Raw genomic sequence first — 72,089 nt, forward strand, 5'->3', positions numbered from 1 at the left:
GTGGAATTGCTACGCATCTTCAACTTTGCAGTGCTAAATTGTCTCCCAAGTGGTCATGCCAGTTGATACACTCACCAGCAAGGTTTGAGACCCACTGTCTACAAGCTCACCAACACTTGTTGTTTACAGATGTTTTAACTTTTGCCATTCAGATGGATATGAAATAGTATCTCATTGTAGTTTCAATTTGCATTGCCCTGTTTATTAATGAAGTGGAGAATCTTTTCATATGTTTATTGCCACAAGTCTTTTTGCCTATTTTTCTATAGATTTTTTTCTTATTAAGTATCAGAGTTCTTTACATATTCTGGGTACTAATCCTTTGTCAATTATAGCTTCTCCCAGTTTGTAGCTAATCTTTTCACTTTCTTTATCTTATCTTTTGGTTTTTAAAAAAATTCAAAGTTTTAATGTGGTTAAATTTATCAGTTGTCTCCTATTGGTTTGTATTCCTTTATCTTAGAAATCCTTTCCAATTCCAAAGTCCCAAAAGCCTTCTCTATTTTCTTCAAAAAGTTTTAAAAGCTTTCCCTTTCTCCCTTTAGTTATTCAAGCCCCTGGAACTGTTTTTAGAGCAAAGCACCTGGGAGGGTCCTGGTTTCATGGTTTTACATGTGGAAAACCATTTGTTCCTGTGTCAATTATTGTAAAGTCCCTGCTTTTCCCATTAATAACCATTCCCAGCTCAGTCACAAGCCAAGCCTTCATCTCTGTGTGGGCTGATTTCTGGGCACTCTAATTTGTTTCATCGGAAATTTGTCTAACCTTGAACTTATATCCCATTGTAACAGTCACTGCAATTTTATAAGACATCTTGGTATTTGCTACAGCAAGTCCCCCCCCGACCCCAACCTCCATCTTCAGGAAATTCTTGACTCTTCTTGGGGCTCTTTCTACTTCCACACACATTTTATTTTTTATTTTTTTTTAAGATTTTATTTATTTATTTGACAGAGAGAGAGAGAGAGAGAGAGAGACACAGCGAGGGAGGGAACACAAGAAGGGGGAACGGGAGAGGGAGAAGCAGGCTTCCCATGGAGCAGGGAGCCCGATGCGGGGCTTGATCCCAGGACCCTGAGATCATGACCTGAGCCGAAGGCAGACGCTTAACGACTGAGCCACCCAGGCGCCCCACCACACACATTTTAGAAGCAATTTGTCAAATTCCTTTAAAAAAAAAAAACTATTGATGTCTTGGTCTTGACTGGCTTTGCATAAAATAATAAACATCTTCATGATATTAAATGTTCCTAACCACAAATAAGGAATAGCTTTTTATTTGTAAATTTCTTCATTGCCTTTCAATATATACTTATAATTTTTCCTTAAACATCTTGTTAAATTTCTGTTATATTTATTCCAAAGACTTTTTATATAATTCCTGCTATTGTAAAATATTCTCTTTTTTCAAAAATTACCTTTTCTGTTTATTGCATTTATATATAGATTGATACTCAGTTCACTTTTGGATATTGATCCTTGTATTAGTCATCTGTTGCTGAGTAACAAATTACCCCGAACTTAGTGGCTTAAAGCCACAAACATTTAGGGGCACCTGGGTGGCTCATTTGGTTAAGCATCTGCCTTCAGCTCAGGTCATGATCCCAGGGTCCTGGGATAGAGCCCTGTGTGAAGCCCAACATCAAGCCCCGTGTGAGCAGGGAGTCTGCTTCTCCTCTCCCTTCCCCCTGCTTGTGCTCTTGCTCTCTCTCTCAAATAAATAAAATCTTTTTTAAAAACCACAAACATTTATTATCTCATAGTTTCTTTTTTTTTTTAAGATTTTATTTATTTATTTGACAGAGAGAGAGAGACTGCGAGAGAGGAAACACAAGCAGGGGGAGTGGGAGAGGGAGAAGCAGGCTTCCTGCAGAGCAGGGAGCCCAATGCAGGGCTCAATCCCAGGACCCTGGGATCATGACCTGAGCCTTAGGCAGATGCTTAACGACTGAGCCCCTTAGGCGCCCCTCATAGTTTCTTTAAGTTAAAAATTCAGAAGCAACTTAGCTGGGAAGTTTTGGCTCAAGGTTTCTCATTAGGTTGTAATCAAGGTATCAGCCAAGAGTGCAATCATCTGAAAGCTTGACTGGGAATGGAGGATCCATTTCCAGGCTCTTAAGAGATCTCAGCTCCTCACCACATGGGCAACCCCAATAGGGCTGCAAGGTAACTGACTTCCCTTAGTGCAAGCAAATCTGAGAGAGAGAGAGAAAGCAACTAAAATGAATGCCACAGTGTCTTTTATAGCCTAATCTTGGACATAACATGCCATAATTTCTGCTGTATTCTATGGGTTACACAAGAGCAACTCTGGCACAGCATGGGAGGAAACTATGCAAGGGTATGAATCTCAGAAGGTCAGCACCATTGGGGCCATTTTGTAAGCTAACTGTCAACAATTTATATCCAACAACCTTGCTGATTCTCATATTTATTCTAATAATAGTAGTAGATTCTTTTGGATTTTCTATGCAGGCAAACATATTATCTGTAAATAATGATAATTTTCTTTGTTTCCTACCAATCCTGTATTTATTTCTTTCTTGCTTTACTTCACTGGCTCAGATTTCCAGCACAATGTTTAAGAGAGGTCGTGATAGAAGAACTTATCTTAAAAGAAGTTTCAACATTAACCATAATATGATGTGTGTAGGTTTTGTTTTTATTTTCAGTAGATAGCCTTTTCCAAATTTCCCTTATTCCTTGTTTCAGGGCTCTTTTTTCCATTAAGGGTGTAAAATTTCATAAACATTCTTTGACATCTATTGGGCTGACTGTATATTTTTATTCCCTTAATCTATTTATGTGTCAGGCTATAGTAATTGATGTTCTAGTATTAAACCAATTTTTCATTCTTAGAATAAACCCAACTTGATCATAATACATTATCTTTTATACATTTTAATAATTTATTGTTTGTAAATTTTTGTATCTGTTAATAAGTGAGATTGGCTTACAGCTGTACTTTACTGTCCCCAGTAGGTTTCAGTATCAAGGTCATGCTAACTCATTAATAAGTTGAGGAATATTCCCTCTTTTTTATATATTCTGGAATATTTTTTTAAAGATTTTATTTATTTATTTGACAGAGAGAAACATAGTGAGAGAGGGAACACAAGCAGGGGGAGTGGGAGAGGGAGAAGTAGGCTTCCTGCCGAGCTGGGAGCCTGATGCGGGGCTCGATCCCAGGACTCGGATCATGATCTGAGCTGAAGGCAGACGCTTAACGACTGAGCCACCCAGGTGCCCCTATATTCTGGAATATTTTATATAAAATTAGAAATATTTGATCCTGGGGCACCTGGGTGGCTTACTCAGTTAAACATCTGACTTTAGCTCAGGTCATGAACTTAGTGGGATTGAGCCCCAGGTCAGACCCAGCGGGGAGTCTGGTTGTCCCTCTGCCCCTTCTGCCACTTTTGCACTCTCTCTCTAATAGTAAAATCTTTTAAAAATATATATATATTTGATCCTAGGGGTGCCTGGGTGACTCAGTCAGTTGAGCATCCGGTCGTGATCTCAGGGTCATGATCTCAGGGTCATGAGATCGAGGCCCACCTCGGGCTCTGTGCTTATCAGGGAATCTGCTGGAGGTGCTCTCTCCTCGTCCTCACCCTCTGGCCCTCCCCCACTCTCTCTCCCTCTCAAATAAATAAATCTTTTGAAAAAAATATTTGATCCTTAAATGTTTGATACAACTCACCTGTAAAAATATCTGGACCAGGTATTTTGTTTGTGAGTAAATTTTAAGCCACCAATTTTTAATTACTGATCTTAAATGTTTATAGGACTAGCCAGGTTTTGTTTCTTCTTGAAACCATTTTGATACAACACATTTGTCTAGAAATTCTCCACTTTATCTAAGTTTTCCGAGTTATTAGCATGAAGTTGTCCATAATGCCCTAATATTTATTTATGCATTACCTATAATTATGACATTCTTTAATTCTTTTTTTTAGCTTTTTTTTCATGCATCTTGTCAAAGACTTGTCTTTTTATTTCTTTGTGAATTCGTGTTTGATGAAAATTCTTTGGGGCTTAGATTAAAGGCACATTTTTAGAGCGTACTTGTGTTTGCTTCTACTGAGCACCTGTGGGTACTGCAACCAGGGATTTTTTTTTTAAGATTTTATTTATTTATTTGAGAGAGAGAGAAAGAGAGAGAGCACGAGAGGGAAGAGGGTCAGAGGGAGAAGCAGACCCCCCTGCCGAGCAGGGAGCCCGATGCGGGACTCGATCCCAGGACTCCAGGATCATGATCCGAGCTGAAGGCAGTCGCTTAACCAACTGAGCCACCCAGGCGCCCAACCAGGGATCATTTTTAATGAATTTTTGGTTTGAGATTTTTCAGAATACAAGGAACGTGAATTCAGATTGCAAATCCATGTGAGGGCCAAATTGTGGTTATGAATTTTAAGAGGAGTTTGTTTTTTCCTTCTACCCAGAGGTACAGGCATCTTTCCTACTTGAATTTCTTTGTAAGAAGGGTTATATTTTTTTCTTAATGAGGTTGTGTCCTTCTTGGTCCTAGCCATGCTAGATATTCACTGTGACCACTTCCCAGCTTAATGGACACTAACCTTCATTTCTGGCCCCTTAGCAGCCATAGATGTTAAGGACTAATGTTGGTCACCAGGACCAGTTGGTCACCACCAGATTAGCAAGTGACTTCAGGACAGCTGCCAGCTTCAGTATACATTTACTTTCTGGGGTCCTGCTTTTGCTTTTTATTTAGGGGGCAGAGGAGGCCTTTAAGGCCATCCTTCCTTTCTTCCCAGCTCAGCAATGCTTTTAAAATATATTATTATTATATTAAAATATAATTCAAAAATATTTTATCTAGCATTTTCAGGTGTTTTGTCGTGGAGGAATTTGGGTGGGGAGTAATCTAAGACTTTAATTTTTACATTTTCAAGGCCATACTCATCTTGATCAGGTTGTACAGGATGTAATTTTGGGTGTGCTATGCAGTACTTCTTTAGGTACTAGAACCACCCCTAGAATTCTTCCTATCCAGGCTAAGATCCTGGTTGTAGACACTGTGTGTCAAACAAAATACCTCTGTAGCCAGATACAGCCTACAGGCCTGTAGTTTACAACTTCTGATAAAAAGGATTTTATGATACAAAATTTGTTTTTTATAATTGGGCCTTTTCAGTAGGTTGGTCATTCGTTTCACCTTAAGTTTAAGATAACCCATGCAGAAGCCCTTTCTGGAATTTTACACCTTTCTGGAATTTTACACAAGGACTGGAACTACAACTAAGTTTCATAGACCTGCTGCCTCTCACTGCAGGGAGCCTACTCTCTCCTTTCAGTCCAGGACTGGTGCCCATTGCCCCCTCCTTATGCCCTCTGTGCGGCTCCAATCTTTGCCCCTTCAGGAAGGTGCTGGGGTAGAAGCCCATTCCAGCTCTTCCCACACAATCTCCTCCCCGATTTTAAAGCTGATGAGTGGCCCCCAAGAGAACCCTGACCCAGCAGAGAGTATACATGATGAGCATTAAGTACAAATGGGGATAATCAGGGGGACAGTCACAGCAGCTCAAGTCACTGTTCCTGGACCCTAGCCCTAGTGGTCAGGCAGTAGGAAGTGTCCTCACTATTGAGACTGGAACCATGTGAATACCCTCAGGTGAATCCAGTTCCTGGTCCAAACTATCTTTGCTCAGTTGTTCTTAAAACAGGAGAATCTCAGTTGATGGTTTATTTGACTGTGGCTTTGAGAAAGGAAACATAACTCAGGTCTTGTATCAAACACTTTTATTCTTAAAGTGAGAAGTTCACAAAGGATAGCTATAGGAGAGTGAAATATTTAGAGTAGAAAAATTGTTGGTGCTAGCTAAAGCTCAAACACTGTCATAGTTATTCCAATAGTACTTTTCCAGCATGGCAGATCACACTTGTTAGAATTAACTGCATTCTCTGAACACTTCTCAATGGATGTGCACAATGATAGAAGCAAACATTCAAGGGTTCCTGTTCTTAATATCTTATAGAGTGGATTTATGCACAACCCAAAATATTATATTACAATACATCCAAACAATTCACATCTATTAAAAAAATATTTTTACTTCAAAGAAGTTGGTAGAAAGACTTAAAACAAGACAAATACAGGCACAAAATAGATTGCTGCCTCTATGTGCAAGGTACTGGATTCTTGAATTGAGAATCCGTGTCAGTCCTCACTTCCAACATCACATCTAAAAAAGTATGGCAGAAAAATAAGTCACCTTCAATATGAAGGATGCAAGTTGTGTACACTGGCAACACTCTCAAAGATACAACAGTATTACAAAAGGGATGCCAGTATACAGAGTGGACCTTCTTATAAAGTCAAACACTCATGAGTTACCATATGACCCTTCAGATATTTGGGAACAACACGATATTCTGGCTTAATCAAGGCACTTGCAAAGAGCAATCTTTGTACTGAGTCCCTGAGCATGACGCCTTGATCACAAACAAGATCACTTAGGAGGACTGCAAAGCCAGATTTGCTTAAACTATCCCCAAATCATGCTTTTTCATAAATGTTTGAAAAGAAAGGCCTCATTTAAAATCTTGATTCTCCAGAGTTATAATTCACCTTTCCCCAATACCACCCAACACCTCTAAAGTTTGGGTTCTCTCCACAAAAATATATAAAATGGAATCTTCCCTCCCCCCCACACAAATGATTTCCTTAGGAGAGAACTGTAAAACCAACTTAAAAACACAAAGTAACCTTACATTTTCTCACCAACAGCGAAGTATCAGACTGCTCCTACTCTAACTTGAGCTGCGGAGCCCTTTGTGTGCACTTTTCAGACATTCCTCATACCATTAAAACAGCTTGCCATCACCATCAACTGTCCTTTCTCAACCTTTCCTTGCCCAACGTGAAAGCTAGTGAATTGAGAGGGAAGGAGAAAGGGCCTTGAAACAGTATTATTATTATTATTTTTTTTTACAAAAAGAGGGTTCCAGGCTGTTACTTGATCCTCCAAAGCAAAATTGGGCAGTATCATCGTATAGACCTCAACAATAAATTCTCAAGTGGCTATCTTTTTGTAGCCAGGTCTCAAAAGCTCAAAACTACACTTAATGAAGGAAAGTAGCAAAAACTTCCTAATATTGAGCAATACAGACCTAGAATTACATTGGAAATATGGCAGATCAAAACCAGTCCCTAGGTTACTTAATCATCGATAAGAGGCCAAGTTCTCCATTCTCCCCCAACTCTGCCATTCTGGGAAAAGCCCACTGGCCAGCCTTGGACTGCCAAAGATGGATGACTCTGACTCAGTCTTGGGGGGCACCTGGTGGAATGCACAGTCCTGAGATGCTGTCTGTGTCTGCACTCCATCAGGTTTCCATTGCACATGGACAATTCTGTAATTCTGACCCTCGTTGTTGTCCCAGAAGACCTGCCCATTAGCATGGTAAGAAATGCAAAACTCAATTTTCTCCTCTGTTGGAATGACAGAGGGTAAGTCAATGGCAAATGAGAAGGTGTCACTATCTGAGCCACCATACACATTTTTCATATAGACACAGTCCACATCAGTGTAGCTTTTCCAGGTATCAAAAGTGATACGAATCTGAACCTTCTTCTCAAAGCTCATGTTTTTCACTTTCACAGTTCCAGTCAATGTTCGCTCTTGCAAAGAGCAGTTCTCCAGACAGACAAAATTCTTCTGAAAGTGGTTCCGAAAACTTAAGTAATCAGTTGAAGGCTGGGGAAAATCTAAAATCAAGTTTTTCTCCTCATGGAGTTTTAAGCCAGAGGAGATATCATTAAGGTCCAAGAGGTCAAACTGGAGATCCCACACTGGTTCTTCTGGGAGGTCCGAGAAGACGTGGATGGCGGTGAGAGACAGCCCCTTGGAGTCAGCAAACACAACCCGCTTCTTGGCTTGGTCGTGTGAATGCTTCCACTCATTCGGTGATTTGGCTTCCTGTTTTCTATTGAGACACGGTTTCAGAGGCTTTAATTTGTTCACAAAATTTCTTCGTTGGAGGTCATCATAAGGGCCCAGGAAACTCTTCAGAGGTGGCGAATGAGCCAAGCAGAGCCTCATGGCCACATCCACTGGCATGACTGAACTTGTCAAAGGCCTCGGATCTAAAACCTGGATCATTCTGGAATACAAAAGAAGAGGGGTTATCACCTGGACCTGGAATGCTCTTCCCCAGGTTCCAAATATACATGTACTATTTTTGTATTGACTTAACTATAACTAGCACAGTAAGCATCAGGGATGTGTTTTCATATATAGTAAAAGAAAGCAGTATTAGACGATCAGATTTGCATCCTGTGTCTCGCTATGCCCTTAACAGACTACAAGGCCATGGGTTAACTGCTTAAGACACTTGGGGGTCTCAGTATCCCCATCTGAGAAATAAAAGGGCTGGATGTGATCATCTCTAATACAGCTCTAAGAATCATTTGCTCTGTTCTGAGCCAGTGGTTCTCACACCTGTCTAGTCACAATGACCTGGAGAGTTGGTTTTCTTTATTCTTCTTTAAAGCCAATTCCTGGGACTTAAAGCCACTGAGGCAGAACCTCTGGGGGCTGGGGACAGGGGCTTCCCAGGTGATTCTAATGACCAGACAGGTTCCAGAACCATGATTCCAGACTCTGTGCTCCCTCTGGATGCTCTGCTGATTTTGCTGTTAAATTGATTACACTTCTCTGGAAAGGTAATCCACTTGAAAAAGAAAAAAAATATCAATAAAACTCTCATGGAACAGTTTTGAGAGTGAGAGAGCTGGAAAGAATGAAGTCAGAGGATTAGCTTTGCACTTTATTGTGTTCGTCCTCATTTTTCACAAATAACCAACTGAAATGCATGTCACCAGTTCATGCACTTACAGAAAAATATTCATGACACACATTTAGGTGGAAAAAGCTGATTACCTGAAAATTGTTTTTAATATATATTGTATATATGAATTTATGAAACACTTAATAGGAAATACACCAAGAAGTTACTTATCTCTGGGCAGTAGGATCATTCATGATCTATTTTTGTCTTTGTACTTTTTTGGTATTTTCTAATGTTTGGCAATGGATATTTATAACTAGGAAGATAGTAATAACTATTTAAAAATTTAAATATAACTATGCTCAGCAGTATTAAATTCAGAAGTGTCCATCAGGTTTTTTTCCTGGCCTTTAGCCCTCTATACATATTCCCAAGCTTATGGATTTTTCTCCCATCCTCTCCGTGCAGATAGGAGGTATGTGTATACTGTACATGACATTTTTCAATCTGTCTTCAGTAACTTCACAGCAGCTCTAAGCACATAGGCAAATAAATGGTCATCACCACACAAAACAGGTAATACAAGAACGTTCACAGAATTTACTTTATTAGTCCGGGGATTTTTCTGGGAGGCCTACAAACTTAGAACAAACAAATGAAAGCTACAGCTATATTTGTGAATCTAATAATAGTTAACAGGCAGGATTTTTAGAGAAGTCTTCTGCTAAGTCAGTCATGTCTGGAGAAGCTATTTAAAGTAGTTTTATGGAAGGTTTTTTTGTTTTGTGGTTTTGTTTTGCATTTTTACTTTTTGCACTTACAGAAAGACAGTTTAAGGATCTGGCAGTTTCCCTGGAATTTTAAGTCCCGGCCAAGAGTTAAAAAATCATCATTTGCTCAAACTTCACGACTGAGTTTACTATGGCAAACCGTGATAAGAAAGGTGCAGGAGGGCAAAAGAATGCAGAACACCGTACTGCAGTTTTTCCCCCAGGCTAAACTACCCAACCAGCAAGGTCAAGGTGCTGTTCCCACAAGCTGCCCCAGTTCTTGGGACATTTGTGTGGATCAAGAGAAAACAGTCGGAATCCAAGAGGGAATCAGAACTAAAGCTGACTCACGTTCAAGAGTTTCTGGTTTGGGATGCTAATTACCAAAATAAACTGTGGCTAAGAAGCGCAGAGCAAATCTCCACAATCCGAGGCTTCCCCGGGACCAGATTCAATTCTGCAGTCAGCCAGCTTACCGTCCTCCGGGGTCTCCATTTGCAGTGATGCCCGAAGGACCACGCCACCCAATCTCCCTGCAGTTGTGCGCTCCCCTCTGCTCTGGGGCGGGGAGTCTGCGGTGAACCTACCTGGTGCAGCTCATTAGGCAGAGAGGCGGCGGCGGACCGTTGAGAGCCGGCTCTCGGTTGTTTGCGCGAGTTCGCACCGGGATTCCCGCCGGCCTGGTTCGGCTGGAGCTCCAGCCGATTGCTGGTGCCGTGCGGGAGAGGCCGGTTATCTGCCCCGGACCACGTGAACCAGTCTCTCGGACCAATCACCGGGCTGCTGGCCCCGCGGCGCGACCAACCAGCGCCCGGCTAGGGCGCGAGCCCTCGCCCGGGGAACGTGACCTCTGTGGTGCGCCGGGGAGTGCTCCCGGACTCGGCCAGCAGCTGGTCGGAGCTTCGTAACGCGAACCCTGGGCGACGGGGGCGTGGAGGCCGCATCGCGAAGCACGTAGCGGCTGCAGGCCAGGAGAGAGAGCAGCAGAGCTCGCCCGGGCTGGGTGCCAGCTCAGTGGGGCTACAGGAAAGGAGATGCCTTTTGCGTCTTGAGGCGTCTGTACACAGTTAAACCGAAGAGCAGAGAGTTGTGGGTCCTTCCAAATGTATATCATATTCGAAATGTTTATATCGTTCACTGCTTGATGCATCCACTCATCTTCTCCATCGCCTTAGCCTAAGCAATCAGAGGTTGGCTGCATATTTTTTTTAAAGATTTATTTATTTATTTATTTATTTGACAGAGAGACAGCAGAGAAGGAACACAAGCAAGGGAATGGAAGAGGGAGAAGCAGACTTCCCTCTGAACTCGGAGCCCAATGCGGGGCTCGATTCCAGGACTCTGGGATCAGGACCTGAGCCGAGGGCAGACGCTTAACCACTGAGCCACCCAGGTGCCTCTGGCTGCATATTTTTTAATTAGGGTGAATCCAAAAATGCATCACAGAGTTACCAAGTTCTCTAACATGTTAATAAAGCATGCTAGACCCTTAGACGGGTGATGTGGCATTTGATTAAAAGACGCTTTGTATTTCGATCTATTTTTCAGTTTTTCTCCTTGGAAGAGAAAACTAAAGCCAGAAATGAAATGGCCTTTTTTGCTCACGTGGATGGTCAGTCATAGAGCCAGTGGTCAATCCAAATCCCTCAGCTCAGTTCTGACGTCCTTTGGCAGTAAGGTGGAAACCAAAATGTTAAAATATCTCCCTGTAAATTTAATGACTCTCCCAAACCAGTTACTTTTGCTGAGGTCTCCTTACTTTGTTTAGTTTGGGGAGTTTTTAGACCATCAGTTACAACCATAAATTTCTAAGTCGAGTATAAATTATTTTTCTAAAACCCACGTCCTAGCTCTCCTCTGTTAACTTCGGTATCCACTAGTCAATTAAAATGTACAAAATGTACAATGTAAAATGTAAAAAAAAAAATCCCTATGTCTTTTAAGTTACTCTCAAACACTGGAATTTTTAAAATACAGTTACTAAAGAGAAAGACACCCATGCTGAGTATCACCAGGGAAGGTACTTAATGCTTGGGTTTGATTTTTGAAAGGAAAGATCCAACTAGTAGTAGATCTTCTAGCCCCTCAGCCCAACCAAAACTGGCTGAAAGTGACATAGTCTCTGGGTTTGACACTTAAACAAGCTACATGAATCTAAGCAAGTTCTAGCCTCAACGTCCTCACAGTTAAAGTGGAGAAAGTGAAATTGTTCTGAGGATTACATAAAACTGTGCTGATGAGAAAACTTAGCACGGTGTCCAGTGCATGTGTTCAACCCCTGGTGGTTCTCAAATCAGTACTCTGTCCCTCAGTTTTAGTTATTATTCCTTTACCACAGGTGGCCAGTGCCTGAGCTATTATACTGATAAATAGCTACTGCTTATTGGGCCTTTACTATGTGCCAAACACTATTCTAAGAGTTGTATGTGTCTTACCTATTTGTTTTTTCAGAACAACCCTAGGTGGTGTGTACTATTATTAATCCCATTTTAGAGATAAGGAAACTGAGGCACTGAGAGGTCAAGAAATCTGCTCAGGATCTCATAAAAGGAGCTGGGATTAAAACCTGGCTGATGCCAGAGCGACAACCATTGTACCATATTGTCTTCCTTTAATTACCCATCAACAATTAGAATGATAGGGGTGGAAGGTGCCTTAGGTATCACTGGCTTCAAAGTCTTTTTTTTCACAAAGAATCTAAAACTCAGAGAAGCTGAGCTGCTTGCCAGGGACTGGTTAGGTCAGAGCCAAAACTAGAAAGAACACTGGGTGGAGTTTTTGACTCTATTCATGATCACATGTTGAACTAAAAAAGTGGATATTACCAATTCAAGTTATGGAGAAACATAAAATAATAAGATTGTATTGTGATCCCATTTTAGAGGAAAAATGTGCATGCATAGAAAATAGAATAAGCTCTACCAAAATGTTAATAGTGCTTATTTTTGGATGGTGAGATTATGAGTAACTAAAAATTTGTTTGCCATTTTACTTCTTTGTATTTTTTAATTTTTCTACAACGAACAGGGACTTCCTCTGTAACCGAGAAATCTTTTTCTTTTCTTTTTGGTGGGCAGCAAAGCAAGGTTCATTGAGCAATAGCAAAGTGATAGTACAAAGCTCCTGAGGAGAGAGGGGACCCGAAGGGGTTCCAACTGGAGTTTCTAAGACTAGGGGGTTTTATGGACTTGTTGGTGGGCTGTTTTAATCTGACTAACCCTCCCTGCGCGTGTCATCCAATCAGATTTGTCACCTATCTATCATACGGGAAAGGGTGGAGGACTCCTTCTAGGGTGGTATAAAATCCTCTTAAGGGTGGTTTCCCCTTGAGGGGGGGCTTGTCCCTCCCTGCCTGCCTTCCAACTATCTTTCATCATTCCCCCCTCTGAAGAGGTAACCCTAACTGCTGTTAGAGGAAAAGGGTGACAACCAATCGTAGCTACTTCCTGCTGGTCAGAGGTGTTGGATGGGGCAGCAGTCAGGGTTCCTCTCATCCTGTTCTATCAAGGGGTCCCCTGTAGATGTCTGGTTTCACTTCCACGTGAGGCTCCATCTAAACCACCACCATTTGGAGTTTGATGACCTTTATTCTGGAAGATATAAAGTGGGTTAGGGTATTTAGGAGGCAAGGCCCAAAGCACAATACAAGCCCGAGTACAGCCAGGAGTCCAGCAAGAGACAGAGGATGTTTGAGTGAACTCTCCACATACTGTGAGGAGAGGGCAGGCGAAAGGTGCTTCAAGACTAGTATATCCCTGTTCTGTTGCCCATTGTCTTTCCTCAGCTGAAGAGTGGGATCTTTCCTGGGTTATGGAGCCATCCCAGACTAGGGGGGCAACCATAGGGGTAGTTGACCTGGTGGCTGATTTTGTTGCAGAATCTCCCAATCTATTCCCTTCAGATACTTCATCCGTTCCTTTTTGGTGCCTCTTGCAATGTATAACTGCTACTTCTGGGGGTTGATGTATGGCTTGTAGATGCCGCGTGATTTATACTTGATTGGAGAACCTGAAGCAGTTAGAAAATGTCTCTTTCCATATTGTACCATGGGCATGTAAAACCAGGAAGGCATATTTGGAGTCAGTATATATATTGATTCTTTTGCCCTTACTGAGCTCTAAAGCTCAGGTGAGGACCCTCAGCTCGGCCACTTTGGTGCTTGACCCAGGTGGGAGGGGTTACTCTCTATTGTTTCATATAAAGAGACCACAGCATATCCAGTCTTTCTGGTGCCCTGTTCAACAAACGAGCTCCTATCAGAAAATAAAGTCCGTTCTGGATCCTCCCGGGCAGCATAGGTTTGGGTTATGATTTGTTGACAGTCATGCTCTGGCCCTGTGCCTTCTTCCTGAAGGAAGATGGAGGTATTTAAAGTAGAGCAAGTTTTTATTTGCATAACTGGGCCTTCCAGGAAGAGTACCTGGTACCACAGAAGGTGGCCATCCGTGAGCCAGTGACTACTATCAGTTGATAGGAGGCCTTGGATATTATGAGGGGTGTAGACAGTAAGATCCTGTCCCAGAGTTAGTTTTGCAGCTTCCTACTGGCTGTTGAGTTGGCCCCCCGGGGCCTGGGTTAGGACACCCAAGGCCATTCCTTTTCTTTACTAAGAAATCATTTTTAAAGGATTTTAAAACTTTCAGATTTGGGACACCTGGGTGGCTCAGTCAGTTAAGCATCTGCCTTCGGCTCAGGTCATGGTACCAGGGTCCTGGGATGGAGCCCCGCATCAGGCTCCCTGCTCAGCAGGGAGCCTGCTTCTCCCTCCGCCTGCTCTGCCTGTGGCTTCCCCTGCTTGTGCTCTGACAAATAAATAAATAAAATCTTTAAAAAGAAAAAAAACTTTCAGATTCAACTAGCATATATAGCCTACCTACTAGGTACCAAGAACTATGTTGGAGGCTTTCACATACTTACGCCGTTTACTCACACAGTCCTTTTGAGTTTGTGCTTGTTTCCATTCATGCTGCTTTCTCTCCTGCCCCCTGGTGCTGACTGATGCCATGAAAGCCATCTCTCTAAAGTTTTAAAATAGAAATCAGGAAAACAGGCTCTCTCCAAAGAGGAGTCAACACTCAATAAACCTCTAAACTGGGTTCACCTCATACCCCACGTTTAAAACATCCCTGTGAGAGAACAATCTGGGTGCAGGTGTGAAGGCATAATTGTTGCCAACAGTAACGGTGATTAAAGAAACAGTGGTTAAAATGGTTAAAGTGCAGAACACCACCTCAGACTTGTGTGGTATCTCTGGTGGGGTGAAGAAGAAGAGGGGAACAAATAAGATAATACACTTGGCCTCTCTAGTAATCTGTTGGGAAGAAAGACATAGAGGTAAAAAAGACCAGTAACCATACCAGGTTGGCTAAGTGGAAAAGGGGTTATATGAACATTATATACTTTTGCTATATGTCCATCAGAACTTGAGAGAAAGGAGAGCCCTCTGGGAGCTAGGATAGCCAAAGAGGACCAGGACATGTAGGGTGACTGCAGGGAGAGCAATCTGGCTAGAAGTGAGGATTCTAGCTGCAGGGAGGGGCGGGGGAGGAGGGTATTGGGGGAAGGGCCAAAGGAAAGAGAACCTTAACTGTTATAAGAAAAAGAAAATCCCCTGAACTGTCTTGAAAAAAAAATTAGAGATCTGAGTGCAGAACAAGGAAATGAGCAAAGAATGAAATCTGGCCATAAAGAAGAAATCATGCTCTTTTGTAGGTAGTTACATCTCCAGGTTGCTTCAGGTTCTCCATATTCACTGAAGGATTACGGTGAAGGAAAATATGTTAGAAAGGACCTATGGGGAAAAAATCTTTAAGCCACCACTGAAGGGTATTTTAAAAGGCTTGAATATGGATATTATGGAAGATGAGAGAGGGGATAGTTGTGCAGGGGGTGGATAGGAACTAGCCAAAATGTACTAAATAGGAAACATCAGTATCATATGACCTCACTGATATGAAGAATTCTTAATCTCAGGAAACAAACTGAGGGTTGCTGGAGTGGTGGGGGGTGGGAGGGATGGGGTGGCTGGGTGATAGACATTGGGGAAGGTATGTGCTATGGTGAGCGCTGTGAATTGTGCAGGACTGTTGAATCACAGATCTGTACCTCTGAAACAAATAATACAACATATGTTAAAAAAAAAAAAAAAGAAGGTAGCAGGAGGGAAAGAATGAAGGGGGGGAAATCGGAGGGGGAGACCAACCATGAGAGACGATGGACTCTGAAAAACAAACTGAGGGTTCTAGAGGGGAGGGGGGGTGGGAGGATGGGTTAGCCTGGTGATGGGTATTAAAGAGGGCACGTTCTGCGTGGAGCACTGGGTATTACATGCAAACAATGAATCATGGAACACTACATCAAAAACTAATGATGTAATGTATGGTGATTAACATAACAATAAAAATTTTTAAAAAATAAATAGGAAACATCAACATAAAAAACACCAAAATGAAAAGGAATATTCTGAAAAAAATCATAATAATGAGGACGTACTAGCTCTATCAGCTAAAAATTTATTATAAATATACGGTGTTTTTTAAATTTGATATCGGTGCATGAATAATTAGATCAAAATAGAGGCTATCCAGATCAAAAAAGGAAGAAATAAAGCTGTCACTATTTGCAGATGACATGATATTATATGTAGAAAGCCCTAAAGATCAAAAAAAAACTGCTAGAACTAATAAATGAATTCAGTAAAGTTGCGGGGCACAAAATCAATATTCAAAAATCCATTGCATTTCTATACACTAATAAACTATAAGAAAAAGAAATTAAGAAAGCAATCCCATTTATAATTACAAGAATAAAAAGAATAATAAGAATAAAATACCTGAGAATAACTTTAACCAGAGGAATGAAAGACCTGTTCAGTGAAAACTCTAAGACATTGATGAAAGAAATTGAAGAAGACACAAAAAAGTGGAAAGATATCCTGTGCTCATGGACTGGAAGAATTAATTTTGTTAAAATGTTCATACTACCCAAAGCAACCTACAGATTCAATACAACCCCTATCAAAATTCCAATGGTATTTCTCACAGAAATAGGATACTTCTAAAATTAGTGTTAAACCACAAAAAAAAAAAAAAAAAAGCAAATAGCCAAAGTAATCTTGAGAAAGAAGAACAGGACACCTGAGTGGCTCAGTCAGTTAAGCATCTGCCTTCAGCTCAGGTCATGATCCCAGGGTTCTGGGATCGAGCCCCTCATGGGGCTCCCTGCTCCGCGGGGAGCCTGCTTCTCCCTCTGCCTGCTGTTCCCCCGTGTGCGCTCTCTCTCTGACAAATAAATAAGTAAAATCTTTTAAAAAAGGAGAACAAAGCTGGAGGCATCACACTCACTGATTTCAAACTACATTATAATATAGTAATCAAAACAGTATGGTACTGGCATAAAAACAGACACATGGATCAACAGAACAGAATAGAGAGACAAGAAATAAAGGCATATATATATATATATATATATATATATATATAGCCAATTAATTTATGACAAGCCAAGAATACATAATGGGGAAAGGACAGTGTCTATAATAAATGGTGTTGGGAAAACTGAACAGTCACGTGTAAAAGAATGAACTGGACCACTACCTTACACCATGGACAAAAATTAACTCAAAATTGATTAAAGCTGTGAATGTAAGACCTGAAACCATAAAACCAAAGGAAACGTAGTAAGCCTCCTGACATCAGTCTTGGAAATGATTTTTGGTTTTGGATTTGATAGAAAAAGCAAAGGCAAGAAACGAAAATAAACAAGTGAGATGACACCAAACTAAAAAGCTTCCGCACAGCAAAGGAAACCAGCACAATGAAAAGGCAACCTACCAAATGAGAGGAAATATTTGCAAGTGTGATATATATAAGGGGTTAATATCCAAAATGCATGAAAACTCATACAAATCAATTGTTAAAAACGAAACAAAACAACAAAAACACTTAAAAATGGGCTGAGGATATGAAGAGACATTTTTGCACAGAGGACATACAAATGGCCAAAAGGTACGTGAGAAAGTGTTCACTATCACTCATCATCAGGGAAATGCAAATCAAAACCACAATGAGATACCAGCTCACACGTACTGCTGAGGATGGGAAGAAAAGGGAACTCTTGTGCACTGTTGATGGGAATGTAAATTGATGCAGCCACTCCAGAAAACAGTGTGGAAGTTCCTCAAAAATTTAAAAATAGAGGGGTGCCTGGGTGGCTCAGTCGGTTAGGCTGCTGCCTTCGGCCTACGTCATGATCCCAGGGTCCTGGGATCAAGCCCCGCATCGGGCTCCTTGCTCAGCAGGGAGCCTGCTTCTCCCTCTTCTCCCCACTCGTTCTCTCTCTCTCTCAAATAAAATATAAAATCTTTAAAAAAAATTAAAAATAGAACTACCATATAATCCAGCAATTCTGCTTCTGTGTATTTATATGAAGAAAATGAAAACACTAACTCGAAAAGATATCTGCACCCCAACCCCATGTTCATTGCAGCAGTATTTACAATAGCCAAGATAAGGGAACAACCAAGGTGCAGATAAATAAAGATGGCTAAGTTGTACACACACACACACACACACACACACACACACACACACACACACACACAATGCAGTATTATTGAGCCATTAAAAAAGAAGGAAATCCTGTCATTTGTGACAACATGGATGGACCTTGAGGGTGTTACGTTAAGTGAAATAAGTCAGTAAGTCAGACAAAGAAAGACAAATACTGGATGATCTTGCTTATATGTTGAATCAAAAAAAAGAACAAAAGAGGGAAAAATGAAGCTCATAGATACAAAGAACAAATTGGTGGTTTCCAAAGTGAGGCATGGGGGATGGGAGAAATAGGTGAAGATGGTCAAAAGCTACAAGCTTCCAGTTACAAAAATAAGTCATGGGGTTGTAGTGTACATATGGTAACTATAGTTAATAATACTCTATTGTGTATTTTTGAAGTTTCTGAGAGTAAATATTAAAAGTTCTCATCAGAAGAAAAAAATATCTGTAACTATGCATGGTGATGGATGTTAACTAGACTTACTGTGATCATTTTACAATATATACAAATATCAAATCATTATGTTGTACACCTGAAACTAATATAATGTTTTATGTCAATTACACTTCAATAAGAAAATAAAAAGTAAATCATTGGGCATATGGAAAAAAAGTTTCAGATCAGTGAGATAAAGAGTCCATGATAGACCTACTTATATATGAGAATTTAATATATGATACAGGTGGGCATATCTAATAAAGAGAGAGGAAGAATTGATTATTCAATAAATGGGCAGCTGGATTTTGGGGGCAAAATGGAAGGATGTATACTAGAAATTTATTTAGTTCATGCCTCTATGGAGGAGGACTGAGTGCTTTGACAACACAGCAACATGCGCAAATAAGGCAGTGGCAAAGGGAATTTTGCAAGGGGACTAACTTGCTCTGGGCACTGTCATTTTTGTGACTTGGAGAATTTTCTTTTTAACTCGGGGCTTGTAGGACTCGGGGCTTATAGGAAAGCACGGGGGCAAGGACTCAATCCCTTGAGTATGAGGGAAATGATACAATGTATACTCCTAAGTTCTATTCTTCCCTATCTCTAGTTCCTCCTTTCTAAAAAGCTGAAGAAGTCCCTTCGTGGTCATGGCTGACTGGGTTCATCTGTGGTGGGTGGGTCTGATGCTCTGTACATGTTCTCATTGCTCTGTCTGGGCTGGGGTGTGCAACCTCCAGTTTCAGTTCCATATTTTGCAAAATCTTAGCATTCTGAATCATTGTGACATTGCATTCTAATTCTTTGCTTGCAAACTCAAAAGCCTGTGGGATGCAGCAGCTCTCTGTCTAACCACACTTTACTCACCAGGTTCATTTTGTCTAGGGACAGATATTTTTCTGCTCTGTCATCTAGTGTCTGGATTCAGCTATGAATTGTGGTTATTGGAGTTTAAAAGTACCTTTGACAGAAGGAATTCAAACTGAGAACAGATCCCTGATTTATAAGATACCACAATACTTCCTTTCTTACGTGACAAAATAAAACATCTCCTCTTGCCATCCACCCCCCAACACATACACACAAACACATCACAGTACCCCACCCCCGCCAACTCTGGACATAACTCTTAATAACTACTGGCTCCAGTAGATGTTCAAAACTCTTTATACCCTTTTATTAAACTAGAATGCTGTAGCATCTCCCTTACCCATGTAGAGTCAAAGTAGATCTGGCCTAAGCTATGGCTTTGTGTGTATCCAAGACTTATTTTTGTTTAGCTGCTACATGCCTAGGAAGTAGTGAAAAGTTCCAACTGGGGAGGGAGGAGGAGTTGGGAAGAGCAAACAATTTCCCAGATCCCAATGAGTCAGCTGTTCTCACTGGGGCTTTAATATTTTGTCTGAAATATAGTAAATCCTCTAGAATGTCAGCCACAACTTTAAAAATACATTTCAAAGCCCACTTTCTCCAAGCCTTGTTTACTCTATGAGTAAGGTATTAAATTTTTTAAAATGAACAACTGTTAAACTTTTAAGTCACATGGTAGAATTGACAGTTATTTGACACCACCAATAGGAAGACAAAATACTTCAAAATTCCTTCACTTTTCCTATCAAAAACCCTCTCGTGTAGTGGAAAGTGCTAACGTTGAGCAAAAAAGCATTAGGTCTTGCTTTCTTGTATACATTGAGCTTTCACTGTTACAGAGTTTTAGAGCTCCATTAGTGATTAGAAGAGGTTTTCTTTTTCTTTCTGAAGAAAAGATTGAAGAAATAAAATTAATAGTATAAGAACAAACCATGTATCCAGCACTATTAAGTCCTTCCCCATATTTTATGACAGTCACCAGCTACAATATTATTAGAATGCTTCTTTTAAATCAAGTGCTATTAAATTAAAAAGAACTGAGGACTATTGCTTAAAACAGGACAATGATTAAGTATCATTTTCTCATGTCTTCTATCCTGCTTCGCCCCCAAATCCAAAGTTTTTACACTATTCATGGAGTTAGTCTTCTCCATGGTTAATATTGAAAGAGGTTCTTATTTTGCAAACTACAAACAGAAGTGCAAGATTTGATTGGTAAAGATCACAGGGGCAGCATTTGAGCAATAACATTTACATGTGACTAGTCCTTTAACTTTATAAATGCCTCATATCTTTTATTTATTTAATTCTCAGTAAAACCCTGTGAAGCCACTCTCATTATTCCATCTTACAGATAGAAACTGAGACTCACTAAGGCTGAATGACTCTAACAGGGTTTGCAACTATTAAGTGGTGGATGCAGGCATTGATGCCAAGGTCTGACCTCATGTGCCAACACCTCATCTGAGTAATTAGCTGGTTTGTTCACATTCAACTAGGATCTGAACTTGAGTACTCTTTTGGATGCCTTCTTCTTCACTCCTTAGCCACTCACCATTTCTTACCTGAGTCGTCATAATTAGCCTTCTCACCTGCCTTTCCCACCCTGTATTGTGTCATTCAGACACATCTTTCTCACATCCAACAGGCTATCTAAAATGTAGCTCTAATCACAAAATCCTGCAGTGGCTGCCTATAATCTAAATCTACCAAAATAAACAAACTGCTGACATTCACAGCCCCCATTTGTCATTCCCTAAACCTATGTGTGCTCTTACACTGTCCCTCTGCCTGGAGTGCTCTTGTTCCATTCACCTTTGCTTGACAAATGTCGATTCCTCTTCTGAGGTCCAGCTCAGATGTCATTTCCCAGCAGTACCTTCCATGCCCTCCTCTCCAACCTTGTGTTTTTTAAGACCCTGGGGTTATCTTCAGCATTTCACTTCCTGTCTTCTTTTATAAAAATCTGTTTGGTTGTTTGTTTTTGTTTTTGTTCTGCAATATGCTATGGAAAGAGATCTCTAAATTGTCTTCATTATTTTGACAGTGTTTTATTTTTTAAGTGGTATTATCCTTAGAATATTAACAGTTGCCTATCGTGTAAAAATCAAAAAGAGAAGATAGATTTCATTCTTTTTAAAAAGGTAGTGGAGTAATGACATTTCTCAATTTTTTTTTATTCATCTAAGATGACAAATGTTGCCTACCACAAATAAGTCTGTAGAAGAATAAGGAAGAATTATCTGATGAGAACTCTGGTGGTTATTTTGAGAAGGAGAAAAGTTCCAGATCTCACAATTATTTTTTAAAAGAGGAATATTTGCTTGGAGACTTTTAAAAGGTAAGAAATTTTGAACCCTGGAGGTGCCTGGGTGGCTCAGTCAGATAAGTGTCTGCCTTCGGCTCAGGTCATTATCCCAGAGTCCTGGGATTGAGCCCCAGGTCAGGCTCCCTGCTCATCGGGGAGTCCACCTCTCCCTCTCCATTTGCCTCTCCCCCAGCTCATGCTCTCTCTCTCTCAAATAAATAAAATCTTAAAAAAAAAAAGAAATTCTGAACCCTATAGCAAAATATCTGATAAAGCTGACCAAGTTTTTCTTTTCTTTTTTCTTTTGCTTGTAATTAATTTTCTTCTTTTTTAATTTACTTATATTGAGATATAATTGACATATGAGTGTCAGTTGTATAAGTTTAAGGTATACAGTGTTTTGATTTGATACATTCATATATTGCAATATGATTAATTACCACAGTAACATTAGCTACCACATCACATTACATTACCTAATTGTTATTTCTTTTTTGTGGTGGGAACGATTAAAATCTAGTCTCTTGGTAACATAAAAATCTGTTTTGCATTTGTCTCCTCTGCTAGATGTAAGCTTCTAGAGAGCAAGGACAACATCTTACTCATCTGCGTATCTCCAACACTTGCTACTTCTCACTAACACCACATGCCCATTATGTGAATTGAGTATGTTAATTAATAAAAATGGTTGCTGGCTTCAGAATCCTCCACAGACAGAATAAGAAGATAACACTGAAACAATGTGAATTTGGTGAATTAGCAGGTGGCAAGAATATGAATTGTCTTTCAGAAGATGTCTCTCAGATGCTTTCAGACACAGCCTAGAGAGGAGTGCTGACCAAAAAAAGAAAGAAAGATGGTGTGCCATTAAGTTGGCACTCGGGGAAAAGTTATTTCATAAGTACCACACAGCAGTACCAACCAAACCACCCAATGTCCCAGACTCAGGAGCCTCAGTGAAAGCACACATTATCCTTGGACAGGGCAGATTAATTTTCAGATCACAAGTCAGCCACCAGGACCAGGACAGACGTACACTTGAGTTTTTTAAGGCAGTAACTCATCAGGAATTCTTTTAATATCTGTAAAACCATTTGTCATCCTTTGATTCTCTTGCTACTGCTGGCTGTTGTCCAACTTGCCCTTTTCTTCATGGGGTTCCAAACGTCTCCTTCCTCCTTTGCATTCCAGTGTCTCCTGCTTTTGTCCTTCACTATGTTACTTATATAAGGTTACCATTGACTTTAAAACCTCCTGGAAAATTCTTCTGACTGTTGTACTCACATAACTGTGGGAAGTACACAGGCCACATAAGTCTCTGCCTTAATGTGCCACATTCTCTGTTTGTTCTTTCTGTTTCCTCTGCCCAGAAGCTCTTCACCTGACCAAACCTTATCCATCCTTCAAGATCCAGATCAGATGTCCAATGTTAAACTTCCCCCAACCCTAGAGACAGAAACAGAATTCCTTGTTCTCTGCTCTGTGTTCCAGAGACAAATTTTTTTAGACAACTAGAATAGCTTTTGTAACATAAGAGACTTACCTTTTAAGTAAGAAATTTTGAACCCTGGAGGTCCCTGGGTGGTTATTTATTTGTTTACATTACTGGTTCCCCTAGTAGACTATGAACTCCGGAGGGCAGGTACCAAATGTTATCCATCTCTGTATCCCTCGCACTTATCAATGTCTAGAACACTGTGGACACTCCAAAGATACTTGTTGAAATATTCTGTGTTCTCATTAGCTCATTAATGTTGGGGTTTCTATGGAGCTCACTTACTCAGGACTGAAGATACTATAAGAAAAAAAGACCAGCTGGGTCCTATGTTCTCAGTCTATCAGAAAAACTATTATTAATCAAATAATTGTACAATTAACTATTATGCAATTTTAATAGAAATATCAAAAGATAACTGGAGGATGCCATGAAAGCATATGGTAAAGGGAGATGACTTAACCTGGGACAAGTCAAGGGAAGATTCTTCCCTGGGCAACTGATACTCAGGCTGAGAGCAGAGGGAAGAGCGGGCATTGGCCAGGTGAAGGGGCAGGCACAAGGAGACAGAAAAAAACAGCATATAAGGTACACTGTACTTTAGAAAAAATATAAGGGCCCTCCAGAGGCACTTGCCACACTCTTACAACCTATTTTTTGCCTGGGAAAGCTTACCTGTATGGACTGCACCAGTGGGCTCCCACGTCCTCTGACTTTTGGTTGGGTTGGTCAACAAGAGGCACTAGCAGAGAAGTAGAGGGTGGAAGGAGAATGAATCAAAGTATTCCCCCAGCTTCCACCTGATAGGTGGCTGTGGTTGGTTGGCTTCAACCCTCTATACCTACAGCCATGATTTCTGTCAGACAATGCTCTCCATGGATCTATTCCATTGACTCTGCAGTGCCTCCATCTGCTTGTCCTTCAGAGCTAGAGGTGGGGAACAATTCCCAGAGTTATTGCCCCCAAAGGACTGTACTATCTCTTGTTTATCCCTTGTTAGTTTCTTCAAATCCCCCCACACACCCATGTAAATAGCCTCCTTATTAGATACTCATCAAATTACCCATTTTGATTTATGCTAGTTTCCTACCAGAATGCTGACTGATAGAAAGGGCAAATGAGAGGCTAGATCACACAGAGGGTTTTTAATTATGATAGGGCCTTAGGTTTTACCCTAAGTGCCATGGAAAGTCATCAGGGGAGTTAAGCAGATGAGGTAGGTGATCAAGCTTGCATTTTTAAAAAATTCTAACAACTACTGTGTAGAGAACAGATAGGAAGAGTTGCAAGAGTACAGGCAAGGAGGCTAGTTAAGAGGCAGTTGCAGGCCTGAAGATGGCAAATGATGGGCCATGGTGGAATAAATTGAGACTGGCTACAGAGATTATGACACAGAAGTAGGAAGAAATAAGGAACAACAAAAGTCCAGCAAGATTTTTAACATAGTATATGTGACTGCATGGCCTCATTGACTAGAGAATAGACCCCAGACTCCTCATTCTGGCTTCCAAGACCACCTAGCGCTGATCACTGAACCCCCTTTTCCCCTTATGCACATTCTATGGCCCAGATGAAGTGACCTCCTTACCAATCACCATGTACCTTTCACCTGGTATACTCTTTCTGGAATGTTCTTGCTCTCACCCAGATCCTACCCATCCTCCAAGGCAAGGCCCAGCTCAAAAGATAATAAGTAATTACAGCGAACAGTCTCTAAGAACTTACTCCTTTTCAGGCACTGTGTTACCAGCATTAGCTCATATAATTCACCTACCTATGAAGTGGGGCTGCCATTCACCCCATTTTACAGATAAGGAGTCTGAGGCTCAAGAGAAATTAAGTGCCCACAGTGACACCATGTTGGACTTGAACCCAGGCCTAGATGACTTCAAAATCCCTGTGTCGATTCCAATCTAAAAATGTTTCTCAAATAAAAATAATTAACTTTATTGATGACTTACTAAATGACAGGCAGTATGCTAAGCACTCCCTTGAATTGTTTTATTTGATCCTGATAACAGTCCTGTTTTAACAGTCCAGAACCAATTTTAATATCATCTTTAGAGTATGAAACTAAAGCACAGGAAATAAGAAACTTGCTCAAATGCAACTTTCTCCACAAAAGTTTGCCAGATTCCCCACACTCTTGAAAATTGTTCCTCCATTCTCTGAAATTTGAGGCACCATAATACTTTCACCACCCTCTGCTTCATTTATTATTGGTTAGCATGTGTCATCTTTTTTATAATGAACTATTAGGGCAACCCAGGTCTGATTCACTGTCAATTCCCCCAAAGCACCTACCCATAGTTCCACCATTTCCTAACAGTTCCTCACTCCAAGCAAGCCCTTGTAAAAATATTTAACAAATGAACACCAGAATGCTTACAGAATACCAACGAGGAACTCAGGCAGTGCTGGGGAATGACGGAGTATTTGTTGGCATTAGTCCAGAACACAACGCTGGACCCTTCAGCCAGGGTACTGCCAGTTATCTATCAGCCACCAGACTTTCTGGATCACATTTGACTTAAAAACAGTGACTATGTACACTGCAGAGCAGAAAGAAAGGAATTAGGTTTCTGTTTATTATAACTGGCTTGTTGGGTAGTAATAATTATAGTGTTGGAGGACTATGAGCTTTGCAAGCCATCACATTCAGCTCTGTTGTCTACCACTCTTAATGCTGAATCCATTAATGGCTTAACTTATTTGAGCTACAACCTCCTTATCTATAAAATAACAGTCGTTAAGAACTATCTACATGGGACTATGGAGAAGACAGTTAAATTAGATGAAACATGTAAGCAAAGCAGCTATAGTTAGGTGACTGAGTGGTAAATGGTAGTTATAATTAAGTACGGAAGTTAGTGTATTCCACTCACTACATTTTAGGAGGGTCATTGCCAAACAGAAAATTTAAGAGAGGACAAGAAGATTGTCCCACATCTGCCTAAGGAGCTAAAGGAGTTTGACCTGGGAAGACAGAGAATACACAAGATACATTTTTTAAAATCTGTTAAGTTTACATATGGAAGAGAGAACAGACTTTTCTGTTGTTCCAAAGCTGAAATAGGACAATAGTGACTTTATCATTATAGTTTAATATAAGGGAAACCTTTCTGACAGCTGGGTTATCCAACAGTAGACCAGAAAACTAATGAGAGTTTCCTCATTGGACATGCTCAGGCAAAGCCTAGAAGGTGTGTCAGAGATGCTAAAGGCAGTATGCCTTTATATGGGAGAATGGCCTCAGTGGCAAGAGACTTTCTTTCCAGTGCTAAAATTCTGTTATTCTAGGGCGCCTGGGTGGCTCAGTTGGTTAAGCGACTGCCTTCGGCTCAGGTCATGATCCTGGAGTCCCAGGATCGAGTCCCACATCGGGCTTCAGTCTGCTTCTCCCTCTGACCCTCTTCCCTCTCGTGCTTTCTATCTCTCATTCTCTCTCTCTCTCTCAAATAAATAAATAAAATCTTTAAAAATAAATAAATAAATAAATAAAATTCTGTTATTCTATTATCCAGAAATTCAAATACACTTTGGAAAATTGGGTAAGGAAAGATCTAAGGATTCCATCCACTAGATTGTTAATTCTGGAGTGGCACAAATTAATCTATCAGCTGCAGTGATTTAGTTCTACCCACATTCATGTAGGCTCCTATCCCTGAAATACCTACAAAGATGAGTGAGGGCTGTCATCTTGGAATCTCTCCAGACAATAGACTCATAGTTTCCTAAAGTTAGGTGGGATCTGTGAGATATTCTGATCCAATTTCCGATCAAATACCCTTGATCAGGAGAGTAATCTCCCATTCCTTAGTCGATTAGCAGTACACAAAGAAAAACAATCCTAAACATTGGAAATAAATACATAAGCTGATTCTCGTGAACACCCAAACTTCAGGCACCACTCCAAGTACAAACTGTCTTTAACCCATTCATTCATAAAACACTTATTTAATCCCTGTTCTGAGCAGGACCAAGGGCCAGGTATGACTGGATATTCAAAATGAAGTATGTTCAGATCCTGCCCTTTAGAATTTCATGGAGATGAGATATGTACATAAATTAGTAAACTCAGAAGTGTAAAGTAGGAGTTGCTGTTAAGAGTGATCCAGATAGAATGATCCGAGAGTATGGAGGGAAAATAGCTCCCTTCAGCTTAGGTGATGGGAGGAGCCTTTCTGAAGTGTGTGAATCAGGTCATGAAGGAATGGTAGGACTTGACAAAGATGGGAAGGAGGATATTTCAGGAAGAGGGACCAAAGGGAATAAAGGCACAGAGGTGGAGAAATGTATGTGTTTCTATTAAGTAGTTCAGTTAAGAGAGGAAAGTGGGAGTGAAATCAGATCACCAAGGATCCTTGAAAGCTGCATTAAGAAGCCTGAACTTTCTACTGTGGACAATAGAATGCCTTTGAAGGCCTTGAGCAGGGAGCACATATACATAACTCATGTCTATATTACTCATTTAATCCTTACAAGAACCCTATGAGCAGGAGTTACAATAACCCCATTTTATGGATAAAGCTCACACTTATCCTCATGTCAAGTATTTATCATGATGACTTGAAAACATACCAAATCCATTAAGTCAAATCCCAAATTAAAAAGCAGAATTACTTCATAGAGAACAATTTCTTGACCATATGTTTGAGATCTAGGTTAGGTAAAAGATCATGGCGCACAATTCAACTACCGTGGGGTTGGCATACCTGAAAAGGAGACCATAGCCCTTGAGTAGTTCTTCTTGGGACAGACAGACATCTTACTTCAACACCTCCTAGTGTCCCCATGTCCCTATTCTAAGGTGGTCCAGATTAAATGAGCAAGGGATCAGTATTACCCTCCAGTGTCCTCTCCCATTTCAGCTAAAAGATCAAATGGACAGACCAGCCAAAGTCTTGTTTGATATCAGTTCCAAGAGTAAAATTGGTCATTAATGGTTTTCACAACCATATTTTGTAAGAGACTCAAGCTAATAGCCTGAATTTTACCTTCTGACCATCTATTTTTAGGTATATAATCAATAAGAAGCATGTTAACCAAGTGTTCACATTTAATATTTTAACACATTTGTGAATTACCTCAGGGAATTTTAAATAGAGACCAATCTCCTGAGCCATTCGGAATTCATGTCTAGAATCACTTCTTGGCCTTTTGGCTAAGATCAAGTGCAGAATTCATGTCTAGATGGTCTCATGCCACAGCCCATGGGTATGTGCTTAGTTCAGATTTCTATAACCAGAGACTCTGCTGGAACCTAAATGAAAATTGAGTGAGTGGCTTTCATCAACTGAATTAAATGGGGCTCCCAGAAAATGAAGTCCATTGGTGTCAATGAATAGAATTTAGGCAGATGCAGGCATGGACAGTGGACATCATGGTAAGTAGGATGATGAGTGTGAGGGACCCACAGGGCCAAATTACAACAGGGGAGGGGAATTGTGGTGCCCTCAGGAGAAAATCCACCAAAAAAAAAAAAAAAGACTGGCTTCATGTGTTGGACTTGGCAACAGGACTTGAGCTGAGAGAGAAGAAATGGTTTTCAGGTACAACAGGGCAGAGAGGCAGTAGCTCTAGGAAAGCATGAAGCAGGCCTGGGGCAGACAAAAACAGCCCAAGTGTGCATGACACAAACACCATACACAGGCTGTATGAACTGGATAGTACTGTGATCCAGTGAGACACCCCTGTGAATGCCGTGAGACACCCTTGTAATTTTCCAAGCTTCTAGAAAGGAGAGGGAATCACAAAAGTAGTTGAGAGGCAGAAATCGGTAACCTTATTCGTACCCACCAGAACAAGAGCAGGTGACCCTATTTGTCCCTACGTACCATTAGTTATGCAGTTTGCTGTGCTTTTATAACAGCATACTTTTGTTCTGAAGTCTACTTTGTCTGATATTGATACTGATATGGCCACTCAAGCTTTCTTGGCACTCATTTTTCTCATAGTGTATCTTTTTCCATCATTTTACTTTTAACCTGTGTTTTCATATTTAATGTGGGCTACTTGCAGAAAGCATATATTTGGTTGTGGCTCTTTTATCATGCCTGACAATCATTTCCTTTTAACTGGAGTGTTTAGTCATTTGCATTAATGTAGTTATCAATATGGTTGGGTTTACACCTACTATCTTGCTCTTTGTTTTCAATTTGTCTAATATGTTCTTTATTCCTTTTTTTGGCATCTTTTTTTTTTTTTTTTTGCCTTCCTTGGGATTAATTGAGTATTTTTGAGAATTTTATTTTATCTCAACTAAAGGCTTATTTTTTATACTTTTTTTTATTTCTTAGGGTTTGCTCTGGAGTTTAGAATATGCATCTTTCTCTTATTGCAATATACCTTTTTTTTTAAGATTTTATTTATTTGAGAGACAGAGCATGAACACCAGCAGGGGGAGGAGCAGGGGGGGAGGGAACTTCCAGCAAACTCCACACTGAGCATGGACCCCAGTCAAGGCTCGATCCCTCGACCCTGAGATCATGACCTAACCTGAAGCCAAGAGTGGGCGCTCAACCAACTGAGCCACCCAGGCATCCCTGCAATATACTTTCAAATAATGTTAACCACTTCCTATATGATATAAGAATATTTCAACAACGTCTTTTTATTTCCCTCTCCCAATCTTTATGCTAATGTTGTCATACATTTTACTTCTACATGTATTATAAAGCCTATAATGTTTCTTTAGTATTTAACACGCTGTTAATCCCATCTAGTGATTTTTCATTTCACATATCATATTTTTCATCTTTAGAAGTTCCATTTGGTTCTTTTATGTATCACTTCAATTTGTCTTCTCACTGTCTTCATGTTTTCCTTTAAATACTTGAATGTAGTCATATTAGCTGTTTTAATATCCTTGTCTGCTGATTCCATTATCCCTATCATCTCTGGTCTATTGCTATTGGCTGACTTTTTTTTCCTGGTTATAGATTCTGTTTTCCTTCTTCTTGGCATGTCTCGTTGTTTTTTACTGGACACTAGATATTGTAATTTTAGGTTGTCAAGTGACTGGATTTCACTGTCTTCCTTTAAAAAGTGTTAGGCTTAGTAAACAGATAATTTACTTACAGTTCAACTTGATTGTTTTTCAAATTTATTAGAGCAGGTTTGTAGTAGACTTTACTCTGTTGTTAATTTAACCCCGTTACTAAGCCATGGCCATTCTCCAGTCTCTACTAAATGCCCCAATCAACAAAACTCTCCACTCTGGCCTGTGGGAACTCAGTGATCCCTGTCCTGTTTGAGCTCTGGGACCTTTCAGATCACAGCTCTCCCGTCACTATTTGCCCATACCTCATAGGGTTTCATTCTACATATTTGAATCTTCTTAGCAAAAATTCAAAGATCCACCATGCAGATTTCTGGAAGCCTTTTTCTAGCTCCCTTCTCTTTAGAACTCTGTCCTACAATTTCTAGCCATGTTAGAACCCTTGAATTGCAGTTTCTGTCTCCACAACTCTGTGAGTCCCCTATGTTCTGTTTGAGATTCCTCCTGCTCTGTGATCCAGAATGTGCCTCCAGGCAGAAAACCAGGGCACTCATAGGGTTGCCTCATTTGTCTTCTTTTCTGAAGGATCATAGTCCTGTGATACCTGTTGCTAATGTCTAAATACATTTTTGGTCCATTTAAGGTAGATGAGTAAATCCTTGATGGCCAGAAACAAAAGTCCTTCTAGTTGTTTTTTTTTTTCTTTCCAAGTTTTTATTTAAATTCCAGTTAGCTAACATACAGTATGATATTAGTTTCAGGTGTAGAATTTAGTGATTCACTAACATACAACACTCAGTGCTCATCACAAGTGCACTCCTTAATCCCCATCACCTATTTAACCCACCTCCCCTCTGGTGACCATCGGTCTGTTCTCTGCAGTCAAGAGTCTGTTTCTTGGTTTGCCGCTCTTTTCCCCCCCAATGTTCATTTGTCTCTAAAACTCCACATATGAGTAAAATCATGTGGTATTTGTCTTTCTCTGACTGATTTATTTCACTTAGCATAATACTCTCTAGCTCCATCCACATCATCACAAATGGCAAGATTTCATTCTTTTTGATGGCTGAGTAATATTGCATTGTATATATATATATATATATACACACACACACACCACATCTTCTTTATCCATTCATCATCTGATGAACATTTCGGCTTTCCATAATTTGGCTATTGTTGATAATGCTGTTATAAACATTGGGGTGCATGTGTCCCTTCAAATCAGTATTTTTGTGTCCTTTGGGTAAATACCTAATAGTACAATTGCTAGGTCATTGAGTAGTTCTATTTTTAGCTTTTTGAGGAACCTCCATACTGTTTTCCAGAGTGGCTGTACCAGTTTGCACTCCCAATAGCATAAGAGGGTTCCCCCTTCTTCCACATCCCTGCCAACACCTGTTGTTTTCTGTGTTGTTAATTTTAGCCATTCTGACTGGTGTGGGGTGATATCTCACTGTGGGTTTGATTTATATTTCCCTGATGATGAGTGATGTTGACCATCTTTTCATGTGTCTGTTGGCCATCTGTAGGGAAAATGTATATTTGTGTCTTTTGCCCATTTTTTAACTGGATTATTTGTTTTTTGGGTGTTAAGTGTTCTTTATATATTTTGAATACTAACCCTTTATCAAATATGTCATTTGCAAATATCTTCTCCCATTCCATAGGTTGACTTTTAGTTTTGTTGATTGTTTCCTTTGCTGTGCAGAAGCTTTTTATTTTGATTAAGTCCCAATAGTTTATTTTTGCTTTTGTTTCCCTTGCCTCAGGAGACATATCTCATAAGAAGTTGCTATGGTCAACGTCAAAGAGGTTAGTGCCTGTGTTCTCTTCTAGGATTTTAATGGTTTCCTGTCTCACATTTAGGTCTTTAATAGATTTTGAATTTACTTTTTGCGTATGGTATAAGAAAGTGGTTCAGTTTCATTCTTTTGAGTGTTGCTGTCCAGTTTTCCCAAAACCATTTGTTGAAGAGACTTTTTTCCATTAGATATTCTTTCCTGCTTTGTCAAAGATTAATTGACCATATAGTTGTGCGTTCATTTCTGGGTTTTCTATTCTGTTCTATTGATCTATGTGTCTATTTTTGTGTCAGTAGCATAGTGTCTTGACCACTACAGGTTTGTAATATAACATGAAGTCCAGAATTGTGATGCCTCCAGCTTTGCTTTTCTTTTTCAAGATTACTTTGGCTATTCAGAGGCTTTTGTGGTTCCATACCCATTTTAGGATTGTTTGTTCTAGCTCTGCGGAAAAATGCTGTTGGTATTTTGATAGGGATTGCAGTAAATGTGTAGATTGCTTTGGGTAGTACAGACATTTTAATAATATTTGTTCTTCCAGTCCATGAGCATGGATTGTCTTTCCATTTCTTTGTGTCTTCCTCAATTTCTTTCATCAGTGTTTTATAGTTTTCAGAGTACAAATCTTTTACCTTTTTGGTTAGGTTTATTCCTTGGTATCTTATTGGTTTTGGTGTAATTGTAAATGGGATTGATTCCTTGATTTCTCTTTCTGCTGCTTCATTATTGGTGTATAGAAATGCAACAGATTTCTGTATGTTGATTTTGTATCCTATAACTTTGCTGAATTCGTTGATCAGTTCTAACAGTTTTTTTGCTGGAGTCTTTTGGGTTTTTCTACATAGAGTATGTCATCTGCAAAAGTGAAAGTTTGACTTCTTCCTTGCCCGTTTTGATGCCCTTTATTTCTTTGTGTTGTCTGATTGCTGTGGCTAGGGCTTCCAGTACTATGTTAACTAATAGTGGTGAGAGTGGACATCCCTGTCTTATTCCTGACCACAGAGGAAAAGCTCTCAGTTTTTCCCCACTGAGGATGTTATTAGCTATGGGATTTTCATATAGGGCCTTTATTATGCTGAGGTATGTTCCCTTTAACCCTACTTTGTTGACGGGTTTTATCATGAATGGATGTTGTACTTTATCAGATGATTTTTCTGGCCATCTGTTGAAAGGATCATATCCTTTCCTTTATTAATGTGGTGTATCAAGTTGATTGATTTGCAAATATTGAACCACCCTTACAGCCCAGGAATAAATCCCAGTTGATCTCGGTGAATGATTCTTTTAATGTACTGTTGGATTAGATTTGCTAGTATTTTATTGAGAATTTTTGCATGTTCATCAGGGATATTGGCCTGTAGTTCTCTTTTTTAGTGGAGTCTTTGGTTTTGGGGTTAGGGTAATGCTGGCCTCATAGAATGAATTTGGAAGTTTTCCTTCCTTTTCTATTTTTTGGAATAGTTTGAGAAGAATAGGCATTAACTCTTCTTTAAGTGTTTGGTAGAATTCAGCTGTGAAGCCATCTGGCCCTGGACTTTTGTTTGTTGGGAGTTTTTTGATTACTGATTCAATTTCTTGGCTGGTTATTGGTCTATTCAAGTTTTCTATTTCTTCCTGTTTCAGTTTTGGTAGTTTATATGTTTCTAGGAATTTATCCATTTCTTTCAGGTTGTCCAATTTGTTGACAAATAGTTTTTCATAATATTTATCTCTCCTATTCTGAATGATAGCCTTGCTGGATAGAGTATTCTTGGCTGTAGATTTTTCCCATTCAGCACATTGAATATATCATGCCATTCTCCTTCTGTGGAGACATCTGCAGCTAGCCTTATGGGTCTTCCCTTGTAAGTTAGGGACTTCTTTTGTCTTTCTGCTTCTAGGATTTTTTTCTTTATCACTATATTTTGCAAATTTAATTACAATATGTCTTGGTGTTGACCTGTTTTTGTCGATTCTGATGGTAGTTCTCTAGAGTGCTCCTGGATTTGGATGTCTGTTTCCTTACCCAGATAAGGGAGGTCTTCAGCTATTATTTCCTCAAATAAATTTGCTGTCCCCTTTTCTGTCTCTTCTTCTGGGACTCCTATGATATGAATGTTATTATGGGATATCCTATGATATGAATGTTATGTTTGATTAAGTCACTGAGTTCCCTAAGTCTATTCTCATGTTGCATAATTCTTCTTTCTCTCTTTTATTCAGCTTATTTTCCATTATTTTATCTTCTGTATCACCTATCCACTCCCCTGCTTCTTCCATCCTTGTGTTCATTACATCCACTCTGTTTCTTTTCTTATTTATTTAAATTCAGTTAGCCAACATATAGAATATCATTAGTTTCAGATGTAGAGTTCAGTAATTCATCATCAATTGCATATAATATCCAGTGCTCATCACATTACGTGCCCTCCTTAATGCCTGTCACCCAGTTACCCATCCCCCCACCTACCTCCCCTCCAGCAAACCTCAGTTTCTTTCCCATAGTTAAGAGTCCCTCATGGTTTGTCTCCCTGTCTGATTTCTTCCCATCCCGTGTTTCCCTCCCTTCCCCTATGATCTTCTGTGCTGTTTCTTATATTCCTCATATGAGTAAAACCATATGATAATTGTCTTTCTCTGATTGACTTATTTTGCTCAGCATAATACCCTCCAGTTCCATCCACATCGATGTAAATGGTAAGATTTCATCCTTTCTGATGGCTGAGTAATATTTCATTGTATATATACACCACATCTTTTTTTAGCCATTCATCCATCCATCAATAATTTGGACAGCCACATGTAGAAGAATGAAACTAGACCATTTTCTTACACCATACACAAAGATAAATTGAAAATGGATGAAATACCAAAATGTGAGGCAGGAATCCATCAAAATCCTAGAGGAGAACACAGGCAGCAACCTCTTCAACCTCAGCCACAGCAACTTCTTCCTAGACATGTCTCCAAAGGGAGGGGAAACAAAAGCAAAAATGAACTATTGGGACTTCATCAAGATAAAAAGCTTTTGCACAACAAAGGAAATAGTCAACAAAACTAAAAGGCAATCTATGGAATGGGAGAAGATATTTGCAAATGACATATCAGATAAAGGCTAGTATCCAAGATCGATAAAGAACTTATCAAACTCAACATCCAATAAAGCAAAAAATCCAGTCAAGAAATGGGCAGAAGACATGAACAGACATTTCTCCAGAGAAGACATACAAATCGCTAACAGACACATGAAAAAAATGCTCCACATCACTTGGCATCGGGGAAATACAAATCAAAACCACAATGAGATACCATCTCACACCAGTCAGAATGGCTAAAATTAACAAGTCAGGAAACAACAAATATTGGCAAGGATGTGGACATCCACTCTATTTTAAAATCAGTTATTGTATTTTTCATTTCTATTTTTTAACTCATTTTTCCTCTGTGGTAAGGGCCTCTCTAAAGTCTTCCATACTTTTCTCAAGCCCAATGAGTATCCTTAGGGTTGTTGCTTTAAATTCTTCAGGCATGTCACCTATATCTGTTTTGATTATATCCCTGGCCATTACCTTTTCTTGTTATTTCATTTGGGATGAATTCCTCCATCTTGGCATTTGTCTAGGTGTCTGTCTCTTTCTGTGTGTTAGAAAAGCCTGTTATGTTTCCTGCTCCTGAGAGTAATGGCTTAATGATGAGGTCATATAGTGTCCAGGACCTGGCACTTTAAGGAGTATCTCTGGTGTGTGCTGCATGCACTCTGCTGCTGTGTTTTGGCTGTTCTGTCCTTCAGGCCAGTCATCTCCAGAGACTCTCCTTGCCTGCAGTGGGTAGTGCTTGGACCTTGGCCAGAGTGTGGCGAGTTTTAACTAGGTCTGCTCTGGTCTACTTGTTAAATAAGACCTGATGCTACTTCCACTAGAACTGAAGCCTTGCAGAACTCTCTGGTTGGGAGATGTTCATGTATGGGTTTCTGCTGGGTTTCTGGGGAAGGATCCCATTGCACTGGGACTGAGACATACTTGCCCAAAAAGGGCAGTACTGGCAGAGCGCAGGGGGCCTGGTGTAAGCAGGTTAGGCAGCCAGTGTTGACGCTGTGCTGTTCACTGAAGTTGGTTTATGTTGAGGGGCCAGGGAGGGAAATGGCTCCAGCCAGCTCCTTTGTCCACAGAGAGCGGACTCCGTGCTTGCTGCTCTCAGGGAAGCACTCCCAGAAGAGCAAATAATCTGCCCCCCTGTGCATCCCAGGTGTTTTTCAGACCGCTGTTTTCACTCTGTGTATCTCCGGGTTGTTTGCTTGCCTTCTCTCCAGGAGCAGGGCAGTGTACTTAGGGCTCTGTTCCAGCCAAGCCTGCTGACTTTTAAAACTCCAAACTTTAGGGACATGGTATGGGCAGGGGCCTGTGCTGGTCTTCTTAGGGAGGGTCTCCCTGCACTGGGACTAATGCGGGTTTGACCAATAAGGGCAGTCATACCAGAGTGCAGGGGCATGGGACTTGCAGAAAGCAGCCTAGGCAACCAGTGTTGGGGTGAGCCACCCTCAGCAAGGAGTTCTACATCTATGCTGAGGGGCGGGGGGCCAATGGTGCCACCTGGCTCTTTTGTCCCCAGAGAGGCATCTCTGCAAACACCACCTCTCACAGATGTGCTCCAAGAAGAGTGAACAATCTCCCTCATGTACCCCAGGTAATCCTCAGATCTCTGCCTCCATGCCATCTGACCCTGGTTGCTTGCCTGCCTTCTCTCCAGGGGTAGGGCAGTGGCCTCAGGGCTCTATCCCAACCAAGCCTGCCGACCTTTAAAACTCCAGTCTTTAAGCCCCACCGGTTACAAAGACCCACGAAAATCAGTCCCTCTCTTTTTCCCAGCCAATGGTTTTGAGAAAGTGTTCTCCTTGTGCGTTCCCCTGTGTGTTCCTCTCTCTCTTTCTCTGTCTCTCACCTTTCTCCATGACCAAGGCTCCCTTCCCTCCATAGCACCCGTGATCCATTTCACCCCCAAACCACATCTCCACACTTCCTACCTTGCTCAATGTGGCTCTTCTTTCCCTCTAGTTGTGCAGTTTGTTCTGTCGGTCCTCAGGTCTTGGATATTCAGAATGATCTGATAGTTATCTAGTTGTTTTGGAGGGACGAGAGAGGCTAGCCTAGGGTCCTTCTATGCCACTGTCTTAACTCCCACCGATCATGCTACTCTTTCGTAACCTTTGGGGACCTACATTTTTCCCTCCATATTCTATTGCTGATTCATCCGTATTCTTATGTGTAGCTGTGAGTCATTCTTTTGAATGCCATATAATAGTACATTATGTGAATAAACCATAAGTTATGTATTCATTCTCCTGTTGATGGACATTTGGGTTGTTTCCAGCTTTCTGTTATGAATATTCTTATATGTGTTTCCTGATATATTTTTGTTAAGAGTTTCTTTTGTACACTCAATATTTTAATTAAAGTTTTAATTAGAAATGACTGCTGATTGTATCAAAACCTTTCTTGGCATTTACTGATGACTTCATATTTTTTCCTTAATTTGTTGCTGTAGGGAATTATATTGTTGGATTTCCTAATGGCAAACCTTTCTGGCATTCCTAAAACATACTTACTTAGGGTCTATTAATCTTTCAACACCATTACTAAACTTACTACATTTTTTTTAAAGATTTTATTTATTTATTTGAGAGAGAGAGAATAAGAGATAGAGAGCACGAGAGGGAAGAGGGTCAGAGGGAGAAGCAGACTCCCCGCTAAGCAGGGAGCCCGATGCGGGACTCAATCCCGGGACTCCAGGATCATGACCTGTGCCGAAGGCAGTCGCTTAACCAACTGAGCCACCCAGGTGCCCAAACTTACTACATTTTGTGAGTCCAGTTTATTGCGGTATAATTTAGAGATAGTAAAATTCATCCTCCTGAAGTACACAATTTGATGAATTTGACAACTATTTTCAGGCATGTAACATCTACCACAATCAAGATAGAAACATTTCCATCACACCAGAGTATTTCTTTAAGCTCTTTTGCAGTCAGTTTGTCCCACCCCAAATCCCTGGGAACCACTGGTCTGATTTCTGTCCTTCTAGTCTCATCTTTTCCAGAATGTTATGTTATAAATAAAGTCATACAGTATTAGGCTTTTGTGAATGTTTTTATCACTCTACATAATGTTTTTGAAATTCATCCATCTTGCTGCATGCATCAGTAGTTTGTTCCTTTGTTATTGTGGAATAGTATTCCATCCTATATGTGTACACAATTTATTTATCCATTCACCAGTCGATGGACTTTCAGAATTTTGTTCCCAGTTTTTGACTACTATGAATATATTTGCTATAAAAATTTAAGTATGCCTTTGTGTAAACAAATACTTTGATTCCCTTGAGTAAATGCATATGTGTGAGATTGCTGGGTCATATGACAAATATATGTTTAACACTCTAAAACTGCCAAACTCTTTCCCAAAGTTGCTGCACTATTTTGCATTCCCCACAGAAAGCTATCAGAGTTCCAGTTCCTCTACATCTTTGCCAGTATTTGGTATTGTCAATGGGCTGTTTGACTTTTCACTGAACCGTAAGAATTATTGACATATTCTGGATACAGGTCCATTATTAGATATATATGTTGCAAATATTTTTTTCTCCCAGTGTATGCCCTACCTATCATCTACTTTAATATTGTCTTTCAAAGGGCAGAAATTATCTATTTTGACAAAACACATTTTAATTTTTCAATGCATTTTATTTTAATTTTTTCTTTTATGGTTCGTTTTTTATGTCCTATTTAGAAATCTTTGCTTAACCCAAGATTACAAAGATTTTCCTCTCTTTTTCTATGCTTTCTTCTAGAGGTTGTATAGTTTTAGCTCTTATATTTATGTCTATAATGCATTTCAGTTTAGTATCTTTAAAGTTGTAAGGTAAGGGTCAAGGTTTTGTTGTTGTTGTTACTGTCATTACTCTTTTTATTTTTGCTTTCACATATAGGCTTCCAGGTGCTTCAGCCCCATTTGTTTAAAAGGCTGTTCTTTCTCCATTGAATTTCCTTTGCACCTGTTTCAAAATTCAATTGATCATAAATGTGTTTGGGTCTATTTCTGGAGTCTCTATTCTATTCCATTCTTCTATAAGACTATTCTTATGCCTTTATCACCCTTTCTTGGTAGGTGGTAAATCTAAAATCCGGTACTGTGAGTCCCCAACTTTGTTCTTATTTTTCAAATGGGTATGCTAAAGTTTTATCTAGAAACCTTTCATATATATGCATAAGTTGAACTACAGAAGCATTTGGTGCTGTGTTTATCAGATTTTAGTATTAAAGTTATGCTTGTTTCATGATATTGAGGAACTTTCCAGACCTTTCTAGAGTATGAAGTAATTTGGTTAACTGATTAAAGATAATGAATTAACTCTTCTTGAAGATTAGATTCAGTTGCAAACCAATTTCAGGTTTTTTTCCCTTAAGGAAGAATTTAATAACTTTTTTCATTTCTTCTATCATTTTTGGCTTTCTGTCTCTTTTTGCACCAATTTTACTCATTTATATCTTACCAGAAAAATCATTCATATTGTTTAGACTTTCAGATTTGCTGAAATTTATCAATTTATTATTTATTAATATGCTTTGAACTTATGAATGTACTTATAAACGTAGGAAACTATGGTACAGAGAGATCAAGTAATATGCCCAAGATCACACAGCTAATAAGTAGTAGCGCCAGAATTTGAACCCAAGGCATCCAAGCTCCAGAGTCCCTGCACTTAATCATTAGAAATCAGGGAATACTGATACAGAGTGATGTTTAGGTTCTGTAAATCATCTGATGAAGTCTTTCATGATATCCTTAGGGAAGATGAAAAAATGTTAGCTACGTATCTTACCAAACAACCTTACCCAAAGACAGTCCTCCATCTTTAGCTTTCCTTTTTAAATCCATCAAGAAAGAAAATAAAGGGCTTGACAACTCTTTGCCAAAGACTTGAGCAGAACATAAAATGTGGTTCCTAAATTTGCAAATGATGCCAAAATGCATCTGCTAGCTTAATGGTGAAACAGAATTCAAGAAATCTTCTCCACTGCATCCTAGTTAAGAACACAGGTATAAATTGAACAGATTGTAGGCCCCACAAGAGCAAAGACCAAATATTTTTGTTCATCCATGTACATAAAGCTCCCAGCAGAACTGTAGCTTCTTAGTAAATATTTCTGAATATCTATTGAAAGAAAAATATATTACTGAACTGCAACAAGTGCACAAGTTTAGAATGAAGATGACAGGGTTAAACACTGAGACAAGTAGGGGAAAAGGTCTGGTTTGCCACGAGCTCAGTGTGAATCAGCACTGCAGTAGTGCAGGATTTGGCATGAAAAAAACTAGATCTGCTTCCAAGACAAGTCTCTTAAACTCACAGCAAAATAAAGCCAATAATAATTCAAAAGATTATTTTGAAGGTAAGATCGCTCATGTGAAAAAAACTGTTTTGCAAACAACAAATATCCATTATTAAATATCATTGTTATTGGATTATAAATCCCTACAGCAAGTTAGGAACCGCCTTTATCACACAATCTTTTGTGTGATAAAGATTAAAAGATCTATGAAGTGCCTTGTGGGATGTCTGGAGCATATTAAACATTTAATAAATCTTCACATAAATGAATTATCCTTTCAAACATAGGAGACTGTACATATAAGTATATATGTAACCATACGTACATATATAATCACATATATGGAAGGATTTAAATCAGAATGTAAAGAGGTTTCCCCTAGTTATTCCCATTATTATCACTATTCTGGATTTAGGAGACACAATGAAGAATTATTTTTTTTTAAGATTTTTTTTTTAATTTATTTATTTGCCAGAAAGAGAGGCAGGCAGAGGGAGAGGGAGAAGCAGGTTCTCCGCTGAGCAGGGAGCCTGATGTGGGACTTGATCCCAGGACCCTGGGATCATGATCTGAGCCGAAGGCAGATGCTCAACCAACTGAGCCACCCAGGCACCCAACAATGAAGAATTAGATGGACAAAATGCCAACCAACATCCTTTGGTTATTTACTTGTTTCCCAGGTACAAGAATCATTTTTTTATTATAAAAGAAAGGCGAAACTATGAAGAGAATAAAAAGATAGCAGTTGCCAAGGGTTGGGAGGGGAGGGGGAGGGATGAATAATTGTAACACGGGATTTTTAGGGCAGTGAATTACATTATCATTTGGCAAAACGTATAGAATGTACAACACAAAGAGTGGACTGTAATGCAAACTGGATTTTAGTTACTAATAATATATCAATATTGGTTCATCAATTGCATCAAATGTGAGATGGGTGGGGGAAACTCAGTTGAGTGGAGAGCTTAAGGAAGGGAAGGAAGAAAAAGGTTTAAGCCAAGTGTTCTAAGAAAGAGTAGACCTGCTTTAATTCCACCTCATTCATTACCTACTAAGTGGGCAAGTGGTTAAATCTCTCAGAACCAGTTTCCTCCTTCATAGGATGAGGATAATAATTCTTTCCCTCTAGGGTCATTGTGAGGACCAGATTTTAAAAGTGTAAAATACCTCCCCTGAGAGATAGTGGGTACCTAATACGTTGTAACTATTACTGAAAGGAAAGGTGTCCTAAACCAGGGCTTCTCAAATGTTAATGTACAAATGAATCACTGGGACATCTTGCTGGATGCAGATTCTGATTCAGTACACCTGAGGCAGAATCTGAGCTTGGTATTTCTAACAAGCTCCCAGGTGATGCTGATGCTGGTTGAAGGTTCTAGAGTCTTTCGACAGTGGAAAACCTTGACAGGGAATATTTAAGAATCAATTTAACAACTGATGTCTATTTCCAGAAGAATTGTAACTCAGAACTACACAGAATTGCAAGATGGAAGAGGTAGCTATCCGTTAGAGTATGAAACTTGAATCTAAAATTATCTGAACCAGGTCAGTATTTCACCAGATGAAATTTAATTACAGTCGCGGTTGCTATCCAGGGAAGCCAAACCTTAGATGGATAGAAATTGTGCATAAAGGGGCACCTGGGTGGCTTAGTCATTAAGCGTCTGCCTTCGGCTTGGGTCGTGATCCCAGGGTCTTTTCTTTTTTTTTAAGATTTTATTTATTTGAGAGAGGGAACACAAGCAGGGGGAGTGGGAGAGGGAGAAGCAGGCTTCCCGCAGAGCAGGGAGCCTGATGCGGGGCTCAAACCCAGGACCCTGGCGCCCCTAAATAAATAAAACCTTTAAAAAAAAAAAAGAAAATTGTACATAAAGAAGAAAATAAAAGATCTAGTGGTGAAGTCCTCTCACTGACCTCCTTTCCAAAGGCCCACCCAAAACACCCATCAGAAAGAAACACCTCCTATGAAAAAAATCAAGGCGTTTAAAGGAAACAAATTGTAGTACTCTGCATGTATCTTTCCCCTGATGCAGTGTTTCCCAGCCTCAGCCAATCAGAAGCATCACCTGGGGCATTTGTTCCCACCCCTAGAGCTTCACAGAGTTCATGAAAGCAGGTGGGAGTCTCCCAAGCATTTGTTATTTTTTTTTTTAAGATTTTATTTATTTATTTGACAGAGAGAGACACAGCGAGAGAGGGAACACAAGCAGGGGGAGAGGGAGAACAGGGAGCCCAATGCGGGGCTCGACCCCAGGACCCTGGGATCATGACCTGAGCCGAAGGCAGAGGCTTAACGACTGAGCCACCCAGGCACCCGCATCTGTTATTTCTAAAACAAAAATAGTTTGGGGTGTCTGGGTGGCTCAGTTGGTTAAGCATCTGCCTTCAGCTCAGCTCATGATCCCAGGGTCCTGGGGTCGAGCCCCGCATTGGGCTCCCTGCTGAGTAGGGCATCTGCTTCTCCCTCTTCCTCTGCCCCTTCCCCTGCTTGTGCTCTCTCTCTCTCACAAATAAATAAAAATCTTTAAAAAAAAAATAAAAAATAGAAATGGTTTGAGATACCTGCCTTACTGCATTCATCTCCTTTCTTTGCAGTTTAGAATTTATAGCAGAGAGGAGTTAGCTGAATGTGGTGGGCAGAGGTTCTGTTGTGAGTAGAGCAAGCTACCCATCCTACTCCAGCCTGAGTTTTTTGTCAGCTGTAAACCAAGAATAACAAAAGCATCTACGTAAGGTTGTTATAGAAACTAGATAAAGTAATGGATGTGATGGCCACTTGTAATCTGAATACAAATGTGTTTTCCATAAATGCATTCATTGTGTCAAATCTTCATAGAACAAAACCATTAAGATGCCACTTGGGGATTTTTAGGGTGAGATTCTAACCATTTAGCAAGGAAGAGTTGGTAAACCAAAGGTCAGGTTTACATAAAGCCTTGCTGTAAGCTCAGCTTTGCCTTTTCTTGTTTGAGGTACCCAGGAAAAGATGGCAACCTTCCAGAACTGTTACCTCATCTATAAAACTGATGATGGTAACTCCTTGCTCCCCTCTCAGGGAGGTGAAGTTGCTTCATAAATGATGAAATCTGAAAGTGTCTTGGAAACTATAAAACTCCATACACATTGTTGATGCCTGCCTGTGCAAGAGCTGGAAAGGGCAAGGCATCAGTTTTCAGATCCAGTAATATTCCCACCCCAACCCCACCTAATCCCTACCCCAAAAGGTACGATCTGCTGACAGGAGTGCTGGAGTCTGAGCTATGACTGCATCAGCAGTTCAAGAAAGGCAAGAGTACTCAGAGTTTCTGGGGCAAATGCCAGTCCCCTGGAGTGGAGTTGAGGGGTTACTGCTCAGCAAGCAAAGTGGTTGGCCCACCGTCTGTGTGCCTGGCATCTCTGCAGGTTCCCAAGTTTAGTGATGGATGGTGCCCTACATTCTTCCTACTGCTGCTAGCTGCAACTGTCATCATGCATCATATTTCAAGAGTGGAATTGTAGACCCAGTGCCTTGGAAAAACTGGGTTTGGATATCTGCAGAGTCAAGCACAGACTTATTAAGGGGTTAGGAGTGGGGAAAGACTTTACAGGATAAAACTGTTCACATGATCAAAAGTGGGGAAGTGAGAACAGCTGTCTGAGAAAATAAAGAATGTCACTTAGAGGGGCGCCTGGGTGGCTCAGTCAGTTAAGCATCTGCCTTCAGCTCAGGTCATGCACCCGGGGTCCTGGTATTGAGCCCCACATTGGGCTCCTTGCTCAGCAGGAAGCTTGCTTCGCCCTCTCCCTCTGCCTGCCATTCCCTCGGCTTGTGCTCGTGCACTCTCTCTCTCTCTGTCAAATAAATAAAATCTTTTTAAAAAGAAGAAGAGGTAGGCTAAGGAAAATCATACCCCAAAATAGCCTCCAATACCTTATATTTTTTAGGTATTTCTCAAAGCTCTCTTTTTCTTACCAAACTGTACTCAGAAGCCAGCAAGAAATGTGACATCACATTTATTTATAACCAAAAGGTAATAATTCCTGCATAATTTCCCTTTCATGACATATTACATTAAACAGGGTAAGCCTTAAAAAAAAAAAAAACTACTAGGTACATCTTAGGGAGGTGATCTATTTTTTAAGAAAACTATCACTTTAAACTAATGGGTCTCAAACTTGAGCTAACAGCAGTAATCATTTGGAAGGCTTGTTAAAACACCGAGTGCTGGGATGTACCCCCAGTTTCTGATTCATTAGGTCTGGGGTGAGGCCAGAGAATTTGTATTTCTAACAAGCTCCCAGGTCATACTGATGCTGCTGGTCCACAGACCATACTTTAAGTACCAATGCCCTAGATAATTAGGGATCTTTGACAGGAAGAAGGGAAAAAATGCCAAGACTCTCTGATGGCAAATACATTTTCTCATTATTAGCATTCCATCTTTTAAAGTTGAAGTTCAGAAATGTCATTTCATCCAAGCAGATCACTTGGCTTAATAGTTTCTCACTGTGTGGAAATATTCATAGAAAAGCTAGGGATAACCTGAAAATGGAATTGTAGAGTGGGTCACTGAAGTAGAGCCATAACATGAGGTGAAGTTGACTCGGCTGCTCTTAGGGACTGGTGACATTATCATCTGTCCCTTGTGGGGACAAGCCTGTCAAGGGCAAGGAACACAGAACCACCTCCTTTGGACAACAGTTCCGGGTATGGTACCAGAATCTTGCTCTCTGAGTCCCATGTTAGAGAATTTATCATTCATTTAGTCATTTATTTAATCATGTGATCCCTCTCTGTATTAATATAGAATCTCCTGCCTGAGGAGACAGGCTCTTTTAGATTTGGGACAGTGGAAAAATAATGCAAGCCACGTACATACTGTTAAATTTAAGAAGTAAAACTAAGCTGGTGCAATTAATTTCAATAATATTTTATTTCATCCAGTACATGCAAAATATTATTTCAACATGTAGGCACTGTAAAAAAAAAATTGAGGTTTTTTTACATTCTTATACTAAGTCTTCAAAATTCAGTGTATATATTATAGCACATCTCCAGCTGGACGAGCCACATTTCAAATGCTCGATAGTCACATATGGCTAGTGGCTAACTCATTGGACAGAGCACTTCCAGATCACATTTTCTTGATAAGATCAAAGGCAAATCCAATTTATCAGCACCAACCACTTTATTAATTATTTTCCCCTGTGCCATCAAAAGCCATCAGAGTCCAAAGATTCTTCCCACTCTGGCTGCCCCTGAGAGTGGCTCTCTGTGCCACAGAATGATAATTGGCTTCAAATTATCATTTGGCTTCTCCCCTTCCATAGTAATGGCAATTTTAGCTGGACACATGGCTACCCAGAGTAAATACTACATTTTCCCTTGGAGCTGTTTGAAGCCATGTAACTACTTTTTGGTCAATGAAATGTAAACATAAATTAACGTAGCTTCTTCCGGGAACTCACTTTAAGAATCAGTTGGCATCAGGTTCGGTTGTTGCCCGTTTGCCGTTCGCCGCTGCGATCGGTAGCCGCCGTTGCAGCTTACTTTCAGTTGCTTTTTAAAGACGGAAAGCTCATGGTACAAATTGTTATTTCCAGTGCTGGGGCTGGAGGCCTGGCAGAATGGGTGCTGATGGAGCTACAGGGGGAGATCGAGGCTTGCTACAGCACTGGATTAGCTGGAAACCTCCTGGGAGACCTACGTTACACCACTGAGGGAATCCCTGTGCTGATCGTGGGGCATCTTATCCTGTATGGAAAAATCATCCATCTGGAGAATTTGCCATTCTTGTCAAACACACTCCTGGGAGCAGGACTGTGATGAGCTTGGCTGCAAGACTGGCACCCAGTACCTGGTGACAGCACTCATCAAAAACAAGATCCTTTTCAAAACTCACCCCAAGCCCATTATCACCAACGTCTCCAAGAAAGTATGAAAGAACCCCGGATTTTCCCTAGAGAGCAGCCAACTCCTTAGACTCGTGCTCTGTTGCCACCTCGAGGACGAATCCACGGTTCCCTGGGACCACGGGGGGGTCCTGTTTTGAACACAGGCCACCTGCTAGGCATGAATTCTGATCCCTTCCTCATGGCAACCGGTTCTGTTGGTGGAAATCTGGCCCCATTTCCAAGGAACCCATCACCTTTTCCAACTTCATCAGGTTCATTGGCTTCAAATCCAGCACCTTTCCCTGCTGGTGGTCGTGACCCAGGCATGGCTTCTTTTCCAAGAGGAATGAACCCCACTGGCACAGGTGCAGTTTCTTTCCCAAGGCCCAGTGGCCTTTTGGGCCCAGACCCACATCCATCTCTAAACCCTGGAGCAGGGGCTCTTCCAGGTCCAGGGCCTCTAACGGAAAGTTAGGGGGTCTCCCAGGGCCAGGTCCTCTGTCCAACTCAAGGTCAGGTGGTCTCCTGGGAACATGTTCTGACCCCAGAAGTGGCGGCCCTATGGGCCCTGAGTCTGGGCCCAACCTGAGAGCAGGTGTCCTGTTGACTTCTGGGAATGGTCCTCCTAATCCTAGCCCCGTTGGCCTGGGACCAGGACCAAGTCCCAATCTGAGGTCAGGCTTCATTGGTACAAACCCTGCCCCGAGGTCAGGTATATTTATAGGCCTGGGCCTTGGGCCTAGCCCAAGAGCAGGTGGCCTGGGCCCAGTCCTTGGACCCAACCCAAGGCCCTAATGTGGACACCAGAGTGGGTGGCCTCCTGGGCACAGAATCTGGTCTTAAGACCTCAAGGCCTAGATCTTGCCCCCATTCTAAGAGCAGCAGGTCTTTCAGGAGCAAATTCAGCTGCTTTCTCACAGGCTTCTGGAAACATGGGCACAAGCCCATCCTCTGTGGCAAGAGTATCTGGCCCCATAGGCCCAAACTCGGGTCCTGGCTCTTGGGGAATTGGCCTTCCAGGGCCAAATCCATCCATGTCCAGGGCTCCTGGCCCCATAGGTCCTAATTCAGCTCATTTTTCAAGGCCAGCTGGGCCCATGGGGGTAAATGCTAATCCCTTTCCAAGGGGGACAGGTTCAGGGTGCCTGAATCCAGCTGCCTTCCCTCAGTCCTCTGGCACATTGGCTTCAAATCCATCTACCTTCCAGAGGTCCGCTGGCATCCAGGGCTCAAGTCCAGCAATTTTCCCAAGAACCTCTGGGCCACCAGGCCCCAACCCAACTAACTTCCCAAGGGCCAGTGGCTTGTAGGGTACAAGTCCCGCTGCCTTCCCAAGGTCCACTGGCCCATTAGGCCCTGGTCAGGTTACTTTCCCCAGGTCAGCTCCTGGGCCCCTGGGCTCTTCTCCAGCAGGCCCTGTGGGTATCAACCCAGCTCCTTTTGCAAGGCCATCTGGGACCCTGGGTCTAAACCCAGCTTCCTTTCCAAGGATGAATGGCCCTGTAAGCAAGACTTCAGTCCCGTTTCCTAGAGTGGGGAGCCTCCCTAGCACAAACCCAGCTGCTTTCCCCAGACCAGGGGGGTCCAATGGCTATAATGTACCCAAACAGAATGTTACCGCCTTAAACACTGTTTTTTCTCCAGGACCACTTTGGTTTTCAGGCACCATGGTTCTGGGCAGGAGCTGTGTTATAAGTAAGGGTAGATGCGGAGCTACAGTCTGAAGTACATAGCTGGGGCTCAAGTTCAGATGAGCCATCTTTTTCCTCTGCTTTCTTGACTGAAGGTGAAATGTTATATGTGGGAGATGGATAACGGCAGCTGGGAATGATCCTGATCTTGAGAGAAAGGATCTCCAGCCCTCCAGAAGCCTGCTGTGCTTTTGTCCCACAGCTTTCTGGCCCTTGTTTCTTACTAGTTTCTTCAATTGTTCATGTGGACTTTTCCTCAGGGATACATTGGCCTGCAGGTCTCATTTCATACGTAGTCCCCTGCTCACCACTGGAGAATCAGCTCACTGCTCTCTAGAAATGTTGCATTGGTGAACAGACTGTGCTTCAGTAGCTCTGACCTAGGCAGCTTGGACCTGCCTCTACTGCCATACCTTTCCCTGGGAGCTTGAACACAAAACAGGAAGGTGGGCAACCACTTCAAGACCCACCAAATACAATTTCTGCTTGATTGACTGGGCCTGCAGCTTCCTTCTCCTGGGACTTTGAGGAGGCCAGAATCAAGGCTCCACTGCTCATCTAACTCCCTCTCCACTAGTACTCCCAATCAAACAACCTCAAAATCTAAACTGACATGGATGGGAATTGGGGTGGGCGGTAGGGGGATAAAGGGAAGCTATCACTGTGCTTCATTCAGCCTGATGTGAAAGGATGGCTGGTGTTTTTCCTGCTTGTATCTTTTCTTACCATTTCTTTAATAAATGGGATGGGGGGGGCGAAGAATCAGTTGGCATCACCCTTTTATCATTTCAATTTCCTTCCTATTGGCTAGAATGAAAACAGCTACCATCTTGTACCATGAGGTGATCTTGGAAATGGAGATGACACAATAGACTAGGAACCCAGATCCTGGGGATTTTGTGGAGCAGAGCCTATGATCTGACTTTAAAGTGAGAGAGAAATTAACTTGTACCATGGTTAAGCCAATGTTTTTCCAATTGTGTAAGGTGAACTTAACTCATTATAACCAACCCATTCATCCCTGGCTTATAAACAGGGTGGAGATCCCTTGGAAAGAAACATTAACAGATGTAGTGTGCATTTTTAGCACAAAACAAAACTAATAATAATAGCTACTAATTATTGAGCACTTACTTTAACAGGCCTTATGTTAAGTATTTACCTCCTTTAATAAAGCTCACAACAACCCCCATATATAAATCAGGAAATTTAAAAGAAGTTAAGTGACTTGTCTAAGATCACATTGCTAGAAAATGGGAACCAGAATTTGAACTCTTGTCTGGATGGCTCCATAAACCATGTTCTTTGAGGGTTGGGTCCCCTTGGGTGAAGTCTAGGCTACACAGAGGGAGGGAGACTGGGGCGCAGCTCCAGTTCTACAAAGTCAGCAGAAGCTCTGAATTCAAACTCGAATTTACATCCTTATCCCAGCCAGGTTCAATCATTCAGGGAAAATGTGAGGGCCAGCTGTGTTCCTATCACTCTAAGATATTCTAGGGGAATGAGGCCCACATCACTTAAAGCCAGTTCCCTACAGTTCAACTCCCTTTTGAGGGCTTGTTGCACCTGTCCAGCTGTTCTTTTTGTCCTCATTTTAGCACTCTTAAGGATTTGAAAATTATTTTATCTAGGGTGAAACATCTGACTTATTGCATTTCTAATAGTGAATATACATCATTTTAGAATGATGGAATCGAGAGTGCCTTTGGGTGGCAGGAAGTGGGAGGAAACTTCTAAAAGAGCAATCTTGAGCCAGAAGTCAGAAGAATTTTCTTTGCATCAACTCTTTTCAGACTATGCAGAACACAAAAGGTAAGGAGTGGAACTCCACAGAGAAGTCAGGGGAAGAATATATGACTCTCAAATTCAAATGCGTGTTGGTGGAAATGAGAGGAACAGCAGGCTCGAGTGAGTCAAGCACATCAGCCTTATCAAGAAGCTCAATGAAGGGGACCGAACAAGAAAGATCAGTAGAGGAGTACAAAGTTTCCCGTCCACAGGAGAATACACAACGCAACAACCGCCTAAAACCAGAAGAAGACACCCATGTCTCCACGACCCTGTAAACTACCATCATTCAACCTGCTTCACCGAGACACTGTGTGGGCCTGGTTCTATCAGTTAAAGCTGAGCCCCAGAGACAGAAACTAGAAGCACATAAGTGACTCTCTGAATACCCAAATCAGAGGAATATGCCTGTCACAGCCAAGAAGGCCAACATGCAGACGAGGTTGTAAAGAAAATCAAAAGTGGACAAGGGGAAAACATCTCTGGAAAAGTCCAAGATAAAGATGTGATCTGAGAGGACTGATCCTCTGGAGGTAGCTCCTGACCCTGAGGAGGGGGTATCTGACCTGAAGAGTTACCACTGTTCTTGAGGAAGTTCATACCATTGTGGTAACAACTTTGGCCCAGAGGCTGTATTGGCCTCCTGGACCAGAACTGCAGCCAGGGCCAGGAAGATGGAGGCAATGGAATCACCACAAGAGACTTACAGTGTCCGGTGGTGTGTGGTTCATGGGAGAGGTCTCCCTGTGGACATGGATGGTTGGATTCACCTGCAGTTTTATGTTAGACCAGCCTGGATTTCAGAAAAACAAGGGAAAATGAGTACATGCTTCTTGCTCCCTTCCTGCAATTTCCCAATATGGTGTGCCCGTGTGTTCAGAGGAACAATGTATTAATAAAAAGCCTCCAATGAGATTAGAATACCAGGGGAAAGAGCACATTTGTGCTTGTAAGTGAGGGTAGAAAGGCAGTCAGTTGCACTGACAGGCAAACCTGCTTAAATGCTTAAAACAGGGGCACCTGGGTGGCTTGGTCATTAAGCATCTGCCTTCAGCTCAGGTCATGATCTCAGGGTCCTGGGATTGAGCCCCGCATCGGGCTCCCTGCTCAGCGGGGAGCCTGCTTCTCTCTCTCGCACTTACCCTGCTTGTGTTCTCTCTCTCGCTGTCTCTCTCTGTCAAATAAATAAAATCTTTAAAAAAAAAAAGAATGCTTAAAACAGATGTTTACAGTAAATAGGGGCACAGGCATGCCTTCCAGCTATGTCTAGAAAATTCTACAAATCTCTGGAAGTTTATCAATTCTACTAGAAAGTAGCAAACCTAAAAAAAGGAACTGATAGAGGAAACAACTAGCAGTAATAATGTAATAGATGTGATTTTTTTCTAGTATCTATTGAATATTTACTTTGTGCCAGGCCAGGGTTTGTCACATTAGATCTTTACAAAAACCCTTTGATAACATTACTTTTAATTTACAGGTATCTGGAGGGTTTACACGTTATTAATTTATACCTAAGTTCTCACTGCTATAATGTAGATTCCAACCAACTTCCAGACTTCTTTTAGGTGAGGGAGAAATAAATCTCTCTGTTTAAGCCAGTGTTGTGTTGATGATTTCTATTACATATGGTTGAGATTAATTATAAATGTTATATTTACCTAATTACAAGGGTTTTTGATACTACTATTGATTCAAACCCCAGCCCAAAAACTAGGGAAATATACCCTAGTAGACATTCTAAAAAATTATAGTCATAAGATACTCTTTCCAGTGTGCATCAGAGAAGGGAAAATCAGTAATTATCTGATATAAGGAAAATATATCACAGAAAAAAATAAGTCCTACAAGATAGCTTTTCAGTGTTCCAAGGCCTTTTATAGACATAAAAACTATATTTTTTCCCTGACCCCAAAATTGACACACCGGAAGTGATAAATATGAATGTAGCTACAGAGATTTTCAAGAGGACTCTAGGAAATAATTATATTTCATTCATTTATTCATTTAAAACTATTTATTAATGGGGTGCCTGGTGGCTCAGTCAGCTGAGCATCTGACTCTTGGTTTCAGCTCAGGTCATTATCTCGGGGTCATGAGATCAAACCCTGCATCAGGCTCTGCACTGAGCATGGAGCCTGCTTAAGAATCTCTCTCTCCTTCTCCCTCTGTCCCTCCTCACTTGCACTTAGGCTCTCTCCCTCTCTCTCTTTGTCTTGTTCTCACTCTCAAAAACAAACAAACATCTATGAAGCCCTGGGAAGCTACAGAAATGAAATGATGAAACCTGCCCTCTACGAGGCCAGGTGTCTGAAAGAGGCGCACAAGGAGACAGCCCCTGTACTCCAGCGCGGGGGTGTGGCAGCCCGGGGAGTCACAGAGGAGGTATCTGATCCAATGTTGAGGGAGGAGGAAAGGCTTCCTAGAGGAAGTGATGCCCAAGGGAGTCCTAAGAGTTGAGTGGGTATCCCAGGAAGATTAATCTGGGTAAGGGTTAGCAAGAAAGGCAGGAAGACAGCTCCAGGTATGCCAGGAGAATGTGGAGCAGCGTGGTATGGTAGGAAACATGGGGAGGAGTGAGAAGAGATGAGGCCACTGCAGCATAAAGGAGTCACGCCATGAAGGCCTGGCACCACGGTGTCTAGGTCATCTGGAAAGCTCTACTGAGCACAGAATGCTTTTGAAAGAGAAGTACCTTTAGAACCCTTGTCATTTAGGGGCACCTGGGTGGCTCAGTCAGTTAAGCCTCCAACTCTTGGTTTCGGCTCGGGTCATGATCTCGGCATCATGGGATGGAGCCCCGAGTGGGGCTCCAAACTCGGCATGGAGTCTGCTTGTCCTTCCTCTGCTCCCCCCACCCACCCCGGCACACACATTCTCTCTCTTTCTCGTAAATAAATCAAATCTTCTTAAAAAATAAAAAAATAAATTTCTAAAAAAAAAAGAACTGTTGTAGTTTAGAAAGATGCTTTACTCTGGGTGAGCTCACTGACCATTCCTGCTCTAATACTATGAATCAAGAACTGGAGCAATTTTTTAAAATCATGGTAGGAACCTCCAAGTAACTCTTGTCCTCATTTGGGAAGGTAATATGGCTCACTAAATGTTCGTGCTTCATTCTGTCCTCCGAGGACATGCCTGGTGGATGTACCCAAGTCAGGAAAAGAGATGCATACCATTTGTTTGAGATATCAGTTCAAGCAGAAGCCAGGAGCATGGACTGGAGTTGAGAAAAGGTTAGGCTCAGGATTCGGACCTAGGGCTCAGTGATAATGTTATCAGCTGGATGGCTGCAGGGATTGAGGACCCAATAGGTGCCTATGTTCACCCCATCTCATGGTCCTGCTGAGGGAATTTTCTTTGTATTGGAACATTCTCTGCAGAGTCTAGGGGCTTTCTAGAGCACGGGCCCTGGGTTGGACCCCTGATGGCCCCTGGTATAATAGAGAAGCCCCTGCACCTTTCCCTACCACCCTCTGCATACTTTGGCCAATGGTGGTGAGTCCCTCCTCAGCAATTCCATGCCTTCTTTTACACAGTAAGGAGCAGGAAGCCAAATGCTGGGCAGGGACTGAGTCTGCTTTGTGCATAGTCATACATACACATATGTTTACTATGTATTCTAAGCATTTTACAGATATGTTATCCTCAAAACAATGTTATAAGGGAAATACTATTATTCCCTTTTTACAGATGAGAAAAAAGAACAGAGCGGTTAAGTACTTGCCTAAGGTCACACAGCTATAAGTATAAATTCTGCAAAAGTACAAACTTCCAATTATAAGATAAATAAAGAAGCCCCTGCACCTTTCCCTCCCACCTTCTGCATGCTTTGGCCACTGGTGGTGAGTCCCTCCTCAGCAATTCCATGCCTTCTTTTACACGGTAAGGAGCAAGGGATGTAATGTACATAATGACTACAGTTAACACGCCTCTGTTAAAAGAAATTAGTTTTTATTACATGAATGCTAGCATTTCTGGTTCCTTTGAGACCCCACTGTTCTTCCAATTTGGGGTACTTGTAGGTTTTAGTTGTTAATTAGGAGACATTATTAACAGATAAGGATAGATTTGTTCATCTTCTGGATATAAATGGCAATCCAAACACTTGAAGAAGGGAGTGAGGCTTGAGGGGGAGAAAACCTGAAAACCCTACACTGCAGTCCCATTAATCTTCAAACCCAAACACCCCGTCTCGGTTTATCTGAACAGGTCCCCAAATCTTGTTCCCCCCCAGTCACTAAGGTCTCTGTCACATTAGCCAGCTTTCCACTCTCCAGGCGAGCCAAGCACACTGCTCCTCAAGGGCTGTGCACAAGCTGCATATACTCTTCCCCCAGGTTTTCTTCTGGCTGAATAATTTATTACCATTCAGGTCTCGGCCTAAGTGTCATTCCTTTTTGAGGCCTTCCTCAAGTATCCAGTCTACAGAACTACCCTCCAGCCCTTACCCCCATCCCATTAACCTGCTTTGTTTTCTTCAGAGCATTTGCTAGTAACAGAAATAGTCCTTTTTGTTTGCTTGCTATTTCCTTATTTCTTTCCTCTTCCCACTTTGGAATATAAAATCCTTGAGGTAGATCAGGGAGGTTGGCAGCATAAAGAAGAAGTGCAATGCATATTTGTCCAATGACAAATGATTCAACAAATTACAAATCTTTGCCAAGCACTGGCCAACACCAAGTCAAATGAGGAGAGGAACCTCAAATCTCCACACACCCATCTCTCACTGCCTGAATCATGCAGGATAAAATGTCCAGGCCCCAGAGATCCTGCATCAAAGGCCCATTGATGACACTCAGTTGCCCGCAGAGGTCCTTGCCAGTCTGAGAAATCAAATTGGGAGCTTTGGGCATGAGGCAGTTGCCTGTGAAATCAAACCGAAAGGAGCCTTAGCACCGAGGACTTTGGAAATCTGCGTGACTGCTAGTAAGCTTGCTGGGGGGAGAAAGTTGACGCCGCCTCTAGATATCAACAGGGAGGATTTCTTGTTGTTGTTCCAGTTTTATATATTGGGGTGTAGCATGAGATTTCACTTGGAAAAAAAAATGTTTCTTTGATTAAAAAAAATTGTTGGAAACCATTTCCTTAGACAATTTCTCCTCATTGTATACTAAGTATAAGTGCTAAAGGAAATTTTTTTTAACTGAGGTCTTTCTCAATATTCACAGGAAAAGTTTTGAATATTGTCCTTCCTCGACAACTTCAAGGCCAAGCACCCCGTCTGCAGGCACAGGAGGTTGAACCCATTCACCCCTCTGCCCGCCCTTCCCTCCTCACCAGGTCGCGCTCATTGCCTGCTCCAGGCAAAACATGTTAGGAACTTGGAGCACTCAAACGTGCCACCGGCCTATACCTGTACTTCATAGGAGAAAGGAAGAAGAGAAACCAGGGAAGTAATTGCCCTAGAAGTAACTCAAGCGATGGACATCCTACACCCAATGTCCACCAAGTGCCCACGCCTCCTATGGGTAAGGTAACCGCAGGCTTGCTAGCAGCTAATGAGGCACATCAGCATCTCAAAATTTTGGAAAAAGGCTGCTCACAGCCTTGGGAATGATTGGGAATGTTTAGCTGAAAACACAGGCCTTCCTCTGACTTGCACTTCATGCCTCTAAACTTCCAAGGTGCAGCTTCACTGCTGCAGGGGGTGTGGGGCGGGGAGAGTAGCGAGGATTCTGCAGCAATGCTCCCCAGCCGCACAGGCCCAGAGGCTCAGAGGCCCAGAGCAGCCACCCCCACACCTCTGCATTGTGACTGCCACCCCACCGCAGCTAGGCAAAAGATAATAGTAGCACTGGAACCTGGCCAAGATTTGACAGAATGAAGAGCAGGCATCTAAACACAGGGCATTGGCTCCAGCATTTGAACTCTGTCTGCAGGGTTGGTTTCAAGGTTATAGTACACTCAGAATGACCTCAGAGGTCAGGGCACCCTGCCTGTAACCCAACTCCCACTTACTCAACTTCCATGCCCCTTTTATGCCACTCTTCCTACATACCAGCCTCTTGCTGCGGCAGCAACACAAAGGTGTAAGGTGACATTTGAATCGTGTAAGTATACAGGTGGTGAGTGCACACCACCCTCAAGTTGGATGGTGACAGTCGCCACTATATTTAGGGACAGAGATTAGCACAGGCTTCAGTGAGTACTGCAAGTACTGGCACAGGGGCTCTTTGCATTGCGCCAGGAGCCTATTAGTAAATGTAGAACTTGCTCCAGGCCAACTGGCAACACAAGCACTTTGAACTTCAGACAGGGAGAGAAGAGCCTCTGATCATTAAAGAGCTACACCCTTGTGGTCAGCCAAAGGGTTGATTGAATCCAACAACCTATGTGTCTGTGTCTTTTGCTGGGGGTCAGTCACTAAATTGTCATCGTGGATGTCCAGCCACAGCCCTAGTCCTGAGGCCAGAGGTGTGTTACCAGGGGCGGGTGGGGACCTGTCCCTCAAACAGCAGGTTTTAAGTGGAGTATCTACCACTCAGAGGAGCAGGGCCAGCATCCCAGTTCACAAGAGGTGCTAACAGACGATGTGGCCCAGATCTCCGTTCACAAATGGCCTCAAATTTCAAATTTTGAAATGATCTGCAAAAGAATTATATACACAGTCACCAAGATAACCCTGACAAGGGTGAAGGGAAGTGACATTCGAGATAAAACTTTTTTTTTTTATTGGTAGTCACCATACAGTACATCATTAGTTTTTGATGTAGTGTTCCATGATTCATTGATTGCATATAAATTAGCTGCTTCTTACCAGATGACACTGCTTGGAGTACATTAAAATAACAATAATGACAGACACTTATATAGTGTATACTGTTCTAAGAGTCCAGGGCCCCTTCTAAGACTTGTATTTAATCCTCACAAAAACCTGGGGTGCCTGGGTGGGTCAGTTGGTTTAGTGTCTGCCTTTGGCTCAGATCATTATCCCAGGATCCTGGGATCAAGCCCCACATCGGGCTGTCTGCTCAGCTCAGCCACTCCCCCTGCTTATGCTCTCTCTCTCAAATAAATAAGTAAAATCTTTTTTAAAAATCCTCACAAAAACCCTATGCCCATTTTATAGATTAGAAACTGAGGTACAGGAAGACCATATAATGTGCCCAAAATCACATAGCTCATAAGATCACACAGCTAATTTAAGTGTTGGGTTAGGATCTGAACTCAGGCTGTCTGGGCTCCAGAGTCCCTGTACTTACCTACTATGAACTACTATGAAGTACTTACCTACTATTTTAAAAATAAATCCTCGGTACCAGCACAAATTACAATTTTACAGGTTAAAGTAGTCACCTCTTAGCATGGAAACACTTAACATTTCACCATTTTTTAATATCCCCAGGAATCTCTAAAAATGGAAGACCCGCAGGCTCTCTAAAAGCCCTCAGGCCAGTCTAGCAACAGCTGGTCTTCTTCACAAGGACTGCTCCTACTCTAGAGAACAGTAATTCAAGTTCTGGACGAGGATGGGGAGACCCCATGAGTGGGCCTCCCTCTGTGCAGCAGAGTCATCCTTTGCTTGGTCATGTCCACTTCTCAACCCAAAGCTCTCAAACTAAGAATCAAGAGAGCGTCTCTATACCTGGTAACTGGTAATGCCAAGGCCTCCAAGGGCTTCCATATTGTCCCAGCCTCTCCAACAGAGTGGAAGCATTGGGGGGGCAGTGCCAGCCATCCAGCCAAGATGCTGAGAGGTATAGCCCACTATGAGCTCTAACTGACCTACGAAAGGAAAAGGTAGTTCTTCAAAGCTGGCCATTAAGTTGTAATAGCTAATAGAGTCCTAGATATGCTAGAGGAGAACAGTGTGTACAATTCGTATTTGATATATGGACAGTAGGATTTATTTACTCAAAACCCATCTACTGACCCTCCCTGAGAAGGCACTGTGCTAGGCACTGTAGGAATGGAGATGGTTGAGACATGACAGCCCAGAACAGGGGCAGCAAACACACAGACAAATCACTCTATTACAGTGTAGTTGGCAGAGTAGATCATGGCAGGTCTGAATGCCGTAAGACTACTTCATTCTGGAGAGAGAATTTGTGGAAGGCTCCTTAGGAGAGCTGACATTTGCAGGCAGCCTCTAAGGATGAGCAGACATTGACTTAGCCGAGCAGAGAGCTGAGCACATGATAAAGAGAATCCCCAATTACCCAATTATCCCATTACCATCTTTCCACCTTTGAGCACGCTTCCTGTTAAGCAGTTAATTTAATTAATATTTACTGAGCACCTATTATGTAACTATAATGCTTGATTATAATTTTTTTTGTTTTATTTTAAATTCAAGTTAGTTAACATATAGTGTATTATTAGTTTCAGGAGTAGAATTTAGTGATTCATTAGTTGCATATAACACCCAAGGCTCATTATATCAAGTGCTCTTCTTAATGCCTGTCACCCAGTTACCCCATCCCCCCACCCACTTCCCCTCCAGCAACCCTCAGTTTGTTTCCTATAGTTAAGAGTCTCTTATGGTTTGTCTCCCTGTTTTTTTTTTTTAAGATTTTATTTATTCATTTGAGAGAGAGAGAGAAAGCACAAGCAGAGGGAGGAGGGGCAGAGAGAGAGAGAGAGAGGGACAAACAGGCTCCCTACTGAGCAGGGAGCCTGACACAGGGCTCAATCCCAGGACCCTGAGATCATGACCCAAGCTGAAGGCAGACGCTTAACCGACTGAGCCACCCAGGTGCCCCTCCCTCTCTGTTTTTATCTTATTTTATTTTTCCTTCCCTTTCCCTATGTTCATCTCTTTTGTTTTTTAAATTCCATATATGAATGAAATCATATGGTATTTGTCTTTCTCTGACTGACTGATTTTGCTTAGCATACCCTCTAGTTCCATCCACATCATTGCAAATGGCAAGATTTCATTCTTTTTGATGGCTGAGTAATATTCCTGCGCGCGCATATGTGTGTGTGTGTGTGTGTGTGTATGCCACATCCTTATCCATTCTTCTGTCGGTGGACATCTGAGCTCTTATTGTGGCTGTTGTGGACATTGCTGCTAGAAATGTTGGAGTGGGTGTGCCCCTTCGAATCACTGTTTGTATCCTTTGGTTAAATACCAAATAGTGCAATTGCTGAGTCATAAGGTAGTTCTATTTTTAACTTTTTGAGGAACCTCCATATTGTTTTCCAGAGTGACTGCCCAGCTTGCATTCCCACCAACAGTGTAAGAGGGTTCCCCTTTCTCCACATCCTTGCCCAACATCTGTTGTTTCCTGACTTGTTAATTTTAGCCATTCTGACTTGGTGTAAGGTGGTATCTCATTGTGGTTTTGATTTGTATTTCCCTGATGATGAGTGATGTTGAGCATCTTTTCATGTGTCTGTTGGCCATTTGTATGTCTTCTTTTGAGAAATGTCTGTTCATGTCTTCTGCCCATTTCTTGACTGGATTTTTTGCTTTTAGGGTGTTGAGTTTGATAAGTTCTTTATAGATCTTGGATACTAGCCTTTATCTGATACGTCATTTGCAAATATCTTCTCCCATTCCATACATTCCTTTGCTGTGCAAAAGCTTTTTATCCTGATGAAATCCCAATGGTTCATTTTTGCTTTCATTTCCCTTGTCTTTGGTGACATGTCTAGCAAGAAGTTGCTGTGGCTGAGGTCAAAGAGGTTGCTGTCTTTGGAGACATGTCTACCAAGAAGTTGCTGCCTCAAGGATTTTGATGGATTTCTGCCTCACATTGAGGTCTTTCTTCCATTTTGAGTCTATTTTTGTGTACGGTGTAAGGAAGTGGTCTAGTTTCATTCTTCTGCATGTGGCTGTCCGATTTTCCCAGCACCATTTGTTGAAGAGACTGTCTTTTTTCCATTGGATATTCTTTCTTGTTTTGTCAAAGATTAGTTGACCATAGAGTTAAGGGTCCATTTTTGGGTTCTCTATTCTGTTCCACTGATCTATGTGTCTGTTTTTGTGCCAGTACCATACTGTCTTGATGATTACAGTTTTGTAATACAGCTTGAAGTCCGGAATTGTGATGCCTCCAGCTTTCGTTTTCTTTTTCAACATTCCTTTGGCTATTCAGGGTCTTTTCTGCTATCATACAAACTTTAGGATTGTTTGTTCCAGCTCTGTGAAAAATGCTGATGGTATTTTTATAGGGATTGATTTAAATGTGTAGATTGCTTTGGGTAGTATGGACATTTTAACAATATTTGTTCTTCCAATCCATGAGCGTGTAATGTTCTTCCATTTCTTTGTGTCTTCCTCAATTTCTTTCATAAGTGTTCTATAGTTTTCAGAATACAGATTTTTACCTCTTTGGCTAGGTTTATTCCTAGGTACCTTAAAGTTTTTGCTGCAATTGTAAACAGGATCAATTCTTTGATTTCTCTTTTTGCTGCTTCATTGTTGGTATATACAAATGCAACAGACTTTTGTGTGCTGATTTTATATCCTGCGACTTTGCTGTATCAGTTCTAGCAATTTTTTGGTGGTGTCTTTCAGGTTTTCTATGTAGAGTATCATGTCATCTGCAAAGAGTGAAAATTTGACTTCTCTTTGCCAATCTGGATGCCTTTTATTTCTTTTTGTTGTCTGACTGCTGAGGCTAGGACTTCTAGTACTATGTTGAACAGCAGTGGTGAGAGTAGACATCCCTGTCATGTTTTTGACCTTAGGGGGAAAGTTTTCAGTTTTTCCTCATTGAGGATGATATTAGGTATGGGTCTTTCATATATGGCCTTTATGATGTTGAGGTATGTTCCCTCCATCCCTACTCTGTTGAGGGTTTTTATCAAGAAAGGATGCTGTATTTTGTCAAAGGCTTTTCTGCATCTATTGAGAGGACCATAAGATTATCCTTTCTTTTGTTAATGTGGTGTATCACATTGATTGATTTGTGGATGTTGAACCACCCCTGCAACCCAGGAATAAATTCCACTTGGTCATGCTGAAAAATCTTTTTACTCTACTGTTGGATCTGATTAGCTAGTACCTTGTTGAGAATTTTTGCATCCATGTTCATCAGGGATGTTGGTCTCTAATTTCCCATTTTAGTGGGGTCTTTGTCTAGTTTGGGGATCAAGGTAGTTCTGACCTCATAGAATGAGTTTGGAAGTTTTCCTTCCATTTCTATTTTTTGGAACAGTTTCAGAAGAATAGGTATTAATTCTTTAAATGTTTGGTAGAATTCCTCTGGGAGGCCAACCAGCCGTGGACTCTTGTTTGTTGGGAGATTTTTGATTAGTGATTCAATTTCTTTGCTGGCTACAGGTCTGTTCAGATTTTCTATTTCTTTTTTTTTTTTTTAACTTTTTGAAAAGATTTTATTTATTTTAGAGAGAAAGATAGTTCTTGAGCAGGGGAGGGTCAGAGGGAGAAAGAATCTCAAGGAGACGTTGTGCTGAGCACAGAGCCTGAGGCATGGCTCAATCTCAAGACCCTGAGATCACGACCTGAACCAAAATCAAGAGTCAGACACAACTGACTGAACCACTCAGGTGCCCAAATTTTCTATTTCTTCCTGTTTCAGTTTTGGTAGTTTATATGTTTCTAGGAATTTATCCATTTCTTCCAGATTGCCTAATTTGCTGGCATATAATTGCTCGTGATGTTCTCTTATAATTGTTTGTATTTCTTCAGGGTTGGTTGTGATCTCTCCTCTTTCATTCATGATTTTATTTATTTGGGTCCTTTCTCTTTTCTTTTCGATAAGTCTGACTTGGAGGTTATCAATCTTGTTAATTCTTTCAAAGAACCACCTCCTAGTTTCATTGTTCTGTTCTACTGTTTGTTTTTTTATTTCTATATACCATTGATTTCTGCTATAATCTTTATTATTTCCCTTCTCCTGCTGGCTTTAGGCTTTATTTGCTGTTCTTTTTCCAGCTCCTTTAGGTCTAAGGTTAGGTTGTGTATTTGAGACTTTGCTTGCTTCTTGAAGTAGGCCTGTATTGCTATATACTTCCCTCTTAGGACTGCCTTTGCTGAATCCCAAAGATTTTGAACTGTCTTGTTTTCATTTTCATCTGCTTCCATGTATTTTTTTAATTCTTCTTTAATTTCCTGGTTAACCCATTCATTCTTTAGTAGGATGTTCTTTAACTTCCATGTATTTTTGGTTCTCTCAAATTTTTCTTGTGGTTGACTTCAAGTTTCGTAGCATTGTGGTCTGAAAATATGCATGGTATGATCTCAGTCTTTTTGTACCAGTTGAGTCCTGAGTTGTGACCAAGTATGTAATCTATTGGGGAGAACATTCCATGTGCATTCAAAAAGAATGTGTGTTCTGCTGCTTTAGGATGAAATACTCTGAATATATCTTTTAAGTACATTTGGTCCAGTGTGGCATTCAAAGCCCTTGTTTCCTTGTTGATCTTCTGCTTAGATGATCTGTCCATTGCTGTGAGTGAGATGGTAAAGTCCCCCACTATTATTATATTATTATCAATGAGTTTCTTTTTTTTTTTTAAAGATTTTATTTATTTATTTGAGAGAGAGAGAATGAGAGACAGAGAGCACGAGAGGGAAGAGGGTCAGAGGGAGAAGCAGACTCCCCGCTGAGCAGGGAGCCCGATGCGGGACTCGATCCCGGGACTCCCGGATCATGACCTGAGCCGAAGGCAGTCGCTTAACCAACTGAGCCACCCAGGCGCCCCTATCAATGAGTTTCTTTAAGTTTGTTATCAATTGATTGATTTATATACTTGGCTTCTCCCAAGTTAGGGGAATAAATCTTTATCATTGTTAGATCTTCTTGTTGGATAGACCTCTTTATTATGATATAGTGTCCTTCTTCATCTCTTATTACAGTCTTTGGTTTAAAATCTAGTTTGTCTGATATAAGGATGGTTATTCCAACTTTCTTTTGACATCCATTAGCATGATAAATGGTTCCCCACCCCCTCACTTTCAATCTAGAGGTATCTTTGGGTCTAAAATGAGACTCTTGTAGGCAGTATATCAATGGGTCTTGTTTTTTTATCCATTCTAATACCCTGTGTCTTTTGATTAGAGCATTTAGTCCATTTACATTCAGAGTAAGTATTGAAAACTATGAATTTAGTGCCATTATATTACCTGTAAAGTTGCTGTTCCCGTAGATTGTCTCTGTTCCTTTCTAGTCTTCGTTACTTTTGGTCTCTCTTTCCCGCTCAAAGGGTCCCCTTTCATATTTCTTACAGGGCTGGTTTAGTGTTCAGGAACTCCTTTAGTTTTTGTTTATCTGGGAAACTCTTTATCTCTCCTTCTATTCTGAATGACAGCCTTGCTGGATAAAGTATTCTTGGCTGCATATTTTTCCCATTTAGCACATTGAATATATCATGCCAGTCTTTTCTGGCCTTCCAGGTCTCTGTGGAAAGGTCTGCTGTCAGCCTTACGCATCTACCCTTGTAGGTTAAGGACTTTTTCTCCCCAGCTGCTTTCAGGATTCTCTCTTTATCTTTGTACTTTGGAAGTTTCACTATAATATGTTATGGTCTTGACCTCTTTTTGTTGATTTTGAGGGGAGTTCTCTGTGCCTCTTGGACTTGAATGCCTGTTTCCTTCCCCAGGTTAGAGAAGTTCTGAGGTATGATGTGTTCAAATAAACCATCTGTCCCTCTTTCCTGCTCTTCCTCTTCTGGGACTCCTATGATATGGATATTATTTCACTTTATGGAATCACTGAGTTCCCTAGGTCTACCTTCATGATCTAATAGTCTTCTTTCCCTCTTCTTTTCAGCTTCATTATTTTCCTTAATTTCCTTCATTATTGCCTTAAAAATATGCAGCCAAGAATACTTTATTCAGCAAGGCTGTCATTTCCTTAATTTTCCTTCTATATCATCTATCCTCTCCTCTGCTTCTTCAGTTCTCATGGTGATTATATCCAGGCTGTTTTGCATCTCAGTTATAACATTTTTTTATTTCAGCCTGACTAGTTTTTAGGTCTTTTATCTCTGCAGTAAGGGTTTCTCTGCTGTCTTCTATGCTTTTTTCAAGTCCAACTAGTAGTCTTATAACTGTTTATCTAAATTCTTGTTCAGATATATTGCTTATATCTGCTTTGAGCAAGTCCCTGGCTGTGATATCTTCCTCACCTTTCTTTTGGGGAGAATTCCTTTGTCTTGTCATTTTGGCTAAGTTTCTATCTTTTGCATGTTATAAAAGCTTGTTATATTTCCTGCACCTCAGAGTAATGCTATATTAAAAAGAGGTCATACACTGACCAGGGCCAGGCACTTCGGGAAGTGTTTCTGGTGTATGCTGTGTGCACTCTGCTGTTGCATTTTGGCTGCTCTTTCCCACTTGTTTGTAGTGGGGAGTGTTTGGACCTTTAACTAGGTGTGCTTTAATTTGTTTGTTAAGATAAGCCTCACATCTGCCAGTTCTCTCCCTTCAGTTGTGCAGATTGTTTCCTTAATCCTCAGATCATATTCCTAGTTGTTCAAAATAGTTTGATTTGATCTAGCTGTGTTCGAGGGACAAGGCAAGCTCCCCCCTCCACCATCTTAACTCCTCCCCTCCTTGACTGTAATTCTTGAAAATTGGGAGACTACCTGGAATTCTTCATAAATATTTTAAAATGATTAAAAATTAGGTATTTCTCAACTAACTCTAATGCATGTTTATCTTCAGAAACTAAACTCAGTAGGGCCACAGGGCAAATGCTGGATTGCACACACACACACACACACACACACACACACACACACACACACACACCACCTCTTTGAGGATGGGGACTGCAGAGAGTTTTTAGAGCATTTCCATCTTTGAACTTGATTCCCTTCCTATTCTGATTCTTTGGATTACATCTGTTGGGTTGGCATCCTCTTGAAGGATTATTAGCAACAGATCATACTCCCAGTGGGGACTTGGTATATGCCTGACCCCCATCAGGGTGGCTATGATCAGAAACAGATGCCTACCACATGCAAGCATGGTGAGGCTGTCATGCCATCTTTAGGGATGTTGAATGCCAATCTGACTCTGTTCTCTCTCCCTTTATGGCCCTCAAATACTATAGAAAAAAATCTACTTATAAGAGGAAGCCAACCAGGTGCTACCCTCCACTAAAGCTTCCAAACCTGGAGCAGACTGGAGCTGCCAGAAAGAACTTTAAACGAAATGTAAAGTTTTAACTAGCACCTATAACTGGATACTTTTATTACTGAAATGACATCGTGTTTGTGACAACTAACTAGAAAACCTTTAATTACCTACATATGACTAGAAAAGTCCGGGGACCTGCCCTAAACATACCTGGGGGCAGAAGGGAACTAGCTCTACAGAATAGGTTTAAGCAGGTGGTGGGGAAAATAATTAAGTTGGTTTCTCCTTGTACTCTCCAAAGTTCTGCCTTTACAGTGTAATGTTTACCTAGTTTCCCCAGGAATTCTCAATATTCTGCTAGCCCAGCGGGTTGAAAGATGTCATCAATACAGTGGCTAGCCAGGTTCAGGTTTCCAACAGCCCCGCCTCTGCACTGTTCCCTCTGCCTGCAATGCCTTTCTCTCCTTTGCTGAGAAAGTCCTACTTGAAGAGCTGATCCAAATGACAGGCTCTGTGTCACTTTCTCTGAGTCCCTCCAGGCATGTTGTGTGGCCACAGCCCACTGTACATGGCCCTACTATTGCCCTTATATACTGTCATTTAGGTCTGTTATGTTATCTATTATGTTCCTGGACTGTCATTGCCCTCAATGTATTATTTCTATTTGATGCTCAAAGCCCAGCACAATGCTTGCCAAAAGGGCCAGTTTGGTATTCATTCACATATGATAAATAAGTAAATTCCAGACTGCAGTTGCCCAAGTTGATATCTGTAGCTTGATCCACAGATGTTTAATATGTTAATCAGCTATCACAGTAGTAATGCTGCATAACGCTCTCTCCCTCTCTCTCCCTCTTGCTCTCTCTCTCTCTCTCTGTAACAACAAGTATTCATTTTTCTTGCTCAGGTAGGGCAGCTATGCTTCAGGCAAAAATTTGGCTGGGCTGGGCTGGGCTGCAGTCTGCAGGTTGGGTTCAGATTTTCTCTACGTGTTTGCTCGTTCTGGGACCAGGAGCTACGTGGGACATGTTCTTCTCATAATAGATTACAAGACATAAGAGGTCAAGCCAAATGAAGCAAGCACATTTAGAGACTCTGGTCATATCATGTCTGTTAACATTGCATTGGCCAAAACAAGTCACATGGTCAAGACCAACATCAAGAGTGGGAGATATACTTTACCTTCCACAGTGTCAACAAAGCCAATGGCAAAGTATATGGAGGTATAATGCTTTAACCGGAGCCAACTGGGAATTGGGAAAGAAGAACTGGGAATAATAATCCTATCTACCAAATGTATTTTTCCCATTTTGGGGCCTCAACCATCCATTTATTGTGTTCAGATGACACCTTAGCATCCCAGACACCAAGTCAGTCTCTCTTACTAACCATGGACATTGGTTAGGCTATCTCTAGAGCTCAGCTTCTGCATCCACAAGACAACGAAGCCATGCAATGGCCCAGAAAACCAGTGGTATATGCCCTTTTGATAAGAAATAGAAAAATTGCATCCCAGATATTTCCATTACTACCTTTCTTAAGAAAATGATTGGCACTGCTTACACTAAATTGTTTTGGGTTTGGGGTTTTGGGTTTGTTTGTTTGTTTTACTTTGTGTTTATACTGCATCATGTTTAAGATGTGTCTAATTATTTTTAAATCTCACTTGAGGGACACCTGGTTGGCTCAGTCAGTTAAGTGTCTGCCGTCAGCTCAGGTCATGATCCCAGAGTCCTGGGATCGAGTCCTGCATCAGGCTCCTTGCTCAGCAGGGAGCCTGCTTCTCCCTCTGCCTGCTCTGCTTGCTGCTCCCCTGCTTGTGCTCTCTCTCTCTCTCTGTCTCTGACAAATAAATAAAATCTTTAAAAAAAAAAAAGTAAATCTCACTTGAACTTCAGCCATGCCTGCAGTTGTTCAAGTACTTAAAAAGTCTCTAAAATAATAGATTATCCAAAATAATGTGCCATGTTATGGCTTACGAGTGATTCTAGGTGATCTGATGATTTACAGACTGTGATGTGGTCAGACCCAGCTGGAAGAGTCCATTAGGATGGCAGAGAGAATTAAGAAATCAAAGGCCTCAGACAAGCATGTGTTCTTGTCCCCAGGGCCACGAGGGGGACACTCTCCTATTACAGTACCATATATAGTGCTTGTGTCCTCTGAAAGTAAGAATTTTTTTACAGAGTGCTAGAGATTTAATCTGGGCAGAGGACACTGTGACCTGCTCTCTGATGGTCAGGGCAGACCAACCAACTTCCTAGGGTGGTAACTGGAGCTGATGAATTCATTCTTGCCTCACTGCTTCATCCTTGAACTTTTGTCTCCTATAGACCTGGGGCTGGAAACCCCAGAAGAGCTGGACTCAGCCACTGAATTTTTTTAACTTATCATATGCAAAGTCATTATAGTCAGTGGGAACGCCCACAGTTAGAGAAATACCACTCCAGCCTGTGGTGTTGGAAAGTACAGTTTCCATACTTCTTTAATAAAATGTTAGACCATGACATTTCTTTTTATCAGTCCAATTTTTCTATTCATAATGGTACTTCCCTTGAGCTAGAGGCCTCATTCACTGTGATTTTACCTAATACTTAATCCAAAGGCCAACAAGCAGCCTTGCCTAAACCAGCAGAAGGGAACCCTCAAGAAGACAGTTACTATGGAAATGGGAGAAAAGGCAGGAAGCCCCCACCCCACCCCCTAAACACCCACACACGTGTTCTATTCCTAAGAATTACATTACATGATAGGTCTTCAACAGGGCGATGACCTCTAGAAGTTTGCCATGTCCCTTCTCTCTGAGCCTACGGAGCAGCACGTAGCACACAACCAGTCAGTGAACCTTGCCTCTCCCCACTACACAGCCTCCCACCTGCTTTTGAAAGCCAGCCAAAAAATCATCCAGTATCCACACAGATTGCCAAAGAACAGAGGCAGATGCTATGCAAAAGCAGGCAGCATAGTCCAAAGAACCCCAGAGTTAGGAAACAGGGGTTGTGGCCCTCCCACTAATTGTATGGTGACCCTGGGCAGGCCCCACCATCCTGCTGCACCTCAGCCCCCTTTCTGATCTCCTCCCCAAAGTCAGTTTTCCCGCATTCTACTCTAGCTGAGTGCATTGTTTGACTCTTTTCATAATTTAACATAATTTGTAATTATTTTCTTTTTACATGCTCTTAGTCTGTGCTGTCCACTAGAATATAAACTCCTTTTGGCCCCCTGAACCCCCATTGTATACCTAGCACAACGCACTGTCAGCACTCAGTAAATAGTCATTTAATGAGTAAGTGCTATCCAATGATCTAGTTTTAATATTCGATGACTTTCACTTAGTCAAAGCAAAAATAAAAACAAATAACAACTATATGGAAGAAAAATCAGCTCTTTTGTAGTTCTCAGGGAAGAAATGGGGAGATGGATGATTAAGTAGAAAATCCCCTGTTCATCAGCTGCTCCTTCTTATGATGTCTTTTCTAACCTCACAGAGGACAATTTGTTTTTATATATTTACATTGTTAAAATACCCTGGGAAATTATTGTGAGCACAGAAATTGGAAAGTCTTTCTTATCTTTCGGGCACTTTCTTGTCTTTCTAGTATTTCTTACCTGATGCAATAAATCATTTTAATTAACTTTTAGGTACATGGCTTAGCTTACTAACCAAGTCTAAACTAGTTTTTCCACTTTCATTATGTTCAGCAGAGTTTTTGCATGATTTCTGCCCAGTCTGTCAAACCCAGAGAGATCTCTGAATAAGAGATCAAATGAAACCTAGACATGTAAAAATAATTAAAATATCCCTATAGACTGGAGTGAGTTTAATTTTTCTTGTGTTAGCAGAAGCCACCTGGGCAAAGCCACTATAATGGTCTGCCATTAGCCACTGTTTTTTAATATAATATTTAATTAAGATGCTGCTGATGGGTTGGTCAGTGGTCCTGGTGTCTATCCTTATGCCACTCCATAGTCCTTCAATTGGCATCATATTGAGCCATCCCAAGCTCATGGACAAACCACAGGTAACTGCAGCTTATCTTCCCTTACCCCCACACTCTTATCTCTTCTGTTATTTCGTAACTTTGGCCAGAGTTTTTATCTGCTATTTGCTTATTTGCTTTCCAAACAGGTAAGATTATGTATATGACACTTGCTGCTTCTAGTTGCTCCTGACACAGAAGTGGAAGGCCCAGTCTCCCGGAAATATCTCCTCCAGAAACATACAGACTTGATCCTCTGTGCTGGCCTTCAGATAACTTCCAGCCAGAGCAGCTACATCCACACAAGACCAGATGTTTATGGCAAAAGTTAAAGCAAATCCTGGTGTTTTTGTTTAGAGTTTTGCCCTAAACTGCCATCTTGCCAGGCTTATTTCCCATCTTCTTTCATTCTAATCAAATCCAATTTTGCCTTGTTCCTCATGCAAGATTTGTGCTTCCTTGGATCCTTGCCTCCTGAATGTTCATCCCTTATGGCTTTTTGAAGCCCAGGGCCATGAAGTTTTCCTAGGGTTGCAGGAATCCAGATGAGCAACCTGAGCCCCAGACTTCGGGTGAGGCCTTGTTACACAGTGAACATTTGTGTCCCCCCAAAATCCCTATATTGAAATCCTAACCCCTAATGTGAATGGTATTAGGAGGCGGGACGTTTGGGAAGTAATTAGTTCATGAGAGTAGAGCCCTCATGAATGGGATTAGTGCCCTTCATAAGAAGAGTTTTTTTGCTCCCCGTTTGCAGAAACAACAAGAAGACAGCCATCTGCAAACCAGGAAGCAGGCCTTCTCCAAACACCAGATCTGCCAGCCCCTTGATCGTGGACCTCCCAGCCTCCAGAACTGTGAGAAATAAATGTTTATTGTTTAAGCCACCCAATCTGTGGTACTTGTTATAGCAGCCCAGCTGACTAAGACAAGGCTGCTTAGGGCACCGGTGGAGGCAGCGTTGGTGTGAGAACAGATGAGTAAATGCAGACGGTAGCCAGCCTCCTTTCCCACCAGAAGCCCTGGCATCCTTGCGTGCTCATCCCATAGAACCTCTGCCAGGCCTTCATAGAACCAAGCAAAGGGCAGCTGTGCTTCAGGCCAAGTCGTAGGCAATGGGCCAGGCCCAGCTACCTTGAGTCAGTTGGATCACAGAGAGGCCCTGCTCAAATCTGTGCCCCCTCCCACACTCTTTGCCAGGGCAGACTTTTGTGGGGGCGTGTTGGCCAGGAGCCTCGTATAGCTTTCACATGTGGGTCTCCCTGTAAGAATCAACAGTTACCAGTCTCTTGGCTCTGAGGATGGGGACACTAAGAAGCTCTGCTCTCAGCCTCCTCAGAACAAGCATGGCCCAAAGACCCACACAGTCTCTTGCAGGGATCCAGACAAATTGGGCTGGTGACTATATGGGAGAGGAAGGCTCTGTTTTCACTGTGGCAGTGCTGGAGGAAGGGCAGAGCTTATCCCAGGACAGGGGTCAGTTCTCCTGTAAGGCCTGCACTGCCTCATCAATAAGCATGATCTGTCCTCAAGGCAACTCCTTCTTCAGGCAGAAAGACGGAACTGACCTGGGTTCTGCTCATTCTCCTCTCCTTGATGCCCTGTTGCCTCTGTGGATCCTCAGGATAATGTCCATCCCCAGCCCCCTGTTCCTCAAGGCCAAAGGGAAGGCAGCATCTCAAAACCTGGGCTTGGGACTTAAACCAACAGGGCTGCCCAAGGGAGAAATTTGCAAATGGCCAGGCCTGAGAAATCAGATTACTCAGAAAGGAATCCAAGGAGACAAGCCATCAACTTAGAGATTTACCTGTACTTACAAGCAGAAAGCAGAGGCTCCATAGCCACAAACAGGGCAAAAGAAAGCAAAAACCTATAGGACAATGAGAGTCAGGCATGGAGCAGACAGAGGCAGGCTGGCCCAAATGGGTAGTGTGGGTGGTTCATGACAAACCCTGCAGGGGCCTAACATCTCTGTGAAATTCTGGAATGCTTCCAATGGCTCAGGTCAGGGTCCTAAAGGGGTAGCTTCCCTGGACAAAAGGACCCCATCAGCCACTCTTGAGAAAACAACATTCAATTTCAAATACTACTTAAGCACCACTGTGTGCTGGGAGCTGTGCCAGGCACTGGGGTACAGCTGTGAATAAGACTGACCTATTCTTGTCCTCATAGCTTCCTCATAGCAGAAAGTATAGACGTGGTACTAGTAGTTACAGGTGCAGTGAGCATTGCAAAGAAGTCTAGTTAGCAAAGAAAATAACATTTTTCAACACTTCTTCACTCAGTTCCTTAATGAAGAGAATTTGAAAATAGGTGCCGGACTTAGAAACTACCCAGCCCTAGTCTCGTGAGAGGTTAAAAAAAAAAGTTATTTTAAAGGGAGTCCTTTATGGTCGTGACTTCATGGTGGCTTACCCTAAAAATTTACCCTAACATTTAGGTTTACCTAAATATATAGGTTTACCCTAAATATTTCCAAAGCCGCTTATCGCAGTTTTATCACCTATGAATATCTAAATCCCTCTTGAACCTTACCTATTTCCTACTTGATTCTGTTATAGTATTGCTGGGTTCAATACTTCTTATTAGTTTATTCTTAGTCTCTCAGTCTTCATCTTTCTGTTTGGGAGAACCCTTATCTCCTTACTGGATCTTCTAGAAATTGCTCTCTTTCTTTTACCACTTACTCTCCTCTCCTGGATTTTGCCAACCCCTTTAGGTGATGCTAGAGAGGGGTGGTCAGAAATGGTAGAAAACCTAGTTTTGTTGCCAGTGCCCTTTGCCAGAATCTGCCCACATCCTCCCCTGGCCAAGAGCAGCCCCTTCCCTGCTTGCTCCTACAGGCCCAAGAAGGCCATGGCCAGTGCCTGCTCCTGCAGGCTAGAAGCCCTCATTAATAACATCTTTCTTGGGCCTAGGTTTCCTAGTTTTTAAAGCTCTTTCACAGACATTTTTTTCATTTGATACAACAATATTGAGAGGTAGACAAGACAGATGCTGGCATCCCTATGTTACATAAAGAGAACAAAGGTTCACAAAGCTTAAATTAATTGTCCAGCATCATAAAACTACAAGTGACAGATGCAGAAATCGAACTCAGATCTCCTGGTTCAATGCTGGAGGCTAGAAGTCCAAGATCAAGGTGTCCACGGGTTTGGTTTCTTCTGAGGCCTCTCTCCTGGGCTTGCAGATGGCCACCTTCTTACTTTGTCCTCACATGGTTTTCCCTCTGCGCTCACCTATGTCGTAATGTCCTCTTCTTATATGGACCCCGGTAATATTGAATTAGTGTTCACATTAATGTACCTATTTTAACTTAAATACCACTTTCAAGGCTCTATTTCCAAATATAGTAACATAAGGTACTAGGGGTTAGGGCTTCAACATAGGAGGTGAG

At 41.4% G+C, this 72,089-nt stretch overlaps 1 protein-coding gene and 2 pseudogenes across 3 annotated transcripts; 2 read left to right on the forward strand and 1 right to left on the reverse strand.

Annotated features, from left to right (window-relative positions):
• Nucleotides 1-5,748: 5,748 nt before the first annotated feature.
• Nucleotides 5,749-23,364, reverse strand: PPP1R3C (protein phosphatase 1 regulatory subunit 3C). Of its 3 annotated transcripts, XM_027597011.2 has the most exons (3): nucleotides 23,237-23,364; nucleotides 14,442-14,542; nucleotides 5,749-8,127 (listed from the first exon to the last, which is right to left on the reverse strand). In XM_027597011.2, exon 3 carries the CDS (start codon nucleotides 8,124-8,126, stop codon nucleotides 7,188-7,190), a length of 939 nt encoding a protein of 312 aa, XP_027452812.1. In that variant the 5' UTR covers nucleotide 8,127; nucleotides 14,442-14,542; nucleotides 23,237-23,364; the 3' UTR covers nucleotides 5,749-7,187. The 3 variants fall into 3 exon arrangements, with proteins under 3 accessions (XP_027452812.1, XP_027452811.1, XP_027452813.1); XM_027597010.2 differs by lacking the exons at nucleotides 14,442-14,542; nucleotides 23,237-23,364 and adding an exon at nucleotides 10,112-10,648; XM_027597012.2 differs by lacking the exons at nucleotides 14,442-14,542; nucleotides 23,237-23,364 and adding an exon at nucleotides 10,001-10,126.
• A 22,514-nt stretch (nucleotides 23,365-45,878) lies between these two features.
• Nucleotides 45,879-46,279, forward strand: LOC113923836 (annotated as a pseudogene).
• A 1,443-nt stretch (nucleotides 46,280-47,722) lies between these two features.
• Nucleotides 47,723-50,624, forward strand: LOC113920325 (annotated as a pseudogene).
• The last annotated feature ends 21,465 nt before the right edge of the window (nucleotides 50,625-72,089 follow it).

This window comes from Zalophus californianus, chromosome 15 (genome assembly GCF_009762305.2).
Source record: "Zalophus californianus isolate mZalCal1 chromosome 15, mZalCal1.pri.v2, whole genome shotgun sequence".
NCBI classification, from domain to species: Eukaryota; Metazoa; Chordata; class Mammalia; order Carnivora; family Otariidae; genus Zalophus; species Zalophus californianus.